This window comes from Harmonia axyridis, chromosome 2 (genome assembly GCF_914767665.1).
Source record: "Harmonia axyridis chromosome 2, icHarAxyr1.1, whole genome shotgun sequence".
Classification (NCBI taxonomy): domain Eukaryota; kingdom Metazoa; phylum Arthropoda; class Insecta; order Coleoptera; family Coccinellidae; genus Harmonia; species Harmonia axyridis.
The window spans coordinates 16,877,860-16,949,948 of record NC_059502.1 but is presented as its reverse complement, the minus strand read 5'-3'; the positions used below and the strand labels follow the sequence as shown (position 1 = coordinate 16,949,948).

The window sequence follows — 72,089 nt, the reverse complement described above, 5'->3', positions numbered from 1 at the left end:
CCGTCAGGTCCATACAATAATTGATGCACCTTCAACATCACAATTTAACGAAGGTATCACTGACGACTGGGTAAGTATCTTACCCCGACAAATTTCAAAGGGATGATTCGAATATTCAGGCGCAGATATTTTCACTCGAACACAAAGACCCACGGTTGAATTTCATCGTTAAAGCTTCTCAAGATTAATCTGTTATTCTCTGCTGTTTCACAAGGAGGGTTCGATAAATCCTCCCGCTATGAATATAATAGAGAGTGTCTCTCAAGGGACGACACTTTGAATCACTTTATCCTGACTATTAAGAAAGGCCGCTTGATTTGGTCCCATCAGACTTTTGGCATTTCTTGCTGGGGAGAAGTCGAAAATTAGAGGGAGTTGTAGGAATTACGAAATTGAACATTCCTTCTGTCAGCTGTTTCTAAGCCTCGTTAATCACACGGGTTCAAACATATACCTCGAGAATTTGCTCCTGATTCTGTTGGTATTTTACATTTCGTACTGTTCGGAGCATAGTAACTATTTTACGGTCAATTTTATGTCTCACTCCATCCATCCAGTTTGATGGAGTAGTGAATGTCCTCTTCAGTTGAATACCCCAGCCTGCCGTTCGAACAGATCGACATGATTATGTTGTGTATCAATCTTCTTTATGTAATGACCAATAATTCAGAATAGAAAATTTACGTCATCCTACTTATAATAAATAGATGGTAAACTATAAATCTATCAGTCATATTTTCAGATTTGATTAACTCTACCATAAATCATTCAACAGTACGATGATGGATAGGACCAATTATTCCCAAAGTAGAAATTCTCGCGAATATTAACAACTATTACCCGCGAATGAACATAAAAGCCCTCGAAATATCACACATCAGAAAAACATCAACAGAAGTGAGGAAACACCAATAGTTCAATCTAGATCGTATAAATACAAAACCTGTCAGCAGTAGATGGAATGAACCACGAGGCTATGGCTTAATCATCAAACTGAAATCCTCCCTCCAAACCTTCTTTGGTATGACATAAATTCTCTTTTTGTCATATCAACATAAGAAAATTATATAATAATATGTTGGGAACCTAGCGAATTTCAGGAAATCTCTAACACGTATCTATGATATGTTACACCCAAAACAGGTTTCCTCATAGGTTATGAGATATTGTGGATTAATAGTTCGAAACTCATAAGTGGAATGAATGGTAGGTGTAACGACCAGGTCTAAATCTATGTTATTATTATTAATAGCCTGGATGCACTACGGTTGACCCAATAGAGTTAAGATAAGTATAATTCATAACAAATTTGAACTAGTTTTTAGCTACTCATTCAAATGACCAGAAGAACTGTTTGAATAGAAAACCGTCGAGTTTTACCTCAAAAAGTATCAGGAAAATTAATTATACAAGCGATAAAATTGTTCCCAACAAGAGTTAAGAATAAGCCTTCAATGATATCAATCGAAGAATAATTAATTCAACCAAAAGTTCCTTGAGACCATCAAATAACATATTCCTCGAAAATAGAAATAATGGAATATTTATATTCATATCATTGGGATGGTGAGATTGAGAATTTGAAACATTTTGATAACATCATTAAGTAGTTCATTTGATGTCAAATATTACAGAAAAATTATCTTTAAAAACGAACTTAACAAAGCTGAAGAGTCCCTTATGGTATTACTTTTGTAAGACGTAGTGGACGAGATGTTTCGGAATATTGATACAAGAGGCTAGGTGCCAATCTATCATTCAGTAATAGAATTAATTCAAAGGAATACAACAAATCAATTAGTTCGAAATATATTTCAAGCGGATAGCTCATAATTCTATGAAGAAAACAGAAGAAAGTAAATACTTCATATTCGCGAGAAAAAAGTGACGTTTCCTTGAAGGATGGAAGTTTCTTGAATCTGTAGGTAGTGTATTGAGTACTTTAAGACAAGATTTTGTCTTTTTATTAGAGAACGTTCCACAAGATTGATATATTATATTATAGTTGCGAATGTATAAAATATCATATGAATTAATTAATCAGGAGATATAAGATTGAATACATCAAGAGTTTATAATATCATACTCCTAAGAAAAAACATGTACACACAACTACAGTAAAAATTTACCTAGTCATTCTTTAATTTTTTTGCTGCGAAATGCCGTGAAATAACTCAGAAAGGAGGATGTTTAAAAACTTGAAGAATATTCAACAAGCACTGTCGGCCACTCGATAAATTCACGAATTTCATATCACGAACCCCATTATGGCCTCAAAGACATGAATTGCGTCAGAAGCTGACAGATTTTATATAACACAGGATATTAAAAAGAGTCAGACATGTTCGCATGATATAGTATCGTTGAAAATGGGATCGTAGGGTGTTGACGCTTACACGAGACTGGTTCAACTTTTCCCTGCGTATGTTGTACAGTGAAAATTCAAAAATAAATTTATACATTCTTCTCTAAAGGGTACTCTTTATCATTCTTTATATAAGTGAAATGGAACAACATATATAATTTTTTTTAGATGTTTATATATCCCTATGCGAATGATTGAAGTTCTTTAAAGTATTATTAGATCTCATTTTGGTTTATTATTTTCAACAATTAATCTTTGGAATCGTTCAAGAAAATTTTCACAGTTTGGAATATGTATATGAACCTAAAAAATCAATAAAAACCCTTACCAACGGTGAATCATTCTTTATCACACTGAACTTCAACTACCTGTGTAATTTCTTGATGGATGATAATGATATATTTCTGAACAAATGTTTGACGTTCATTGAAGTATATTGACAAGAAATCTCGACATGGTTTATTTTTTCAATAATAATTGCAGAAACACATCAAGTCGACGCAGAGAAGACCGACGTTACGCTCGAAAAGCTAAAGCAATGGTTTCCCTATAAGCTCACATAGCAAAACAACTTGACGCGGGTTGATAGCCACCGTCGGCTAGCAATAATGTAGATTCAGATTTTCGTCGATTTATCAAGGTCATTTACGCGTTAAATTTAGAGCATGCACATGACATATACGAAAAATTTAACGGCATCTTCTGTTCTCCGTTATAACTTGACAAGAGTGTGGAAATCATTACATTCTTCCCTATTCCTAAACGTAATGTATATCAAATATTTTCTGAGGAGACATTGTAGTGATTCTGACTACTACATTTACTGCATTTTGATTATAGTATACTCGTTATGAATTAAATACTCTATATACCTAATCATCATTCTCAATTGGTACCGATGTGGGCTCAAAAAAGTGAATAGACGCGTCCACGCAATTCAATACCTTCGAATATGTTTGGCTGCTACTCTCAAGAATCAATTAAAAATTGTTAATGGATAGATTGTCAACGCAAATTAGGATAAGGACAGGCAATTAGTTGCCCAGGAGATTCTACAAGGGTAATTGGCATAACAACAACCATCATGGGGGGGAATAGGTTTCCGCTTCCTATTTGCATTATCAGGCGGCTGTTGATTGGTCAATCAGATACCCGTGACGTGTTATCTCAATTAGTGTCAAAGTTCTATCAATAACCTATAAGGGTATCAATCTTATTTATCGTACCAGTTGACAGCTGATGCCCAATTACACTGAATAGTGTAGTGTTGAAATGAATAATTATCGATGAAGTAGCTGCTTTCTTTTTTGTTTAATCTGAACAAATAAGTAACTGAAATATGCCGAACAAACATAAAGATATGTCTGGATTTAAGAATACCGTGTCAAATCGTTAAGTGGAGTAGCCAAAATGTATAACTTTTGTGTATAGGTGACCAAATTTATTCCAGTGAAATACTCTTTATTTTTATTCAGCAATGACGACGTTTCGGCTATTGTTCGTAGCCATTCTCAATTCTAAAAAAGATGTCCTAGTTTTTTTTTATAAATACAATAAATTCTATACAATTTTAAATATTTTAGTACTTAAAATTTTATTCATTTTTTTGTGTTTCAGATAGTATTCGAAATATTATAGTATTCATTGTAAGATGTATTTAAAATTGTATAGTTTTATTGTATTTATAACTCAATATATATTATTCTAACTAAGGTGCAGAACTTACTCAATTAACTTTTGCGAACACATGGGATATTTTTGATGATTGATAGATTTCTCTACAAGTCATTTCGAATAACATCCCTCTGTAAAAAAAATATCCATCCATTTGAATAGAAATTAACTGTCTGTCTATTTGATTATCATTCTCTGCATATTTTATTCAATGGTCGATTTCAATTGAATTAAATGCGATACAGTCTACTTGTTAACCTAACACAACATTGAGAGACAATGTCGAATATTATTCCTTTTTATTAACACAATCCTAATTATGGACCTGTTTTTAAGTAATGTCCTAATGAACAAAGAATGCATGTACTTCTTCTTCTTCTTCCCCTTACGTTAGGACTAAGGTCCTGTGTTTGCATCAATGGTTTTCTAGGCGGAGTTGTGATGATGAAGACCAGATTTCATACCATCTTATAGGTGGTCGTCCGGGTGGTCTAGGAGTATTGGGCCTTCTCTCTTTTGCTATCTTAGCCAATCTGTCATCTGGCATTCTATCCACATGGTCTCTATTCTCTTCTTCGGTTTCTTGACTATCTTACCAAGTCCTGAATCTCACACATTTCTCTTATTCTCTCGCTTTTCTTCTGGTCAAATAGCGTATGTCCTGTTATTGATCTTAGTGTTCGCATTTCGGTTGTCCTTAATAGTCGCTTAGTTACTGTGTTCTCGGCTCTGGTTTCTATTGCATGTTCATTATTAAAATTGTCCTGAGGTGTTTCATCAAAGTTGTTTCTTTTTAATAAATACATAATAAGGACTATTAGGTGATTTCTTGACCGAATTTAAGTATATCACTGGATAACGGTATTTAACTGTGGTGACTCTTTGCTTTCCTGAAAGATGCATGCTACGCAGTACTCGACAGAAGGACACCCCATAGAGAGAGCCCTCTATACTACATTGAGTTTTGTTGCATCATTCCACATATGTTTTTTATGGCATGCTACATCAATGCGTTTCAACGAATCAACGCTCTAGAGGGCGGAAAGGAGTTGGTGTTGCATTCTTGCGTTGAGATGAAGTCTTATAAAGAAGTGAAAAATTGGATTAATTCGTGGATCGCTTCAAAAGGTGACCAGTTTTTTCAACGCGGGATTCGTACGCTCCCCGAAAGATGGGGTGAAGTAGGAACCAGCGATGGACAATACTTTGAAGTTTGAATCATAAATGTATAACCAGTTTTTACAATTAAGCCTCGAATTTCGGAAAAAAACGGTGAAAGCAAAGTTGTACGCCTATGTAATAAGGAGTGCATTGCCTCGCCTCAATTTTGTTCAGAAATCATCAGATCGGAAGAGAACTTAACATAAAAAATGCAGATGAATATCAATTTAGAATTTCTTTCTCAGAAAATTGGATTTCGATGCGTAGTCGTTCTCGATTCCGAGGTTAAATTACAATTCTTTTCCGAATATTGCTCGAGATTCCACTGGATTTTATTGCCCGTTCCCAACCAAAACGAATGATATAATTCAAAATTTTCATAAGGCAACCGCTTTCGTCATTACTGCCGCTTAATATTTCAGTAACCAGCCATTCGGGGCAGGAACTGGAGGATGAAAGCACTTGCGTCCTCAAACTCGTTAATAGTGATACGCGATCCTTGTTTGATCTCGGAACTCGTGAAGAATTGGAACGTAATAGAGATTGCTTAGGTTTTTAATACTTCCTGTAGTAGCGAGGATGAGGCTCCTTAATTTTTCGAAACAAATTGAGGGTATATGGGTTGATGCTTTATACATAAAGTATTCAGATGGCATCACTCTGAGGCGAATAGGATTTCAGTCAACTAATGAAGACATTTTGTTTGATGAGGGTGGCGGACTGGCAGAAATTAAGAAGTTAAGAGTTAATAGGAAAATGTGCTTTTAGAAGCTCAATTAGTATCGTTCAACCCAACACAACGATGACAATCGAATAAAAACAAAGGGTATTCGATTGAGAACCAGTAGTAGCATTGAGATATTGTGACACCTGTTTCTACTTGTGGTTCAAGTTTTGAAATAGAAATTAGTTTAAATTATATACATTGAAAATTGTCTGTCTCACTTTTTTCATAAACATTGGGCCGTGATGATTATACCAGTTTATCGAATCTTCATTTATCTTCGCTGTATATTGAGTGAATAATTACTAAAACGTATAATTAATTCATTTATCACAGCTTACTAACTTGATCTTTGAAATAATTTGGAATTTGCTGAGGGTTACCATGGAATTGTTTGAAATATTATTCACTTGAAATCGGTAGCAAAAATGATTATACCACCAGAAACCAAAAAGTGTAGTACTGGACCAAAGCCATTCTTTAAATTTTTTTGAACTACCACTGGTTCCCAACAAAAAGTTATGAAAGAACTTTACATTCTTTTCCATTCCAGAAAAGATAACAATCTGTAGATTTGCATTCAAAATAAGCATTAACATCATTTATCTTCTTCATTGGTAACTCAAGAAAATAGCAAGCTCGCGTCAAGGGTATCAAATTGCTCCAAGAATTCCGGACGATCTAAAGGTTACAATTGAGGAAGAGATCGATAGAATTTCTCTCATCATCCTCAAAATGCAAAATTTCACCAGATGCTCAATGTGTATTATCAGTCTAGGCCGTTATTTGATCGATGTAAGTTTAGAGCAAAACAACCGTAGACTAATAAGAAGTGGGAGGCAGAACAGCATAATGTCGTACTCAGCGACTATTCGCATTACTTTCAAGAGGTATGCACGATGGCTGTAGAAAAGTAAAGGCTCCCAGAAACCAACGCGGCAAATTCGAATATTCGTACCTCATCTGAGCCTGGATCGTACTAATTTATTAGCGATTGACAGTTTGATAATCTATAGTACCGATTATCGATTGATAATTTAATAATTGGTATTACCGATTCTGATATTATACTTATACCAATTTATTATCGATTGATAGTTTGATAATTAGTAGTACCGATTAGCGAGCTATCCATCGACAATAAATTAGTTGATTTATTATCGATTGATAGTTTGATAATTAGTAGTACCGATTAGCAAGCTATCAATCGACAATAAATTAGTTAATTTATCATCGTATCATGATAGTTTGGTAATTGGTAGTACCGATGATCAAACTATCAATCGATAATAAATTAGGGGGATCAGGGCTCAGATGCGGTACGATATGCGCATCTGCCACGTTGGTTTGTTGGAGCCTGCGCCGTGGAAAAAGCTACGTGATATTGCGTTTGCTGTTAAGAATCTTGTACGCATGACTGTAGAAGGAATTGTTGAGGAGTTCCTGCCTACCATAGGTGATCTGATCACCACTTCGGATAATTCAAGGTAGTTTGACAGTTCCCGTTATGTAGACCATCTCCTAGGGCCTTATCTGAATGGCCGTCTTTAAATCTTTTTTTTCAGCACGTTACCACATTGCTCGTCAAAGTATAGACTTTTTCCAAGAAAATAACGTTTTCGTTTTGCCGAGATCACCACGTTCACCGGATTTGAATCCCATTAAACATGTGTCGGATATGATGAGCAGGAGACTGTCCAATGTTAATCTAACTTTCTGAAAATTTTATCCCTTCATTCTTGATGTCAGACTAGCACTTTGCCAAAATATATTGTTCGCGAAGTTATCCTTTCTAGGTGTAACGCTTCTAATGTCACTGAGTGTATTTCGTCCAAATAAATCTCAGAAATGAAAGTAACACGAGAATTTAGCTTCATTTATCATTGTTAGTATACAAAATGAATAAAAGACAATTTCCATTGAATGACGAGAACAAAGTTCACGTGTAGCTCTGATGTTTCCCCAAATATTGAGCATGTTGTACAAACCTTTAACCTTTCCGGAAAAAATGAACTACCTCGTTTTGCTATTGATCCCATAATATTCCGGTTTCGGTTATATGCCTGTTACTCGTAGCGCTCCCAGCTATCTGAAGTTCACAACGAAACATCTAGATAGTTGAAGTTTGGGGCATAATTTTCAACAACCCGTGAAGCAAATTCGAACTGAAAGCGATGAGGTTCATTTACCATCTTTTAATTGAAAAGTAATATCGGACTGTTGCTTTCGTGCTTAACCCCCCCCCCCTTCAAATGCACCTGTTAGTCCTGAAACTTTTGAGCCGAACGACATTAAACTAGATTACTCGGATGATGAAGTTCAACACTCAAATCAAATGGTTACCCCAATCATCCAAAGCAAACTTTGAACCCCGAAAAACATATTGACATTCGAAATTCAGATGGCGTATTTCCTGCTCAGGAAATGTGACTCCCATCGTTTCATTTCACATTGATTGAATGAATTCATGTAAAAAAACACCGGAGGAAATATGAAAAACCTGAAAACTTCACGCGTCATTGACTATTCACTTGGTGGAACGGTTCTACCTTCATGATACAGCTGAACTACCTGGTGAGTCGTTTAGAAAGCGTTGAATTTTTAATTTTTCTTGGAATAGTAGGAAAATATTATTTTATTTCCAAATTTCGTTTCCATGAAAAAATAATAAAATTCAGGAATAAGAATAACCTTTCAGCACCAAGTTTATGTCGAACTTTTATGCCATAACTTTAAATAGAGAAATATACTCAGACCCACTGAACGAGCGACATGTTTTGTGTGGAAATCACATGGCGCAATTGAATCAGCATCACACCACGTGATTCGATTATTTATTCTACCGTTTTAATTGACAAGATTAGGGAAGAAATTTTTCCATAAAATGTAGGTAATTTTTTTCTGTGAATAAGTGATCGATTGAGTATAATATTGTTGATTCATAACTTCCTATAACTTTATGTGAAGAGTTTTCTAATTTGAAATTTCATTTTTATAAAGAAAAAATAACAAGCAAATTTTACAATAAATCAATGAATGTTCATTTCATTTTGGAGAAGAAGGTATGCCAAATGCCAGCCAAGACTACACTTGCAGCACCATATCATTTAAAAAAAAGTGCCTTTTCGCACATTTGCGGCTGTATATCCTCGATAATTTCGCGAACTCCATCTTCATCTTATCTCACAAAAAAAAGCAGGTCAATCACGAGATCTCGGTGGCCAATTGTGATTGTTTTTGAAGCGTGTATCGTCCTATTTTAAGTATTACCGTAGTTTCTACTTGGCAAATTTCAACGAATAACTGCTGCTGAGATCACAGGCAATTCAAATTGAAACCTTTCATTGAAAAAATCTTCATTTAAATTTTCAGACAAAACCTGACGTCAAACTTTTTCATTCTCAGTTGCGTAGGTTCATTATGAATTGTGGACCTACAAACCATTGATCCACAGCTCACCATACTGAGGTACATGCTAGTTTAAAAATCTAATACCGAAAATTTTCCTTCACATTGCCTTTTCGAGTGGTCGTCACAATGTATGTAATTTTCGATGATGGTCTCGAACGTTAACAAAAAACGTAACGAAATTTGAATTTGTACTTAGAATATCAATTCCAAGCACCGTGAAAAACTTCATGTTGATACCAGAATCATAGAAAATTCAAGAAGAAAATTTTGAAAACAATACATAAAAATTGCGTAATTACCAACAGAGATTTTATATCTATATTAAGAATAGCAATTCCAAGTTTCATGGCAAATTTTGTGTTGGAAGCGTCATCAGAACGGTAGAAAATTGAAGCTAAATATTGTAAAACAATAAACATAAAAAAATCGATCTCAAAATTGTAAATTACTGACTTAAAGTCAGGAGCTTTTGAGGTTCGATTATTTATGCGCCAATTGCACCCCTAGAGAAAACTTATTTACAGTTATGTGATCTCCAAGGGTGCAATTACTTTCCTCATTTTTTATTTTTCAGCTCTCCTCTCATTAGCTCGCTCTTATTGAAATTAAAACTGAAAACCAACTGAAAAAAGCAAATTGTTAGTTTCTGAAGGAAAAATAGTTCAATGCATATTTCAACATTTCCGTTGGAAATCGAGATGTGAATTCCTCTATGGTAAATGTGAATTGTTAATATTGTAGTGAGTCAACAAAAATTGATGACAAGGTAGAGAAATTTGGAGTATGAAGGTCTAAAAACCAGGTCAAAAACAGTAATAATCAAAAGAGATATGATCACGAGTGTTCGATATTTGAGTACAATAGGACAACAAACATGAAATCAACTAATCGCTAATTTCACATTCATAAGGGCCTAATTACTGGGCCATGTAGTAGTGAATTATGGTCATTAGAGTAGATAACATTCGGGTCACTTACCTATATAGAGCAGGGAGCTATATGTAGTAGGAATTTGGTCAACCAGCAAATCGGAAAAATTATGAAAATTAAATATTGGTTTTTCCAAATTCATTGATACAAAAAAAATGTTCGCTACTATCCCAAAAAAAATGAGAGAACTTAAAACTACCGGGAACTATAAACATTATCCAAGAAAAATAATTCGTTAGCATTTCGCTGAAAAGCTTCTACGGGAAAAGACGAAATATATTGTTTGTAACACCCACTAAACTCTCTCGAGTCTGTGAAATATTAGAACTTACATAAAAGAGGATTCCCTGCTCTGTTAAATATTTCCCAATGTTTTAGGATTGGTATGGTTTAAGAATCGTATCGTACAGATAATTTTGAAAATAATTGTTTCAATTTTGAATTTATCTTCCGATGAAAGTATTAATGAAATTAACTTATTGATATCGACTATCAATGAAATTAACTTTGAACATTGACTTCCAATTCATTATATTTCCTAATGAAAGTTTTGCATACAGTGTTTGTATCTTGAGAGTAAAGTAAAAAACTTCTATCAAATTAAACTGGATCCTAGGTCAACCATTGCTAGCTTATGGACACGAATTTCCAACGAAATATAGATTTCACAACACAACACTTCCTAGAATCTGAATCGATAAAATGTAATACAATGAATCATCAGAAATTGCAGCTTTACCTCATGAGAATGCTGAATTATAAGTTGTCAGCATTGAAATGAGCGAGTGAAATTGGAGGCGAATATTATTGTTTGCATTTCTTTTACTATAATTCCACATTTCCAAGAATGGTATGACCATTTGAAAGCTTCTTCAGCTGGATTACTCATCAGATGTTATTTGTGAAGGATAATCCCTGTAATTTTGTATCGAACTGAACCTATTAAATGTTTCAATCCTGAGTGATATCGTCTAGGGCTGGGACTTTTTCGCCTTTTTGTATTCGAATATTCATTCTTCAACTCATTCGAATATTTCATTCGAACAAATATTCATGCTTGATTATTCATGAGTAGTCATGAATATCCAACTATTCGTTGAATTTTCGATGAATATTCAGTATATATTTCTTATATTATAATCAGTATTAGAACTCTTTATTGCTGAATTCATATGTTAGAATCTTATATTCAATTTTTATATTTTTTTCATTGATAAAATCCCAATTCTATCATGTTTCTACGGATGAATACCAGCTTTTACTATTGAATGAATAATTTAAGTTCAATTGTTTCTATTAATTTCAATATTTATATAATTTTCAGTAATTTCAATATTGATAAAACTATTTGTCCATAGTAAATTACAAAACTTTGTTTAAATTCTTCCTGATTAGTGAGTGAAGTGATAATTCAAACATTCATTCATAACTTTACAAATGTTAATTACTTAACTAACTACTTATCACCAGTGAATATTTATGAATAGTAACGAATATTCATAAATATCCAAGTACTCACTGAATGGAAAACTAATCAGTGAATTATTCACTGATTATTCATGAACAGAAAACTATTCACTGAATATTCGACTATTCGGTGAATATTCATAAATATTCGAATAATGCAAACCCCAGTTATTCGAAGAAATATTCGAATATTCAAATAATTCATTCATGATTGCCAGCCCTTATATCGACACTTGAATCCTTTCATTTCAAGCTGGTCAAGTTGTTCATCTTTCGATAAAATGATTGATAAAATTGACTTAATTTATTAACTTTGAAGTTCATTATATTTCCTTATGAAATCTTACCGTGCTTGTAACTTGAGAAAGAAGTAATAACTTCTATTAATTTTCACCCGTTCCTAGGTCAACGAGTGCTAGTTTATCGACACGAATTCACCCTGAACCAACGGAAAATAGATTTCACAACACAGCGTTTGCTGGTGTATGAATCGATGAAATGTAGGACAATGAATCATCAGAAATTGAAGCTTCACTTTATGAGAATGCTGAATTATACGTCTTCGGCTTTGAAAAGGGGAAAGAGAATATTATTGTTCGCATTTCTTTACTCTAATTCAATATTTCCAAGAATGTTCTGACCATTCGAAAGCTTCTTCAGTTGAATAACGCATGAGGTGTTATTGTGTGTAGGAAAATCTTTGTTCTGTTTGAATTGAATTCAGCGTACTTGACATCGAGGTCAAAACATGAGCTGAGAAAAGAATTCTTGATGACTAGTAAGTGGCCATAGGAAAATTTATTTGTTTCTCAACAAAAACGTGTATATATCATTCAATTTTGTGCCTGAAATAGCGATTAGACATTGTATGCAAACTCTTGAATCAAATACGCGAGAATAAAATGAACAAGCCTAGAACATTTTTGTAATGAACGAATCTTACATGCCACATTACAGAAAAATTTGAAAGTTGTTACTTCTTCTTTCAATTTTATTCAAATGGGAAAAATTGTAGGCAAGAATTGGAAATACCTTAGTTCTGAAAAATCCCGCAAATTGTTGCAAATTTTGTGAATTTGCAAAAAAATGAATACCCAAGACGTTGTTTCCGTCAGTCATCGCCAACAATTTTGGTCGATGCTGGGGTAGATTCAATTGGTTGAAAAGGCAATTGGGATCATCAGGGTGTACAACCTACATTTTATAATTGTACAAACTGCAAAATAACTCAAACATACAATAATTGGTGTAATAAGTGTTCCATATACATGTAGGATCCAGTTATTGTTCCCTGTAAATAAGTGAGATGGTCAACAGGATGCTTGGACACCTATTAGTTTCTTCAAGTGTCAAGGGCGTGACAGTTTCAATGAATTTACAGGGAACGAATCGTTATGGTACATATAATGTAAAAAGGAAGTGTTCTTAGGGGTGTCGAAGATGTGTCATGTCGGTTGTAAAACTTAAGAGATTTACTGGGGTTAGGAAAGATCGAAGACAAGACGGTTGTACCATATGTCACTTCTGTGTATCAGGTTCTAGTCCTTCGAGAATATTCGATTTCCAGGAATCGCGAAGAGCTTTGTGGGTGGTACGGCAAAACTCTTATTGGACTAGGGGATGGTACTTTCCCTAAGGCTGTGGTCAAGCCGAAAGAAGGGAAAGTTGCGGTCAGGAGACAAAGTAGGTCCGAGTCGAGAGAGAGTTCAAGTTGAGTAAAAGACGAGTAAAGTTTAAGTTCGGTCAAATTCGAAGTAAGAGTAAGTTCTGTCGGTTGAAACTTAATACGTAAGACGAAAAGACGGTTCGCGGACTAGATTAAGACGAGTCGCGAACAAATCAAAGACGAGACGACCGAATCTTGTAATAAGACAAAGACGTGAAATATCGAGAAAGGACTGTTATAGGTACCATTCGATTCCTTCGAGTAAAATTTGCGATATAATGGTCTTTCCTTGCAGATGCTACTCTGGGTATATCTGGGTAAAACCGTATCCATATACTTTGTAGCAAGCTACATTTTAAATTAAATATATCCAACTGAAGAAGACAGTTGATGAAAATCTGGGAGTACGCCAATGCGTATCTTCGTGCATGTGTACCCGATACAGTGAAACTGTCATATCATTTATATTCCTGGTTTTTCTGAATATTATCGATACGTATCGCAGCGAAATTTAAAAAATTGTTTTCCTCCGAAAAAATAATAATAAATTCCGACTGAAAAATCAGATATAATTGTCGGGAGGTGATCCCAAAAATGATAATTTGAACTATCCGGAATGAGAATAATGATCAACCGCGAATTAACAGTCACCTCCACCAGGCAAACTGAGAGATCTAGTGATCGAATGGCCAAAAAGACCTTAACTGCCCCACGTTGGGCGCCAGTGATCCAGGGATCACAAGGTATATCAAGGAAATTGACTTCAAATAGAGACATAGAACTGCATCTAAAGAGACTTTAGTTACTTCAAAACAACTAAACAGTTACACAAAAGATTTATGCAATACACATAATTCTAATTTTCTTCAACTTTCTTGTTTAGTTGAATATTATTCAATTTGTAATGTACCTTGCTACACATTTTTTTTAGAGGAAAACAATTTTTTAAATTTCGCTGCGATCACTATCGATAACATTCAAAGAAACCAGGAATATAAATGATATGACAGTTCCACTGTTTCGGGTACACATGCACGAAGATACACATTTGCGTACGCCCAGATTTTCATCAACTGTCTTCTTCAGTTAGATATATTTAATTTGAAATATAGCTTGCTACATCTTAGGAGTGTAATAAGTAAATGACGAATATTTCATCTTTTATAGTGAATGACTTATTAGAATAAGTCATTCATAATGAAAGAATTATTATTATCAGATCCAATTGATCTATTCCTATGATTTTCGAGGTCACGTTCAACTCAGATCGATAGCAAGAGGACATTAATACATATCCAACTTGTACCGGTGTTGAACAGAATGAATCATGAGTAAATAATGAAAATCAACTTCAATAGAAAGTCGGTAAAACCCATTAGATGAAAACTTGTTTGTGGCGATTCATTATTAATTATTTGAGCTGGTAAGTGAAATATGTGGGAAACTGGAAGAGCCTATTCCACGCCGAGCACTATTAAATAAATGATAATGGTCATATACGTCCACTGGTGCGGTAGGATGCCGTAGTCTTTCATAATGTTCGATATAATAGAAGACCCAACGATATAATTGCTTTTCAAAAAGTATTACGTACGGATGAATATTACATGAATGTGCTACTGGAAATTTTGGTTTCACTTTCCTTAATGGCTCAGAAAGGTCTGATAGATTTTAGGCTTTATCATATTTAGTAATCGAAGTGAATCAGTAAATTATTCTGTTTGATGAAGGACATTACGACACTAACGAAATTAGGAGTAGAAATATTCAAGAAAAGCACTTTTCCGTGATTGCAGCATTTAGGCGTTCGTAAGTTCATGCGACATTTGAGCCCTTGGCTACCACAGAAATGTAGGCTTGCTTATATGAGATGTGATTTATTATGATGTCATTATTGACGGTTAGTTCTAAAGGTTGTTCCGAAAATAGATGTACAAACAAAAATGATAGATTCTTCGGAGCATTTCAAAAAAAGTCATATAAACATGGTCTGCAAATTTTTTGTTCCAGATACAGGTAGGGGTTGAAGTTTAATTATTTTTCAGGTTTTTTTAGTAGATGACTGGCAGTTTAGAAAATGTCGACAAAAAATTTGTTTCAGTACTACACGTCTAGGTTTGCTGTGGTTTTGTCATATCTGCTACCGATTTTGAGAAAACATAGTTATTATCAGGAAAATCCAAATTATTTTCAAGATCCAGTGAGTAGATAACCTGTGACTAAAAAATAAATTATAAGTTTTAATACACATTAACCCAATCGGAAGATGAGATTAATAAAGATTCGATAAACTGGTTTAATCCTCACAAAAAAGTAGGACTACAAAAACCTACCTGTAACTTGCAATCAAAACGTTCACAAGCCCATATTTATTTTGTTGAACTTTTTGTGGAGTAGACATACAGATTGTAATTAGTAAATTGAAATAGTGTTTTTGAACTATGAAGCTCTGATGAGGAAAAATCGTATTGAAAATTTCGAAAATTATGTCTGTCTTTATGTTAATTCAATTTTTCTATTTGTCAATCGTTCACTAAATTGGTATAGATTCGGATATTCAGATTTTTTTGTTTGTTGGTTCTTGACTATTAGATATAATGTTTACAACTTTGTGCAGCTTGTGAACAGCTGCTTGCAAGGCAAAGATGAAAGGGATTTCTGCATCGCATTGTGCCTGGAGACGAAAAATGAGTTGAATACGATAATCCAAAGCACGGAAAATTAATGGGGATATCCCTGCCATGCTTCCACGTCGACGGCCAAACCGAATATTCACTGTTTCAAGGGCATGCTAGTTTTTGCTGGAACCAGCTCGGCGTAGTGTATTACGAGTTTTTAAAACCAATTGAAAAAATTACATACGATCATTATCGAATGCAGTTAATGCGTTGGAGCCGAGCATTGAAAGACAGCAATACAAAGAGAGACATAATAAAGTGAATTTACAGCATGACAATTCTCGACGCTATGTTGCGAAAGTGGTCAAGACATACTTGAAAATGTAAAAATGGGAAGTTCTACCTCACCTGCCGTATCTCCAGACCTTGCCCCTTCGGACTATCACTTGTGTCGATCAATGACAAACGGTCTGGCTGACCAGAGCTTCTAGTATTCTGAAGAAGTAAAAAATTGGATGGATTCGTGGATCATTTCGAAGGATGACCAGTTTTTTTTCATTCATACGCTGCCCGAAAGATGGAAGAAAGTACTGGCCAGTGATGGACAATAATTTGAATCATAAATGTATGACCAGCCTCGAATTCGGAAAAAAAGGCAGAAGCAGATTTTACGCCTATATACACCAGAAGTCTTGAAAAATACCGTCCTTGAACAAACAAAAAAATGGCTATATGAGAACGAACATTCGGAAATTATTATCATTAATCAATCCAATAATTTCACAAAATCCCGTTTTTTTCATTACCTGCAGTCAAAATATGAGTATATGTATGAATTTGTGGTACGCAGCTTCATCCCTTAATGCATAATTTTCATTTCAAATGAACCCACTATGACCTGGTTGTTGGATCTACGCTCTGAAGAAAAAAGGACGGAAATCTTAACTTATGGACTTCATAAAAATTCCTTCTCCAACTCACTTCACCTTGGGTTCAAAGAACCAGATACCGAGGATAACCCTCATGTAATAAATTTTAACTGGCTTTAATATATTCCCCAATTTTTTGTGTTTCAGACCGAGTTTCACCTCTGGCCTCATTCTATATGCTGTGCGATATGTACCGAATCTCATTTAATTTCATCAGGTTGCGGATTTACTGAAGTAAATTCTTCATGAATATTCCACCCAGATGACGCTTGCGTCGATCGCGAAAAGATGTCGCCACGAATTCGACCCTAAAAGGTTCAGATCTTGATGAGGTCAAATGAAGGTCATAACTTTCACCTGAACGCTGGTTGTCAATGTCAATTATTCATCAGCAGAACAATTACAAGTACGTCGTTTGAATGTGAAGTTTTAGAGTTGGAAAGTTATTCGGAATTGCAGTTATTCAAATTAGAGGGGATTAGAGGGTTATAGTTGGAAAACTGCAGTTATTCGACTTACTGGGCACAGTCTTGGCTATACTTGTTTTGATAAAACCTGGGAAATTGAGAATTGTTCCGCAGAAATAATTTTGAGAATATATTATATCATACCTATATATTCTTATTATTACTTGAATAGCACATTTTACGAAATGAGGAAGGAATTGATGATGAAAACACTCAAATAACGAGAAAATTTTTTTTTGAACCGGCGCATTCGCCAATATGTTACTACTATTCGATACTGAACAACTTATTGATTTTCGTTGAGAAATCCTCTTAACTTTAAAATTATTAATTTTTATTTAATTATTGTAACGATCACCTGCTGCATTCGACTGATTTTCAATCACTAGTAGTGTACTGCAGTTCTTTGCTAATAGATTGATTAATTTATGTACAAGTTGGGCCAAAAGACTTTTGAAGGGAAAGTACTATTTCTCTACTAGATAGACGAAAACCAGAACTCCATAGCTTTCACCGTTTCATAGTTACGGGATGTTTTTCGGAAATATTGCCGTAACTTTTGTTCTGTTGAAATTTTGTTATTTCATGCAGCAACTGTTTCAGTAGAATTCAACGACATTGATTTTCGGCAAATCCATATTTTATGAGATATCACTATGAAAATTTTCCTCAAATGTGACACCCCGTATATTTCTACTTATTCCGATAGAGCTTAGAATAAAAATTCAAAATTTATAGTACACTTGACGATGAAGTCATGTTCGGGATATCGAATTTTCAAATTTTATCTTTCTGATAAGTAAGCTTTAGAGGATACTGTTAGTATAGAAGAATTTAGAGGAGTACAGAAAGCAATGTTAGAAAGATTCTGAAAAATCATGAATTCAAACCATGTGTGCAGTAACGCCATTTTTAACCACTAACTTCTATACTTATATCTATTTATCAGGTATGCTATACTTTTGGAATAGTTCTTTTGAGTCGTTTCGAAATATGTATAATATCCGGGGTGTTCCATCTGAAAAAAATTTCATAGTGATATCTCATAAAATTTCAGTTTGCAGCAAATTCAATTAACCACATTGAATCCTACGTAAAAAGTTGGCGGAAGAAATTAAAAATTTCCAATAGAAGAAAAATTACAGCAATATTCCGAAAATGAAAATTTTCGAAAAAACTCGGTATTTATGTAACGGCGATAGCTATGGAGTAGTGGTTTTTGCCAATGAATTTCTCATGAACATTGGCCTTCAGACACCGACACCAGCTTCCGTCTATTTATTATTGAAATAGGACTACCCTTTCAAAAATGTCCTATTTGTGTCACCCTGTACATTACTTTTTTTTAATACAGGGTCTTTCATGAGCAGCTCACCGACAAACTCTGCCATATGAAAGATCATATAATTTCAACATAAAAACATGATTGGAACATTTCAGTCATTTGAGGAAATGAATATAGATTTTTCCGAAAAAACTTTTTCTGCAGTAATATTCAAAAAAATATGAGTCCTCATTGCCACCATTATTTCCATAAGAATTCCTGTTGAGTTTTTACCTAAGTGGCATTGCTGAAATTGTCATCCAATACGCCATCTAGTGATGCAATAATATACTGGATATGCCATTTAAAATAAGAAATTAGTAGTCTGTTTCCGTTATAATTGGAAGTTGTAAGGACCTGAAATATTTTAGGGAGAAAGATCAACACCTCAAACCCCAACATGCAAAGTTTCAGCACAAAATCATGATTAATTTTTTATAGACATCTAATATGTAATCTCGGTATATCACCCTGTACATAAAAATGAAACGAAAATGTTACCGATCTACGAAATGATCTAATCAGCATCGGTACCCCAGAGCAACTTGTTCATTTTCCTCTCGATCATCTCGGAATGAGACATTGAGTCGGCTGACGTTGAAATTATCGATACTCAAGAGATCCACTCGATGACAAGACAAGCGTAGACTTTTCTCGATGATCTCATTAGAGATACGCCTGCAACGATCAATCAAAATAGATAGAACTGGAGCACCGGCTGACAGTGGGGCCCGAGGTGACATGGGTTTGATTGATAACACGGGATTCCCACGTGAAGGCCTCCATTTCCATGAGAAAAGACCCATTTTCAGCATAAATTATTTCGGATTGTGGATTTCTTCTGACTACAGATCTATTCTGTCTATTGGACATGTTTCGACTGGAGAAAATGACATTTTTTAGGGGAGTAGAAAAAGTTTCCTGATGTTCATTTTTCATTAATTCGAAGAATAAATGGGATGCATTTGTACACTATAACTTTTGAGCGGTCGTTCATTCATGCGCCCTTGGAGTTTTGTTGTTTCCATGGACACATTTGGCGTATGAAGAATGATTGCTCATAAGCTCTAACTAGACGTCAGTGGTTTTCTAATTTCAATTACTAGCACTGGGCTTGAAATGGTTATTATATATACAGGGTAAGTCAATACTGCTCGATCGATTGACTCGGAATCAGCAGTACTCTGCTCATAAGCTTAAACTATTTTCAACTCTTCAGTCTGGTCTGAATGTGGTGAAACACGATATCATCTTGTTTCTACGAATGAGAATGCCCAATTCTTATATCATACCCATGATCTACATGAAATTCTAATTTCGAAATAACCCATTTGTAATAATTTATCTATAGTACTTTTTTACGTGGACTATTTTTTTCTTTATAATGGATATAAAGATTCAAACTGAAAATCATATATTGAATACAGTTAGAGATAATTGTTCGATTTCATTTATCGAATTCCCGAAAAGTCGGATTCCCTAGTGAGTAGTACAATGTTTTGTATTGCGTCTCGCAGTATACTTTCTTTGCAAACAGTTTCAATGCGATAATATAACCCAACTCCTCTCAATACCCACTAATAATATCCATTAAATATAAGCCAAATCAAATACATCATCCAAATATTTGATAATATTCATTTTGAAAAAATGAAATGAAGGCCACGTGAAAAAACAAAAACATAGTCTGAATTATCTTAATTCGACATGACTGCATATTTTGAGCTGAAAAAGTATCATCAATATTTACATATACCTCATAGATGTATGCAAACATGATTTTTAGCATCGAATTTTTTTCAGCGACGAAGCACATTTTTCACTCGATGGCTATGTAAACAAGCAAAATTGTCGTAAATAAGGCTGTGAAAATCCTCATGTAAATAAGAGACCATCCAGAAAAGTCACTGAATGATGTGCAATTTGCTCTGATGCAGTGATTGGTTGTACTTGTACTTTGAAACTGAAGGTGTCACTCAAACCGTCAATTATCATCGGTATAGAGAATGATCCACAATTCTGTAATATAATGTTAAGGTGTTGATCTAATAGTTCCACTGATAATTCTCATAAGGAAGTTAAGCTGTGCATCAATCTTATGAACATGAGCAATACTCGTATTAAACGAAACAGAAGAACAACATTCATCAGCAGAAAAAACCAAGGCCAAAAACTGCCATACGAAGAGTGCACCCCATGAAGAACCTGCCAGTTTTCGAAGAAATTCAAAGAGATAACAAGGAGGACTTTCAAATGATTTCGTATTCCACACCTAATGAAAAATTCCAAGCATTATATTGAAATAAAATTTTTATCGATCTTCCTTGTTTTACCTTTACTTTCGAAACCACAAAACGGATAACCCTTTATTAGGATGAAAAATAACTCTTTCAGACCAGCGTTTTTCAGAGAGGACCCTATGTGTAACCTAAGCACTTAACAATGCAGCGCTATCAATAATTAACTCATCAAAAACGTCCATTAACTATAACAACCGAGGTAGACAGCCACTGATTTCGTCCCCAACACGAAACAGTGCGTTGCAACGTGCTATTCAATTACCAGCTGACCTCTCATCTCCAGAGCTCATGTAACCTGACTGCTCTTTGATTAGAATTCTTGTCTGCCGTGAAATAGGAAACGTGGCTACACTTCAAAATACTACATTTGGTGGCGAAAAACCTCCGGAAAGTGATGATTCAGGCGAGAAGTTGTTGAAAGAGCCATTTCATCGTGGTGTTTCTTGTGAAGGGTGTTCCTTTTCCTCTTAATTTATAGGTGAGGCCCAAATCCATCTCGGGATTATCCTGGCGATATAAATTCAATCGCCCTGGAGGAAAAAATCTCCCTTCGTTCTTCCCAAAGAAAAAAGGCTCGTATATGTCATAGAGAAGATGATATGAAAAGTCGGCCATCCTGGAAGAGATCTGCAAGAAAGGTGAGTATTTGTATGTATCCTTCATCCATATAGCGAATTTATGCTTTATATATGAAACGTGATGATTCTTTTTAAAGGCTTGTTGTCAAACCGGAATCATGGAAAAGATATATCAGGTGAAGAATTGTATCAGCATATTGAATAATATCATAATTGAATTGAAAATTTCAATTCAATCAAGTAATAAGATGCTTTTAGCTGCATCAACTGTAACATTAATATGATTAAAAATTATCATATGAAATCTCAATATTTATTCGTATGTTAATTACATATTTCTTGGAATTTATTTCACTTTTTCGTATTGAATATACATACTGCATGTAGTGATCCTGTTTCAAAGACAGAAAAACAGAAATGTCATAACGTCATATAATCAGTTGAAGGTTAGCCATCTAACAAAATGGATAGTTTTTTTACTGCTGAAAATGTGAAATTTGTGAAAACTTCCTAGAAAATTAATAATTTTGTTAGTAAGTTAGTAAATATTAAGTTTGTAAGTACGTTTCGTGTATAACAGGTAGATTATGGTCGACATAGTCGCCCATCTGAGCGTACACTTCGTAGAACAGTGAAAAAATTCGAAGAGGCTGGATCTGTTACTGATGTCTTCAAGTATATACATTATTCAAATGCACACTCGACCAAAAATATTGCTCTGTGAGTGAAAATGTTGGAGAATATCTAAATTGATCAATTCGTCGGCGCGCACAAAATTTGAGCCTCTATTTCGGCAGGCTATAGCGTATTTTGCATCTGGATCTACATCTCCATCCTTATAAGGTTCAGATCATAGAATGCGTAGAACATATGCCAATCTAATTTTCTTCAGCGACGAAGCAGATTTTTTTTTCTGTGGCTATGTAAACAGCTGAATTGCCAGATATAGGACAATGAAAATCCACATGTTACTGTTGAAAGATCTTTACATTCACAAGATGTCACTGTATATGGTGTGCAGTTTGTCCGAATCCCAATATCAAACCACAAAAACAAATTTCAATTTTTATTATTTTGTTTTTTTCAACCATAATATCAACTTTTCAAATACGGATTTTTGGCATCAATTTTGAATCATAATTCCAGATGATTTTTTTCTGTCATCACATGACATTATGTTAACACAATATTGAAATAACCTCACATAATGATAAATAATTGAAATATTCATTTTATATGGTTTTCTTGTCGGAGAGACATCACGATCAGAATTAAACTTATCTAGGACCTGCTTTCTGCACATTGTAACACATGTGTGACAGTTCTTCTGAACTCGGATTGTCGGAGCCACTTTCATGCATAAATAGATTACTCCACCGAGGAAAATCGACCCCAACCACGATTCACAATAAGAATGAAGTTTATAAATCCTATTTCCAGATTGCACTTCCAGATTGCACATCCATATATCACTCGACTGTATCTTGCAACACTCCCTGGTGAGCACTAATTCTAAAAGCTCTCAGCTCATGGAGCAAATATATATCTCGATGCATCTGAACTACTGCCGCAAAAAGAAACATGTAGAAAAGCCTCATACAGAATTTGACTTACCATTAATCATTCATTCAAAAATAATATTTCTATTTCATTTCTAGCAATCAATGCATCTTCGGTGACAACATAAGTTTATTAATAGTTCATGACTACAATACAGAAGCTATGAGTTTTCACAAGATTACTCAATTTTTTTGATTGGTTAGCGTAAGAAGTATCGACTACTTGCAAATGACATTCTTACTTCGTACACGTCACCAACTACGGGATATTGTTGGGAAAAGATACAAGAAATACGTAACTTGAATACTTGGAAAGACGTACGCAATAACTGATTGCAATTTGCGAAGACCTGGACCAAAATTTCAGGTATGAGCTGACGTTGTCAAGAAGTTATTCATTTCAGGGATGGAAATGTTCGCTACTGACACTATTGTTTAACCTTCTACTTTTAATTTTGTTTCGTTTTTTCGTTGTTGAATTTGGATCTTCATTTTCTATAAAATTCTATCATGCTATTAAATGATTTTTCTCGTGTAACAAGAAAGATAAGGGAGCGAATCAAAAATGAGAATGTTGAAAAAGATAAGACTAAAATGTTTAATTCCAAATTAATAATGATAACTGTTACGCTTCATAGGGTGTTTCAAATATAATGAAAAAAAGAGATTATAATTCTGGCATCTGGTAATTTTGAAATAGAAGTTTTATTGCTGAGAAAAAATAAGCTGTCATTAAAGAAAACTTCCAAATTGGACGAGTAGTTTTTGACAAGAATGTATCTTAAAATTTTGCCTAATTTTTAGTAATGCGTTAATTTATTGGTGAACTTTGTCAGTCCACTCAGCTCCTCTTTCCCATTATTCATAAGCTCAGTTTCATTTCGTTTTTCCCGATTCGACGATATCTCAATCTAATCCCATCATCATTCTTCCCTAAGATGATGTGATCAAAGCAATCACTCCATATTATTACATCTTAAGACAAGACATTAGTTGGAAGATTATACGACAACAAAGGATTTACCCTAACGGTGTCACGAAGGTGCAATGTTCTATAGATATAGCATCGCAGTGCAATGCCAAAGGCCTTCTAATCACTTCATAATCACCCCCTAAAATTGAGTTGCTTGGGGAGCCCATATAATTCATCTCGCAGATCGCTTGTCATCGCAAAATGATGAAGTTCACCATTGGCTAGACGTAATTATTAAACGTCTACAGAATTAATTAGAAGAGTTAATGTTGCATAACTCTATCGAATAGTGAACGATGGATATCCGATTACCAGAGGATAGTTGTTATGGGATATAGAGGTTCTATAACATGAAAATTGAGCTGTGGAATGATTGATCGTTGAATTATTGGGTTAAATAGAGGAGAATGAGGGAAACTTCATGGGAAATCCGTTTCAGTATACAATTGAATGGCATTCATGTTTAACAACAAAGGGTTAAATACTGAAAGCGTATACAACCGCACTCAATGCTTCTGAAGCGTCATTCGCTGCATTTCGAACTGTAACACTCATTGTGGCTCATATAGAAAAAGTACGAACGATGATGGCATCACAATACGAATAAAAAAAATAATGGAGAAAATGACAGTATGGTAGTTTTTTGTTTGAAGGCTAACAAGTGAAATAAAACAAAAATAGTTTGTCAATAGTATCAAGGAAAGTGAGCAAATTTTAACAATCGAAGACGGGCATTTTCAGTCAGAAATCAATAGTTGTTAACATTGAAACTTCTATTGTTTTTTGGACGTCACCACTAGGTTTTACTTTATTTCTGAATTTATCGTATTCTACCTAATCACTGAAAAGTCGAAATTGACGTTGAAATAAAAGTAATATTTTTGTAAGTAATATCATAAGGCATCTAATTTTTTTTCACAGGAAAAATGTAATTCCCAAATGCTATTTGACAAGACTATTTCATGAGACCATAATCATTTTTAATTTTTGATGACAACAGCTGTCTAGTTTGCCGCGAGTTAACACGAAAAACTGCTGACAGGTGCTGTCATACACTTTTTCCATCTAGAAGCTATTTGTAATTCAAAACTGAGCGTTTGTGATCGGTGAAAATTAAGATGTCTGAAACACTGGTGCGCTAACTTACTCTTGAAAAGCCATATGATTAAAATGTTGACTTTTGAAGAGACCATTCTTGGATTTTAATGGTATTGGTCCCTTTCTATTTGATTTCCGCATCGTTTTCCATGGCGCTCGCGTCGTTTAACTGTCAATTTCGTGTTTGGAGGTTGAATCAACAATAAAAACAAGATCAACGACTTTCAAAGAACAAATGAAAATTTTAAAATGATGCTGTTGATTATTTAATTATTTCATTTCCACAGAAAAGAGGAAAGGGACCCATGTCCCTTTTATGAAATCTATAAATCCTAGGGTTTGAATCAGTATCTATAGGTATGTCTATTGGTATTACCATTGTCAAGAACTGAACATTCATTAGAGATGAATACTAGACAAATGGAAGATCGTTGAAAGCACACATTATAAGCATTTAATGAATATCATACTAAATGTAAAATTGTGTTTTCCAGTAAAAATGATGGAATTTGACATAGTTATAATGGCAAAATTATTTTTTATATTTCTTACGTCTGTTCAGTAGGTAATGCCATTTCATCCTGGAAAGAAACAAGCTCAATAATGTTCAGAAATTGTTAAATAATTTTATAGGGATCAATGCAGTGCACTGTATGATATATATCATATCGTCAGAAGAATGAAAATATCTTTTGATATTTTTTACCACCTTACATTTCACTTCCTACTGCAGTAAGCATCTTCAGAGCTTGGATTGTAACTGAACGCTGGATTTCTCCGATAATATCAGGTGAAAAATCGACTATACCAGACTAAAATGCCAGTAATTCTGTGCACTACTTTCAAAAACTCATTCAATTTATGCAAAGCATAAATCCAATCAAAAGTTTACATTCATTCATGACTATAACTAGCTCTTCCTTAATGAAGATCCAGTATTAACCATGATATGATAATCCATCTACTGTTTGAATAAACATTAGGGACATTCCTCGGTTATGGAGACGGTAACCTTCCCCAAAGTGCCATAGAAAGTGACATGAAATTGAATTTCTAGACCTTATCATCGACTTGAGGAGATACATTCCTAAACCCCTTCGTCAGGTCCAGAATATATCCTCTTCATTCCACGGAATTAGGTTTGACTAACTAGAACCACGACGGGTATTAATTTGTTCTATGGAAATTGAGAGAGATACTGAATTTATTGTTGACAGCGAATAAGGAATAATAGTAGAGGGTTTTCTTTCACATAGAATTTTAATACCTGGTTTATAAAGTGAACATTTTAGTATCATTTGAAGAAAACATACACATTTAATAGTCTTCACAGCTTTTGACTTGATATTCGTAGTAACGAAGATCAAGCTACTGTAGGCAGTAGCCTACACCGTCTAAATTCAGTCTTGAAGTACTCGATGACCATACGCTTGTTGCCATAAATCTGTATTTTTAAACATCCTCAAATTGAAAAACACAATAGTTTAAATCACAGGAGCCAAGAGATGACTAGATGGAAAAATAAATTCAACTCACCACCTACTCATTCTGACTTTATTACTGAGATATTTGGTATTTTTTTATCTCAATCGGCAAGTAGTTTGTGCCTTTATGTTGACTTAATTCTATGACTATGAATAGTTGTGCAATTTATGGAATTCATGGTGGATTCCAAGCTAACCATTCAGAATTCATTCAACTTCAAAAACATATAATAGAAATAATTACATTCTTCACTTCTTTCTGGATCTTTTTTTTTTGTTTTCAAATTCAATTATAGGGAAGGATAAAAAACGATCCAATAACGCTATATAATGATAGCTGTTGATGTTCTGGCCCTTTTGGAGGTAATCAATGAATATTATATTTTGCGCATCCCAGAATACTTATGCCATAACCTTGCCAGCTGACTGTTGTGTTTTTCCTCGCTTTGGATAAGGTTCATCCTGTGAAGTCCACTCAACTGACTGTCAATTGGGATCCGGAGTGAAAAGATAAGGCTATGTTTCATCCATTATCACATATCGAAGCAAACATTCAGATTTATTGCACTCAAACAGCTCCACACACTGCTCATAATCATTAACACGTTGTCCTTTTTGATCGATTGTGAGCTCGCGCGGCACCCATTTTGCACACAGCTTTCTCATGTATTAATATTCGTGAATGATATGATGTACACGTTCAGATGATATCTCTCAATGTCTGCTATCTGGATCAACCTTTACGGTCATTCAAAATCATTATGTGACATTTTTTGATTTTTTCATCGCTGACAGCCTTTTTTGGGCGTCCACTGCGTTCGCCGTCTTAGGTGCTCATTTCACCACGTTTAAACTTATTATACCAATCAATGATGGTTGATTTTCCTGGTGCAGACCCCGGAAGCTCTTCATCAAGCCAAGATTTTGCTTCAACTGTATTTTCCCCTTCAAAATGCAATATTTTGTCAGCACATGAAATTCTTTTTTTTTATCTTTTTTAAATAACAAAAGTATCTACACTCACAACGCTATATCCTACCAGCTAAGTGTTAGACTGCTATCAAATTTGGACAGGTATTGATTGAAGGTTGGTACTAACTAAAAATCATATGAATTCAATATTAGCACCGCCATTTGACCGGGGACTTTTCAATTGGCCCTGAATTCAAGTTGATGTGAAGGCAGGTCCTTTTGATAGCTCGTTCATTCATTCGCTAAATTAACCTTTGAAGATTACATATAAGTATATACATAAACAGTTCTATGGTTAGTATATTTGAACCATCGATGTCAACGTTTGTGATGTTTGTAGCGTTTTTTTATACGATTTCATAATTTTTCCCCGATTTGAATGAAGTTATTTCCGCCAAGCAGGGCCGTCGCTAGGGGGTAGGCAGGGGAGGCGACCGCCTAGGGCGGCAAAATTCTGGGGCGGCATTTCAATCTTGATCAACAAAAATCATATGTGTAGAAATTCAAAGTAAGAAATGAGATTTAAATCGGTTAGAAACAACACGAAAATATACAGACAATTTAATCAACAATTTAAACCATCTAAGGTGCCGCATTATACACAACAACTCATAAATATCCAGATGTCGTGTAAACCCCGTCACAGCTGTTTACTGTTTACGAGATATTGATGCTAAAAAACACATGTACTAATCAGGCGTGTCGGTCTTCTCTTTGCTACACTGCACAATTTTATTGCTTTATTGGGGTATCCTATTTATTTTTCTCTACAATTCTTCAACCAGAATGCCTATTCCCCAGATGAATGCAAAATATAAGAGAAACGTTTCCATTTCATCATTTCCATCTCATTCTTCCTAAGAAATACATATATCTGAAAAGTTTATTTTATTTTATACCACGTTCCATTATATAACAATATTTTTTTGATAGTACTGTATGTGCAAAGTGATTGTTATATTCTGAATTTTTCGATTTGCCTTTGGATTTAAGGATTTCAAAGTAGATTACTGAAGGTAAGTTCTATAATTTTTTATTTTCATCATTTCCTTATTATTATCATTTTTCGGCACTGGGAAGTACCTACGTTCGAAGCGTCGGATGATGAGATAGACTTAATGGAAAAAATCATATTCATTTATTTCAAAATAGGTATAATATTCCCAAAGAAATATGATCCGTGTTTCTTTCAGGTACGTTTCCGGGGTGGTAGTAGTGCGCCCCAAAACTGTTCAGGGCCCCCCCTGGAGAAAAATTGGGGCGCTCAAAGGTGGGATATTTTGAAACAAAATGTTCCTTCACTGACAGTCAAGCCATTAAGTGACACGAGATGGTCTAGTCGTATTGATGCCTTGACACCTATTCGATATCAGCTGAAGGAAATATATAATTCACTAAAACAAATAGCTGAAGACACCACACTAACGGGCATACAGGCTATTCTACGCGCCATGAGGCTGATAGCATTTCAAACAAAATAAATAATTTTAAATTCATTACGTCCTTAGTAACATGGTTTGGGGTTCTCTTCAATATTAATGTTTGCAGCAAGCTTCTTCAAAGCAAAGAATTTGATTTGTCCGCTGCAACTAGTCAGTTGGAAAAAACGAAAGAATTTCTTAAAACATTAAGAAGTGATTCCGGTTTCGAAAAAATCTTAGATAATGCAAAAGATATTGCCATGAATTTGGGATTAATTCCTTTCCTTGAATTGAATGAGGAACGCATAAGAAGAAAGCCTAGGCACTTTGATTATGAAGCTCGTGATGAAGTGATAGTAGATGCAAATCAAAAATTTAAAATTAGTTTTTATTTTACAATTTTAGATAGGGCATTATTTTCTATTGAAGAAAGATTAAATCAAATCAATCAAATAAATAACAATTTTGGATTTCTCTTCGACATTCACAATCTAAAGTTAAAATCCCAGAAAGAACTTCTTGACGCTTGTACCAAAGTTGAACTTGCTCTGAGTGATGGGGAAGAAAAGGATATCGATGGATTAGATCTGAAGCATGAAATTGTGATGATAGCTGATGTGATGTCTTCACAATCTTCATCTTCGCCCATTCAAACTCTTGAGTACATTTACAACAATATGTTGGAGGAAGGATTTCCTAATCTTTGTATAGTCCTCAGAATTATTTTAACTTTACCTATGTCTGTAGCTAGTGCAGAGCGGAGTTTTTCCAAATTGAAATTAATTAAATCGTACGTTAGAAATAGTATGACGTAAGATCGCCTCAGCGGATTAGCTTATCTATCCATTGAATCTGAAATGGCAGAATCATTAGATATTAAAGAACTTGTGATCAAATTTGCAAGAATGAAAGCTCGAAAAGTTAATTTCTAAAGAGTTCTTTGAATTTTCTGAGTAATATTTCCAGATTTCTATCACTAATCAACTTATCTCATTATATGTATATTGTACTTATATTTTTCTTCTAGTCATTTATATTATGTATTTCTATGTATCTTCACATTTGTTTATTTATACTCGTCATGTATATTATTTGTTTTTACCAATCCTTGAATGCCAATTTTGACATTTAATTAATTAACTTTTCGATGATTTATTCAAATGATCGAAAAGTTAATTTTTGAATAATTCGTTGAATATTTGATCCGGAAAGATATTTTTTGTTCTAGTCATTCATATTATGTATTCCTATTATTGTTCATTACCAATCCTAAAATGATTTTCATTTTTTGTACAAGTTTGAACTTGTTGGTTTTGTTTATATTTTTTCTATGTTAGTATAATTAAAATTTTACAAACAGTCGCCTTCAACTTTTTCATATTTCGGTAGAAGACCCCGATAACCCAAAATAATTTTTTTGCATTCTGCAGAGTTGACTGTTAGGGCGGCAAATTGGGTATTTGCCTAGGGCGGCAATTTGGCTAGCGACGGCCCTGCCGCCAAGTTACCAAAAAATGACTTTTATATTCAGTTTCAGTCTAAACATATTCCACTTGCACATGATACTTCACAATAAACAATCATTATTGTACTATCTCTGCGTTCGTAATTAATATGTAATTTTCAATAGTGTGTTTTCATTATTTAAATATTTATTTCAAGAATTGTGATGGATTCTTGCAACAAAATTTAATAACGATTGTTTTTTTGCTTCCAGGGTGGCCAGCTGAGCCCCCTGTCCCTCTCTAGGTACGTCCATGCGTCTGTGAAATCGTCCTGGCAATCAGTGAACAAGATCTCTCAGTAACAGATAACGTAAGGAACGAAAAAAAATTAATATTTCAAAGAATCACTTCCCTATTTCGATTTTGTAACCGGAAATTACACAATCTTTTAGACAGTCATGAAATAGGAACTGGTACGGAAATGGAAAAGTAGAAATGCCCGAAATCAACATAATGCATGTTGTATACGATTCGAATCGATTCCATATAGATGACAGAATCGAATTGCGAATCCATCAAGTTCAATCTCATATGGTGGATACCTCATTCAGAGACGATTACAAAATATCGATTTCACCCCTCATTTGGTCTCCACCTCTTCCAGCATCAACAACTTTCAAAACATCATTTCAGCCCTCGGGCGAACTATCGGGGCGTAAACAGGATTTCCTGTTCGCCTTTTTCGCTCTCGCTTCAATACAATATTTTATGATTTCGGTTCCTGTGACATCGAACTTTCAACTTCGATATCTGTTTGATGAGAGCCTGAGAGGCGAGAGAAATTTAGCGTTGTCCCACTCGATCTCAAAGGAGATATAAAGTCGCTTTCTGGATGACGACGTGTACACCAACTTCCTTTTGAACCGAAGTTAATATCGCTTTTTCGGTATGAGTTTTACCGAATTTACTACCGAATTCGATTTCGCTCGTAATATTCTTCGAGCGGAAAATGACGGAAAACCTTTCGCATTGATGAATTCCGCTGGCGCATTGAATTATAACGAAATTGATTCTTGAGTCATAATATTGGTATATACAGGTGGTGTACATGAAAATTCCATCTGAAAGGAAGTTTCTCCAATTCTGTGGTTATTCCGTTCATTCTTCCACATCTTGTAGAACAAAATCGTGCGAGAATATATCAGAAACGCACAGTTTTCATGGTTATATTTTATTATTCTATGTTGGTACTCCGAACTTTCCGCCACGGCTTTATCTGTCAATTCATCAATTTGCCTTAAAGAAATCAGTTCTGCCAACCAACATTTTTCAATGCAAAAATCACTGAAATATATTTATGGAAATATTTCACTAATTTCAATGAAAATGCAATGAATTAGAGAAAATAATGTATAATACTCGTACAGAAGGCTCATTCTACCACTCGTTCATTCCAAAACTCGCCACTTCGTGGCTCGTTTTTGAATTTTGAACTCGTGGAAGAATATCAATGCCTTCTGCACTTGTATTATAAATAACTATTCTCTAATTCTGTGGTTTCTCCGTTCATTCTTCCACATCTTGTAGAACAAAATCGTGCTAGAATATATCAGAAACGCACAGTTTTCATGGTTATATTTTATTATTATATGTTGGTACTCCGAACTTTCCGCCACGGCTTTATCTGTCAATTCATCAATTGCCTTAAAGAAATCAGTTCTGCCAACCAACATTTTTCAATGCAAAAATCACTAAATTATATTTATGGAAATATTTTATTAATTTCAATGAGAATGCAATGAATTAGAGAAAATAATGTATAATACTCGTACAGAAGGCTCATTCTACCACTCGTTCATTCCAAAACTCGCCACTTCGTGGCTCGTTTTTGAATTTTGAACTCGTGGAAGAATATCAATGCCTTCTGCACTTGTATTATAAATAACTATTCTGACTTCAAACATAGGGAGTCAAGTCAAAAACCACGGAGAAATGCCGGAATAAGTCAATTTTTATTCGAAGGAATCCATATTGTGAAGGATAATTCCTTTGAGCATACTTGCAACCACTTTAAATGAGCCTAATTTTGATGGTTTTGCAATCCTATATATAAATATGCTAAAAAATTTCTGTTCGACATCTGTTTCCGTACATTCGTTTCTATAGAGTACTAATGTATTTTTATGATGTTTTTTAATGGAATACATTCAGTATTAGCGAATCCAAATGCGAGGTCCCTCTGAAATTCTGCGGGATCAAAATTGCGGGATTTTCCAAGCGGGATTCAATATTGACATTGCATGTTAGACAATGAAAGCGCAAACGTCCCAGAAAGCAATAAACCAATCAAAAGTTACGGACGAAGATGCAACACTAGTTACTTTTGAAACTACACTACGATTCATGATCATCATTTAGAAAAGTCATTATAACTCGACTTGAGTGAATAAATGATTAGACCGTATGGTACCGTATTTAGAAAACCCAGGAAAATATCTCGAAGCTCTGGAAAACAGTCAATGTCTACAAATGGCCAAGAAGATACCTTTGTACTTCATAGCAAATCAACATTACGAAATGAAATTGAGAGTTCGACATACAGACTGCAAAAAGAGACAACTTTAGAAGACAAAACACAATCTCCAACCGAAGACCATTTCACTTATGCTGAGGATAAGGTATGTACATTATTTCAGAAATTTTAAGTAAAAAGCTAAAATTTTCGAAAAAAAAATGGATGAAATTCCCGAGGCTGCAACTTTTCCTGGACTAAGGCTACGCCCTTGAAAACTCACTATGTTTCAAATCAGAACGCGATGTTCAAAAACGTTTTTATTTGAGCAGTCTGTGAGGAATAATTTAGGAGATATAACGGTTTTTCGATGGAAATTCAATTTTTTCCCAAGTTTTGAGTTTGAATTTCCTCAAAACTGTGAGTTCTACGTGAAATCAGTGAGCGTTGCCATAATTGATGATCTCTGATTAGCCGAATTTCGATCTCACCTGAAATAGTAATTTACGTAACAAGTCCGGAAAATAGGGTTTTTTTGGGCGAATAGACAAAATTCCAGGACGAGCGTAAGCGAGTCCTGGAAGTCTATGAGTCCAAAAAAACCATTTTCGGGCGTGTTGCGTACAATATTTTTTCGGCAACCATGTAAAATAACACTATCGCTGCTGCTTTCCATATTTTATTGCGATTGCGATAAAAAAACATGCAAATTTTTGACAACTAATTTCATATGAACTGTCAGCCGTTATCTCGGTTGCTATGGATTCTATGATTCTTTTCCGGCCTAGTCCGGGAAGTACGTCCTTTCCGGACTAGGCCGGGAAATGCTACTTTCTCAGAGAAAAAGCGTCCGGGAAGTGAGCACTTCCCGGACGGTTGCCGAAAAAATTTTTTGTCGAAAAATTTTCGTAAAATATTCCATACCTAACCCTTTGAAAATTGAAAAAAAAATTAAAAGTTCCTTCATGGGACTATTGTACTATTTTATTGATTGATTCGACGATGTAGATCACGGAAATGCTTGCAGTTTGGCGATTAGTATATCATTTCAGATATTATAGGTATAAATCTGAAATTTTCAAAAAAAAATGGATGAAATTCCCGAAGCTGCAACTTCTGCTGTACGTAAGCTACACCCTTGAAACCTCACCATGTTTCAGATCAGAACCCGATGTTCGAAAAACGTTTGTATTTGAGCAGTCTGTGACGAATAATTTGAGAGATATAACGATTTTTTTATTGAAATTCAATTTTCTCCCTAATTTCGAGTTCAAATTTCCTCGAAACTGTCAATTTTCCTCAAAACGTCTACGTAAAATCGGTGAGTGGTGTCAGAATTGACGAACCCTGATTAGCCGAATTTCGATCTCACCTGAAAAATTTAAAATCGAATTTTGCCAAAAAAATGTGTTTTACTATGGTAGACCGGGGACTTTTCAATTGACCTGTTATGTCTAAAATGTGTAAACGAGATATCAAATTTCATATCATCCTGAAAAGAATCATAAAGATTTTTTACCTCCTGTAAACTCGGAAGTAACATAGCAACATACTGAAGAGGCGACACACTTTTCAATTCCATATGTTGGAGAGACCAATTATTTTCACATCCGGTTCAATGATCAATTATCCTGTGAGGCCAATTAAGAATGCAGTACCTCGCCAATAAAATGGGGAAAATAAAAGAGTTCCAATTGAATATTTCATTTTTCATATTGCATATTTGATTTTATCATTCAGTCACAATTTCTCTTTTTTTTTGCAATACATATTTACATCCATTAATAGAATGGTGATATGAATAATCAGTGAAGTTATTGTTAGAAATGTGTTTTGCAATTGGAAAGAAATTCAAATGAAACCCAATTTCAACTTAATGAACAGTCTTGATGTTTTCATATGAGTGGAATTTTCGAGGTGAGCAGTTCTTTGAAACTTTCGCGTCTTCACATTAGTATCATTGTACCCCAGATGGCATGAATATTTCTGTATTATGATAATAAGCTTCAATATTCCAAACTTCTTGGATTCTGCTAGTTGTCCTCAGAATATTGCCAGCATTCGCGGTATTTGTGTCTGAGGAACATAACGAAGTATTTGCATACAAACAAAAAGTACACCTACACATCTATAGTTATTGTCTTTTGTAATATCTGCTACATATTATGTATACTCCATCATTTTATATTTTTGTCAATCATTTGAATTCCTTCCTTTCATTAATTGTGTGAAATTATGAAAACCTCACACCATAAAATTCGAATGAATCTACTTGATGAAGGTAATCTAATATGAATGTCAAAATTATGATAATTTTACCATAGAAATCAACCAAAACAAAAATAAATTATCCGAAACGTATAATAAATTAAATAACTGGAATTTGTTTTTTTGATAGAATTTTTCCTCATCACTGTCTTATAGTTCAAAAAACTCACTGAATTTAGAAGTTTCAACCTACATAGGTACTCCTTTCACTAACTGGTAGGAAAGCTACAGAGATAGCAATCTCAACAGCTAGTTAAGATCTTTTTTCTTACTCTTCTGTGAAATGGATATACAAATCATCATTCTAATTGGATATAGGTATATATTTATAAATTTTTCATCAAACTATAAAAATCAATTAGTGATTCAATTCCATATGGCAAAATGTAGTATTTGTACATTAAAATAATTAATCGTAAATAAAGTTAATGAAAAGCATAAAAAATTCATTAGGAATATAATCAACATGAAGATCTTTATCATGGCATTCATTATATTATGTCCATCTCATTCATTGCTTGGAAAAGGATTTTCGAAATGAACTAGATGTGAAATATGCCAATTAATTCAAGACAGATCCTGGCTTTCGTCCATCTTGAAATGGAATGAGAGCTGAAGCTCAGCTGCAAAAATAAACCACTCTTAATTAACGCCATTCGAGTTATTCATTTTCGTGCTGGAGTTTTTTCGTTGATTGTAAAACAAAAAGACCTCTACAACTGGTAGTCTCCGAGAGTTGAATAAGTTAAATAATAGCGCAAAGTGGAGAAACTTCGAATGGGTTTTTTTGAAAGAAAAAATTCCCCTTCAAGACTGTGTTCAGATATTCCAGAATAAATAACACTTCTCTCAATAAGTCTCCAGCCTAATCAGTGAAACACGTTTTTTCTTCACAATTCGACTATATTCGTCAAGATAGTCAGTTTTGAGAGTGATACTCAACGTTCCTCCAATTTTCCATTATCTTTTTTATGGAAAGTTTCATCTCGGCTATCGAAACAGGCTCAAACACATCTTCATTAGAGGCAAATTTCGTTCTCCTCGGCATTCTTTTGAAGTATGCGAAAAGCCAGTAATAACTGGTGGTCAGATATAGAAAATAAGCTTTATGATCAAACAGTTAGAAAAGTGATTCGATCAATGTGTCCATGGTTTACTTCGATTTGTGAACAGGAGCATTGCCTTGGTGCAAAATAATTTCTTCCGCACTTCAGGACTTTTTTTTTATTTCTGTACTCTAAAGATCAAATAACGGTATGTATTAATTGTTGTTGTGGCTCTGTTACCCTTCCGGGAACTGCGACCAATTTGATCTTTTGTTCTTAACCCTACCTATTCATAGAAACCCAAGGAGGTCGTCGTGCGGTTAATGAAACCGACGACATCCTTAGGAGCCTTGGCTATTACTTCGTGAGTATCCAGAACTGACTTTTCCATATGAGTGGTTCTAAGGCCAGTCAGCCCCGGACATTTGCATACTATGTGTTCGGCAGTTTCTACCTCTTTTCCACAGAGTCTGCAGATCCCATCTGCTGACAGTGTCTACCAACAGTCCCACCATTACCCGAAGCTCAGCTCGTGGTAGCTTCAGGAGTATCCTGGTAAAGGTTGGTGAAAGCACCACAAATTTCTTTGCCTGAGCAAAACCCGGAATTTTTCTCCAGAGGGTATATCCACCAAGAGGATTCGACCATGGTGCATTGTTGAGTCGATTCAATGTGGTTTCGCTGCGGGATAGAAGAGGAATTTTGTGTCTGCATAACAATATTGACTGCCCTTACAAGACCACTAAAGGAATCAGGAGCAACAGGTGGCCCTTATATAATTTTTCAAGTTGTGCCTTATTGCAGAAAATTATGTTTTTTCATTGTAGCTTCCTGAATGATATTGATTGAAATCAAAACTAGTCAGACTTATTTTGAAAAATGATGCTATTCTAAAAAACTTGACTTTTTTTCTGTCTGCCAACAATTATTAAAATATTTTCAAACATTATGTAATATTCAATGTTGATGGTTTGCCTTTGTCTAGAAAGTCGATTAAAAACATATCATGCACGCCTCAAAATAGAGATGATATGTTGTATGTTGTATGTTGTATCGTGTATTTAAATTGTTTGTATTTCCCGGGGTTTTCTTAGGCGCATATATTGTTAGTGCGCAAGTTATGTGTGGTCTGGGAGATTTCCGTCTTGATCAATTCAATTCTCGTATGAAGATAGAACGCATATGTTAAGTGATATACATTTTCATATTTCTTTCAATAAAGAATTTAAGCAGTTCCACCGCAATTTATTACTACGTACACAACAGTTGGCGACGAGGATCTACGAATCTACGGTAAATAACAACGGACAATACAGAGAATACCACCGACACGTATAAGAATCATCAATTACGTTCAAACAAGATGTCTGCTCCTACACATTCAATACATACAGTGTTTTCAATCGAAACATACGATGTTTCAAAGAAATTCGACCGTTGGTTAATGCGCTTGGAAAGTGCCTTCGAAGTTTTCCTGGTTCCTAATGAGAAAAAGGCTGCATACTTATTACATTACATGGGACCTGATGCCTACGATGTTCTCTGCGACAAAGTATCACCTGAAAATCCAAATAATATGGAATACAATGACCTAATTAAGGAAATGAAACAACATTACAATCCTGAACCATTAGAAATTGCAGAAAACTTTCGATTCTTACAAAGGAAACAGAATGAAGGGGAAAGTGTTCAACAATACTTAACTACTTTGCAACGTTTAGCTACGACCTGCAAATTTGGTGATTATCTTAAGAAAGCATTGAGAAATCAATTCGTGTTTGGCCTGAGAACACAAAATATTCAAAGTCGTTTGTTGGAAATGAAGGACCTGACTATAGAGAGGGCTCTAGAAGTAGCTATCAGTATGGAAACATCAGCAAGAGATGCGGCACAACTACACAGAAGCAATGTGGCAAGTGCAAGTGTAAACAGTGTTAAGTGTGAAAAAGGCAATAATGACCGATTTTCATCTAAAAGGGCTTTTGCAAAGTCTTCATCAAATAATTCCAAAAATGTTAATTTTAAAAATTATTGTTACAGGTGCGGATCTCCCACACATTTTGCAAATAAATGCAAGCACATTACCACTATTTGCTCTAAATGCAAGGTCAAGGGTCATCTGGGAAAGGTTTGTTTCAAAAGTAAAAATACAGAAAGTACAAATCAAATTGAAGAACTATTTTCTATTGAATCCGAACATATCGATTACAGGGAAAAATTTATGGTCAAAATTAAAATTGAAGGTAAAATTTTAATTTTTGAAGTAGACAGTGGAGCTGCTGTAAGTATAATGAGTTATTCTATGTTCAAAAATTTCTTTCCTACTTTACAAATTAAAAAAACTGATTTAAAACTAGTCACTTACTGCAAGAAAGTGTTGGATGTTGTGGGCTATTCAAGGGTGGGTTGCATTTATGAAACTGAAACTCACATTTTGAATTTATACATTGTTAATACCGATCGAAAACCTATTTTAGGCCGTGAGTGGATACGTCAATTGAACATTAAATTACAAAATATTAATCAAATTTCCGTTATGAATACACCTGAAAATATTTTAAAAAAATACCCAATAGTTTTGGAAAAATCAATGGGTAAAATTCTTAATATTCAAGCTCGTCTTAAATTGAAAAATAATGCAACACCTGTTTTCATCAGAGCTAGAAAGATTCCATTCGCTTTACAATCCAAAGTGGAAGAAGAATTGTTGAATTTAGAAAAGGAAGGAATTTTAGTAAAAGTCATGCGTTCTGAGTGGGCTACACCCATTGTACCGGTTGTAAAAGCTAATGGGAAAATTCGCATTTGTGGTGATTTCAAAATAACCTTAAATCCAAACCTCATTATAGATGAGTATCCTCTACCTTCCATCGAAAATTTATTTTCCACTATGGCTGGGGGAGATAAGTTCACGAAATTAGATTTACAACAGGCCTATTTACAATTAGAAGTACATCCGGATGATCAAAAATTTTTAACATTAAGTACACCTAAAGGACTTTTTCAATGTACTCGATTAATGTATGGGGTTGCTAGTGCGCCTGCTATTTGGCAACGCCTGATAGAAAATTTGCTGAAAGATATACCCGGTGTCTCAGTATTTTTAGATGACATCAAGATAACAGCCCCTGATGATAATACACATTTCGAGAGACTGGAAAAAGTTTTATGCAGACTTTCAGATCATAATATAAGAATTAATTACGAAAAATGCGAATTTATGAAAGATAAAATAGAATATTGCGGCTATGTTATAGATAGGTCGGGCATACATAAAGCGAAAAAGAAAATGGATGCAATCCAAAACGCAAAAATACCTACTAATAAAACTGAAGTCAGGGCTTTTACAGGTTTAATCAATTATTACGGAAGATTTTTAGAAAATCTTAGTTCAAAATTATACCCTATATACAATTTATTGAAAGAAGGTGTAGATTTCAAATGGGACATTAAATGCCAAAGAGCATTCGATACTGTCAAGAAAGAAATTAGTTCCGATCGAGTATTGGCTCATTTCGATCCTCAGTTAACATTAATTTTGGCTACTGATGCCAGCCCCTATGCGGTTGGCGCAGTACTTTCACATGTTTATCCAGATGGTACTGAAAGACCTATTCAATTCGCTTCACAAGTTTTATCGACAGTTCAACAAAAATATTCACAAATTGATAAAGAAGCATATAGCATTATTTTTGGTGTCAAGAAATTCTTTTATTACCTTTATGGTAGACGTTTCACCCTGTATACAGATCATAAGCCTCTTATCCAAATTTTTTCACCATCAAAACATCTTCCAACTTTGTCTACCACAAGAATGCAACATTATGCATTATTTTTGCAAACATTTCAGTACGATATTAAATACAAAAATTCAAAAGAACATTCAAATGCGGACGCTATGTCCAGATTACCTACAAACTCGAAGCAAATTAATATGTACGATGAATCTGATGCATTTGAAATATATCAAATACAAAATTTACCTGTCACTTTCGAAGAATTACGAATTGAGTCTTCGAAAGAGCGCAGTTTTTCCAAATTAATAAAATCTTTACGCCTAGGTAAACAAGTATCCAAAAAGGATCGCTTCAATGTCGAACAATCTGAGTTTTCTTTACAGCAAGGCTGCTTGTTCCGTGGACAAACAGTTGTTATACCACAATCTTTACGTCCAAAAATTTTGAATGAGCTTCACTCAACATATTCTGGTATAATTAAGACGAAACAATTGGCTAGAGGTTACTGTTGGTGGCCTGGAATATCAGTCGATATTGAAAATAAAATTAAAAACTGTTCTGAATGTAATAAATTTAAAAATAATCCCGCTAAATTTCCATTTCATCCATGGGAAAAGACAAGTAAACCATTCGAAAGAGTACATATTGACTTTGCCGGACCTTTCATGAATCGTTACTTTTTTATTTTAGTTGATTCATATACTCGTTGGCCGGAAATACATGTTGTCAAAAATATGACAGTTCATACTACAATACCTCTACTTCGAAAAATTTTCAGTACTTTTGGTCTACCAGCTGTCTTAGTTAGCGATAATGGACCCACTTTTACGTCCTTTGAATTCAAGAATTTTTTGAGAGAGAATGGAATTTTTCACAAGTTCTCACCTCCATATCATCCTGCTACAAATGGATTAGCAGAACGATATGTTCAGTCTTTCAAGGGTGTTTTAAAAACTCTGGGACAAAATGAGAGAGACATCGAATTGAATTTGTCTAAATTTCTTATTAATTACCGAAAAATGCCTCACACCATTACCGGAGTGAGTCCTTCTTATCTTATGTTTGGTAGGGATATTCGAACAAGACTTGATTTAATTTTGCCTCTAAAAAAATACGAACTAAATATTTCTAAAAATACTGATTTTAGAGTTTTCAGAGAGGGGGAAAGAGTCATGGTTAGGGAATACCTGGGGTTCGATAAATGGCAGTTTGGTACTGTGAGAAAGAAGTTGGGAAGTTTAATTTATTTAATCGAATTGGATGATTCTCGAGTTTGGAAGCGCCATGTCGATCAAATGCGTTCCATGGGTGAGGACACACCTTTGAAAATTAGCAACACACCATCTAACACATTTATTGAGCTTCCTACGATATTGCCTTCAGCGAAAAATAATGACAATGATTATGTTGCTGAAAAGCAAAATACTTTGGACGGAAATGTTGTCCAAAATAAAGAAATTAAACCAGATGGTGTACCACTAAAACCAGAAATTCCAGATGACGCTTGTACCCTAAGGAGATCTACACGATTGCGTAAAGCACCCTCACGATTGGGAATTGAAAATTGTACTTAACTCCTACAGAGGGAGGAATGTTGTATCGTGTATTTAAATTGTTTGTATTTCCCGGGGTTTTCTTAGGCGCATATATTGTTAGTGCGCAAGTTATGTGTGGTCTGGGAGATTTCCGTCTTGATCAATTCAATTCTCGTATGAAGATAGAACGCATATGTTAAGTGATATACATTTTCATATTTCTTTCAATAAAGAATTTAAGCAGTTCCACCGCAATTTATTACTACGTACACAACAACCTTGCCAGCTGATTTTGGTCTCATTCGACGACTTGTTTCATCACTGTCACCTATAGACGCAAAAATCCTGTTTATTCAGCTTTAACAGCTCGAAACAGCAGAATGCATTATGCTTTATTGTTCCTTTTCAACGGTGAGCAAGCACCGCATCCATTTCGAGCAGAGCTTTCTCTTGGATAAATATTCATGCAAAATAATGAATATATTGCCTTATACTGTTATGTTCAACACCACAACTACCTAGAGCAATTTCAATTTGAGATCGGTCAAAACGTTTTCTATGTTTTCTGAAACTGAAACTATTGGGGCAATCGAAGCATTCAGGATCGTCGGTGGTTCGTCAACGACGTTTTAAGTCAGCATACCATGTTTTAACTATTGTTGTCGATGGAGCAGAATCTGAATAACACTTATCAACCCATCACTTTGTATCTCTCCATAAGAAAACGTTGTTTTATCAATAGACGAATCTAGCTCTTATCCAATAATTCAACTCTTATTTCCGAAATTTCGATTTTTGAAGGTTGGTACAAACGAAAAAAAGAAGTGGTATGGCGAAAGAGCCCTCCTCCTTCGCCAAAATACAGAAATAAACTCATCCAGTTTTTAGAAAACACACTATCTTGCAAAATTATTCTCAGAGCAAATCGCAGAGATGCATTTGCTTTCTATTCATCTATTGAATTTCACTAGTGGGAATTATCCCTTCAACTTTTCGTTTCCCAGGTATTCCTATCGTTCCCGATGAAAACTAGAAATTGCGAGGCACAAAGTGCTGTCCTGAATCTGATATTCCATTAACCCAGAAAATAGAAACATTCTACAGAATATATTAAACTTGTATTGCTCCAGTGGGACTGATTCGATGCCTGAAAAGGCCGCGGTTCTTCGAATAACAATCGATAATCGCTTGAGACGTCACGAACGGAACAATTCATGGACACGCCAACTTGATGAGAAGAAAATTAATACCTGCAATATGTGGGGAATTTCTTTGTTTCTACTCTGCTTCCTACTGGATCATTGATAGGAATATGTATTCGGTGGATTCAATTAGGGGACAAGGAAATAAGCTTATTGTTTTTTCAGGAGTGTACCAAAATAATAAATATTCGATATTTCCAATCGAAAAATAAATGCTTTCCTCCGAATGAGAAATTCTTTTTTTTTCAAAAACAACATTCGAACTATAAAATCGAGAGAAGAATTTGAGAAAAAATGCAATTCACCTGATATTTTCAGAAAAATGTGAAACTATTTTGTTTCGTGGAACTCCCGGAACAAGATACTCTATTAATGCATATACTTTCAGGCAATATTTTATAACAGGTGTTTTTTTCGAGGTATATAACTTTGAGTTGGCATCACTGATAGCGACCGATTTAACAGCTGTCAAGGGATTTATTCTCAATTTGGTTTGGCAATTCATCATGAATAGACTCATGCCTAATCAACGCTTGCAAATAGTGCAATTTTATTTCGAAAATAATGGTTCTGTGCGGAATACGTATCGCGCACTACGTCCATTTTATTTTGTTTAGCGATGAAGCACACTTCTGGTTGAATGGCTACGTCAACGAACAAAACTGCCGCATTTATAGTGAAGCTAATCCTCAAGTGTATGTCGAAACACCGTTACATCCAGAAAAACTGACTGTTTGGTGCGCTTTATGGGCTGGTGGAATCATTGGTCCGTACTTCTTCAAAAACGATGATGGCCAGAACATTACAGTCAAAGGTGATCGGTATAGAGCCATGATTACTAACTTTTTCATTCCTGAATTGAACAACCATGATGTCCAGGAGCTGTGGTTCCAACAAGACGGCGCAACATGACACACAGCTCGTGCCACAATCGATTTATTGAAAGACACGTTTGGTGACCGCCTAATTTCACGTTTTGGACCTGTGAATTAGCCTCCAAGATCTTGTGATTTAACACCGCTAGACTACTTTCTGTGGGGCTATGTAGAGTCATTGGTCTATGCGGATAAGCCACAAACCCTTGACCATTTGGAAGACAACATTCGCCGTGTAATTGCCGATATACGGCCACAAATGTTGGAAAAAGTCATCGCAAATAGGACGTCCAGATTGGACTACATCCGAACCAGCCGTGGCGGTCATATGCCAGAAATCATTTTTAGAATGTAATGCCACAAGATCATCCTGCGGATAAATAAAATTCATGTCAATCGAATAATCCATCGTTGTTTTATTGCAATTTAAAGTTGTATAGCTCTAAAAAACACCCTTTATCTTTAATTTTTCTGCTGAAACAGCATGTATAAAGACCTCAAGTAAAAGGTTTCCACATTATGGAATTATTCTAGGTCCATTGTTATTGAACCGACAAAAACTACAAAGTTTGTTTTGGGAAAAATAACCAAACCTCATCAATCATCCTTCATAAAATTGCGTGTATGAACGTCGATAAGATCAGAAAATGCAGTTCGGTTCTTCTGCAATGCGATATTTCCAGAATGTAGCTGCCATGGCTTTTTGGAGGAGCTGTTTGTTTCGTATCATGCCTGAGGCTAAAGCTTGGCGGCTTGTTGTTATAATCTGCCGAAACCTATATAGCAAAATGGATGAGGATTACTCCACTGTTTTGAAGGTATTTCATTCCATTAGGAATCCAATTTGTTTCGTGTCTATCTAAGTAGGCATAGTTTGTTTTCCCAGTTATATCTGTTGATTCCAGGTATATTTGATATTTGGAAGACAATAATTGCCTGTTAATATTCCAAAGAAAGTACCTATATATTCCTGCCATGCCATCAGACGATAAACTTCATGAACGGTCTGGATTATTAGCTGAAAACTATGACATACCTAATTGATTTTGGCAACACATCTGAAATTCTAATAGGTCTCACAAAGGCCATAAGAAAAATGGGAAAAAGGAAAAAATCCTTTCGAATACTTTCTGCTTACGTAATAATTGTTATCTATTGTAAAATGACATTTATTGTCATCATCAGTTTTGTTCGAATACATGTAGGCTTGGTTAATCGATCGTCTAGAGGTATGATTCGATTACCTGGTCTTTCGTCTTTTTCTCCGTGACTTTGTTGGATTTGTAATAATAGAACTCTTTTCAATTATTTACATCTATTTACAAAGCCACACTTATACAGTACAAACTCAGTATTGAGAAGATCCTAATTACGTCTTAATTACAAGTTTCTCACTACGGTACTGAATTTCGTCTTTAACTCGTTTGTTGATTACTAGAAACGTCTTCGTTTATCACGTCTTCGTCGTACTTCAAGTTTTCGGTCGTCTCGTCTCTTACTCGTCTTAATTTAGTCCGCGAACCGTCTTTTCGTCTTACGTCTTAAGTTGACCGACCGAACTTGACTCGTCTTCGGCTTAAGTTGAACTGTACGCATCTTCGGCTTAATTTGAACTGTACCCGTCTTCGACTTAATTTGAACTCTCTGACGATTGGAACTTACCCTGTCTCGAATATCGACCTCCCTTCTCTCGGCTTAGGGAAAGTACCATCCCCTAGTCCAATGAGAGCTTTGCCGTACCGCCCACAAAGATCTTCGCGGATTCCTGGAAATCAAATATTCTCGAAGGACTAGAAACTGATACACAGATGTGACACATCTGGTACGACCGTATTGTCTTCGAAGTTTCACAACCCTCCAGTAAATCTCTTCAAGATTTACAACTCCATGACATATCTTCGACACCTCGAATAATAACACATCCTTTTTACATTATGTACAATAACAATTCGTTCCCTGTAAATTCATTGAAACTGTCATGCCCTCGACAAATCAAAGAAACTAATAGGTCTCCAAGCATCCGGTTGACCATCTCAATTATTTACAGGGAACAATAACTGGATCCTACATACATATTTGGGTCATGTCAGCCAATGAAAATGGTGAATGTTCTTTAGCATTGTTCTTTTCTTCAATTCCCAATCACAAATCGAATTTCAAGTACTGAGTATATTTTTTCCTTATTTTCTTCGAATAATCAATGATTTTCGTGATGTGATCAACATGAAATTTCAAAACATGAAAGCTTGAAATTTTTATAATTGTTAAATTAGTGTTAGATGTGTTGAATCTACAAAACATGCATACAAATCTGGAGCCGACTGTGAGAGGTAACATGAGGATTCAATAAGTGACCGAATGCAGTATGCCCTCAGTATTATTGAGAAGTGGTGCGAGGAAAAAAGACTAACTTTTAACCCCTCCTCAAAGACAACACTGATTCCATTCACTAGAAAAATTAATCTTAACCTCAGAGCACCGTTTCTGAATGGCCAACCTCTGAACTTCTCCAGTGAGTGTAAATATCTGGTTTTTACTCTAGATAGTAAGCTCAACTGGAGGAAATATATAGACAAGACTCTTTCCAGAGTCACTGTAGCCATGAACCTGCAAAAGACTCTTTGGAAAGACATGGAGCATGAGACCGGAAATGGCACTATGGTTATACACTGACCAATTGTCACCTATGCATCTTTAGCATAGTGGAGGTCACCACACGCAGCCGGCTGCAAAGACTACGAAGACTGGCCTGTATTAGTGTTTCGGAAGCTATACACACAACTTCCTCAGCAGCGCTTGAGGTTTTACTTGATCTACCTCCCTTACACTTACATGTGAGGAAATGTAGCTTGCAGGAAGCAATAAGAATATCCTGCAATGGAAATCTGCGTCTAGGAAACTGGATTGAACATATAATAATAATATAGTTTATTCTGTAAACTACAGGTATAAACACTAATCACGGAGGCGTGAGCCTGTACATGATCTGTAATATTACATAGTACAGAATAACGATAGCCAATATTCCAACTTGATATAGAATTTGAATATGACAAAAATAAAGTTATTATACATTCGAGATCTAACATGAATAGAGTGACGTATTACATCGAGATAACAGAGATTCATCATATGGGGATATTCAATCAATTAGATTCAAACCTCTTGGCAAAACCCTCGGATGTGATGACAACTATCTTCGATTTCGAAGTACTGTTTGAAACGGGCATTGATGACTTTCGTGAATCGCTTGGACTAAAAGTTTTCCATATGGTATAGAGATGGATCAAAATAAGAAGGCACATGTATTGGGGTATATGGGCCTAAAACGAAGATCTCGAGATCCTTATAAAGTGAGCCCTCTATCTTGCAAACTGAGACACTAGTCTAAACTTGCGCTCTACTTGGAGAAACACTCAGGGTCTTGCTCAGGCAAAAACATTTGTGGTGCTTTCACCGACCAATATCAGAAGGCTCTCAGAGCTACCACAAGCTGAGCTTCGGGTAATGATGGGACTGCTGACAGGACACTGCCGGTGCAAATACCTTTTGTACCGCATGGGTAAGACAGCAGATAATACCTGCAGGCTCTGTGGAATGGAGGTATACATAGTGTTCAAATGTCCGGGGCTGATTGACCTTAGAACCACTCACATAGGAAAGTCAGTTCTGGATACTCACGGAGTAATAGCCAAGGCTGCTAAGGATGTCGTCAGTTTCGTTAACCGTATCGACGGCCTTTCTGAGTTTGTATGAATAGGAAGGGGTTAAGAACAAAAGAACAATTTGGTCGCAGTTCCAAGAATGCTAACAAAGTCGCATCGATACCTATTCAGTGAATAATAATAATAATAGTTTAATCAGAATCCCAGAAAATCGAACGTCATTTTCCAGATTTTCCATTACCCAAAAAATAATTAATCATACTGCCTAGCAGGGCCGACGTTAGGGGTGAAACAGTGAAGCGACTCTTTCAGGCGCCTCTTTACGATGGCGGCAATTCAGCCCAGTTTGTGGCAGCCATTTCATATTTCTGAAAATATAGTCTTGATTCTCCAAAACAACATGAGGTTGATCCGCTTTTACTGAGCAGCCGCCTGTTCAATAAATAACACATGGCAACCCAACCAATATAAGCAGCATTACCTATTACCCTAATTGAATGAGGGATGAAATCTATTTCACAAAGACGAAAAACAACACTTCGAATTACGTGCAAGTTGTTTACACATTCAACATATGGAAAATTCCTACGATTCTGAATTCGGAACATATCTTTTTAATCCCATTCAATTTTCGAAGCTTTGCATGCCTTACCGCCCTTTGTATCTTGTGATATGATAGGCAATCTTTCATCGATTGTGAATGTGAGAATCAGATATATTACTTACGCCTTGTGCATCGGCGTCGATAAAAATCCAGGAATTTATTGTAGGTAAAATGTCCCAGTGGAAACGACTTCAGAAAGGAAACGATTTGCAAAATCGCTAGAAAAATCTTAAATGGCGAATTATCATCGAGGCAGGAGGAGGGGTGTTTATTGATATTTTTTCAGCAGGGGCGCCTAAAATTCTTTGCTTCAGGCGCCAAAATTGCTGCCTAGTAGCTGAAATTATGAATGACATAGTATTATACTTAAAAAAAAAAACAGACGAAGCAACCGAAAAATAAAAGTTGAAATTAAATGAAGAAAATAAAAAAGTAGGTACAGCTGAAGCAAAACGAATTCAGGTGAAAAGACTAATTAGGAATTTTCAGTGAAAACAATAACTTCTTCAATTGAAAATGAGTATGGTTTCCTTTCTCAATTTATTTATTTCCCTCCCTCCACGAACGGAATTTCGAGTCGTTCGAGGAAAAAATTTCCAATTATTTTTCAATGTGGCTCTCATTCCTGGAATTATGAGGAAACCAACGCTGATTAAACTAAGCTCTCTCTGCTTCGGAGAAAAGGGAGTGAGCGTACAATATTTTATTTCCGGAGACATCTCCAGTTTATCCTCTTCATTTCGTGATATTTTCCTGTCAGTCCCGGTGAGTTCAGGATCCTCGTTGTTCCTTTCTCACTTAATTCTTTTTGAATATATTTTCATGTAGAGCTCGAGCGCTTCATTCATCTTTCATGCGAATATGCCCAAGTTAGGTCAGCATTTTTTTGAAGACGAAGATTCTGAATGTGGGGTTTTTTCAAGGTGACTCGTAATTCATTGAATTCAATTTATTAATGTCTAGGTTTACTTATATATTTATAATTTTCAATACAGGAACTACGAATTCAATCGATTCGACATCCAAAATATTTTGTAAATGATTTTTTCGAGTTGAATTGAATTCATTTTGAAATTACTATGATTTGATAGTTCCTTTGAGGTCAAGTGATATATGGCTAGATTTTTGCCTGAATATCTCAAATTGATGCCTAAAGCATTCCTTGTATTTAACTCATTGATAATACTTAATATTTTACATTTTTCGAATTGAACAATCAATGTTTGCGATGTTTTCGAATTTTATGACATTCAATATTCAATTATGTTTGTAGTTTCATTTACTTATTTGTTGAAACTTATCAAATACCCAATACATCAGATTTATTTTCTTAGTTGGGATCCCAGAAATATATTCAAAAAGAGTCTTAAGTTTGCATGTGAAAATTACAATTTCATCATGTTTTATCATATAGCAAATTATTCATATGAAAATTCTATTGTTATTGAAGTTTTCAAAGCTGAATATACATTCAAGTCAAACGGAATATCAATCAAACGATCATGAAACTCATATTTTTATAAACTTTCGAAAAGTAATTATTCAAGTGATAGATATGGACAACACAGGGGAAATAAAAATCCTTAATGAGATGCCGACGTTTCTGGTCTTTTTCAAGGCTGGAAACAGAACGACATTGAAAATATGGGGCGTAACATAGTGCCATAATATAAAAAAAGTATACTCTAGTAGGTATAGAAATAAAATACAACAGAGCAACATAAAAACATACTTAAAAACACATACCTATTCATATGGATTATCCCTCATAATATTAAGGATTTTTATTTCCCCTGTCCTCTTTGCCACTACATAGTTGAATATTTAAAAAGTCAGGACACGAATACCAGTGGTGAAAAAAAACTAATATCACAGTGACAATAGAACCAACCGAGTTAAAATTTTGCGTCTATAAAAAGAATAACTATTTCAAGCCTCTTGCAAAATTTGCAGAATATACAACAAAAATGAAGAGCATTCTTGTGAAATTGGGAGCTTTTGAGCGTCTATTCTTTCATATTGAATTGAATATCAAATTCAAGTTTACTTATACATATTTATTGAATGAGCAATCTTTCAAAAACTTTCGAATTCAATTCAGTGCTTTACTCATTCTTCGGATATTAGATCTCATACAAGGTTCAAAATATTTCATGTGTCCAGAATGTACCTAACTTCTACCACTTTATTTTCAGGTTCAATTGATGGAACATAATTCAGAAATTCACTGGCAGAATCATTCAACTGTATGAGTTCTGTACACATAATACAATCAATCATATCAATTGTTGTTGTGATTGGTGATTGCAAATATGGAAACAGAAATTTATCATCATTGTATAAGTCATGTAAAGTATTCAGGTCATTATTGACAAGCTATTTAATTAATGGTACATTCTATGTTTATCAGATTATTCATGAATAATGGCAATGGGATGTTTATGTACATCTTGATATCATAGTTGATGGGGATTGAACTGCTAACGAGCGTTCATTTGAATTCGTGGTCAAGAGTGCTGTGGAAAAATTAGAGTTGATTTTCTGTGATTACAAGTAGTGCTTAGCGATATTACTAATATTTGTTTACATACTTCGAATTTGGGAACGAGCTAAGCGCTACTTTTAATCAAAGAAAAGGGGAAAAAAATTTCCCCTTTTGATATGAAATCTCTCTTTGCGTTTATTAACACTGATAGTAGAAAGCTATCATTTTGCATCTCTCGAACATTTTTAGTAGAGAAATTTACGTCAATTTTTTCTACGTTGACCAAATTTGTTTATAATTTCGGATTATTTTCGTGGCCAGCGAGAAGTCCGGAACTAACACCGTTAAAATAGACGAAACAGCGAAAATATTGAAAGTACATTTCAGGTAGAAAGTAATAACTGGAGAAATAAGAAAAAGGCACCTGCTTTTTTATAAGGAATGGTGGAGGTCATTTCGAGCATAATATATTTATACATTTTCCACTAAAATTTTGAGTTTAATTGCAATAAAAAATATTTAATTCATTACTTTCTTTTCTTTGTTCCTTTCCCCTTGCAAATCAAAATCTGCTGTAACAAAACTAGTGCATTCTAACTAGAAATCTTTCAGGACATAAAGAAGGAATTTGGCAAGTTTTAAAATTATTTACTCATATATAAATTGTGTATTTCGAAAGTTGCAGGCAAATTCATATGAGGAATTTACTATTCTTTTCTTCATAAACCAACTTCCAAATCAAACTAATTCTTATTCAACTTCTAATGCAGCATAGTTTTGCCTTTTTTATACATGTCGTATCCTTTTCTGATGAAAATGTTCCAAAATTCAAATCAAACTTGGTCAACGTGGAAAAAATTGACAGAAAATGAACTGCGATGAGAAATTGTTTAAAAAACACAAGAACAATAACTTCGAAACTGTTGATTTTCGTTAATCAATAAATATGGCTCAATCATTCAGTAAATGAGCGATACTAACACCTCCTTCAATGTTCACGTCTAATTTAGTGAAGAAGGAATTTGGCAAGTCTTTAAAATAATTTTGTCATACATAAATTGTGAACTCCTTAAGTTGCAGGCAAATTCATATGAGAAATTTACTATTCTTTTCTTGATATACCAACTTTCAAATCAAACTAATTCTCATTCAACATCTAATACAGCATAGTTTCGCATTTTTCATACTTATCATATCCTTTTCTGATGAAAATAATCCAAAATTAAAATCAAACTTGGTCAACGTAGAAAAGATTGACAGAAAATGAAGTGGGGTGAAAAATTTTCAAAAAAAACACAATAACAATAACTTGAAAACTGTTGATTTTCGGTAATCAATAAATATGGCTCAGTAATTCAGTAAATGAGCGATAATAACACCTCCTTCAATGTTCACGTCTAATTTGGTGAAGAAGGAATTTGACAAGTTTTCAAAATAATTTTGTCGTACAAAAATTGTGGAATTCAGAAGTTGCAGCCAAATTTATTTGAGAAATTTACTATTTTTTTCTTCAAATACCAACTTTCAAATCATATTAATTCATATTCAACATCTAATACAGCATAGTTTCGCCTTTTTCATACATATCATTTCCTCGTCTGACGAAAATAATCCAAAATTAAAATCAAACTTGTCATCGTAGAAAAAATTGACAGAAAATGAAGTGCGATGAGAAATTAAAAAAAAACAATAACAATAACTTGAAAACTGTTGATTTTCGGTAATCAATAAATATGGCTTAATCATTCAGTAAATGAGCGATACTAACACCTCCTTCAATGTTGACGTCTAATTTTGTGAAGAAGGAATTTGGCAAATTGTTAAAATAATTTTGTCATACAAAAATTTTGAAATTCAGAAGTTGCAGGCAAATTTATATGAGAAATCTACTATTCCTTTGAACCTATACCAACTTTCGAATCAAACTAATTCTTATTCAACATCTAATACAGCATAGTTTCGGCTTTTTTAATACATATCATATCCTTTTCTGATGAAAATAATCCAAAATTGAAATTTGAAAAAATTGACAGAAAATGAAGTTGTGTGAGAAATTTTTTTATGAACACAAGAACTCAAATATCTCGGAAACTATTGATTTTCGGTTATCAATAAATATGGCTCAATCAACAGCAAATGATCGATACTAACACCTCCTTCGAAGCTCACCTCTAATTTGGAAACACCCTGCATTAAAAATTATTCACATTCCAATTACATATGTGTTTCCTCTCTACATCATAAGTAAAGACAGATTAGTTCCAGATTCTCGGTTGGCGGTCTAATTAATTAGTTACTCTGTCTGCGTGATACAGTTGCACTAATTGATGCACTTCTCGTGCTTCAAAACCACACAAGTCACTTCATGTCATTGCAGGAGTTTCTCTCATGTCCCAGGAATTCGAACTCACCACAGATGAATAGAAATTCAATTAATCTTCCGGGACATTTGGCATTTGCCCAAGACTGGGGAACACTGTGGACCTGTCATACTAATAATCCTCACAGCAGAAATATGATATAATAATTGTGATATCGTGGTATTTATTCGAAATAAAAAGTAATTATGATATTTCATTAGATGAAACTAATTACGAGCATTATTTCGAGGAACAAAGTATACTATATATTAAATCATGCAGTGGCGGCTCGTTGGTGACGGCTGTAACAATACAAACGACATAATGTAAATTTTCAGTTTTATTGGCTTCCTACGGATTAAATTATTGGTGTTCTTCTTATCCTTCATGATATTTTTTTGAAAAATATTCAATAAAATGGGAAAAGTAGGTACTGACGTGAGAGTTTTTGAGTGCTCGTTAATTCTCGATATATGATTATATCTCTAAAGGGGCAATTGGTGCATGAATGGACGAGTGCTCAAAAGCTTTTAATTCGATTTCATATCATTCAACATTCAGCATTGACTATCTACAAAATGGTGTATTTGGAAAGAAATAATGGATTTTTATTATTTTCTTGCATAATTTATGATATTATGATTATTTTCATAATGACTTATCATTGACTGCGCAATTTCTTCGTCAGTGGACGCAGCAAGCAACTTTAGGCGACTACATATTTTGATCGCCGAAACTAAAAATTTGCCAGTGTGCGACTAGCTCAACGCAACAATTTAATCGATCATGTAGAAATACCGTGGCGTATAAAATATCTAAAAGTGATATAAACACAGGAAAAAGATGATTATTTGTTTTACCTCAAACCCATTTTCTGTTGTTGTAGCTATGTCAGCTCTTACCTGAAACAAAACAGGAATATATACATATATACTTTTGAGATAGAGCAATACAAAAAATTAATATTTAAACAACAAAGCATGTGTTTAAGATTATCAATTTTAAACAACAAAGCATGTGTTTAAAATTATCAATTTTAAATAACAAAGCATCTGTAGATGTAATCCACTTAGGACTTGTCTTGGTCGTTGTGATAGTATGATCTTCAAATGATATTCTATTGATAGCCCACTATGTGAGTGTGGTGTAGAAGAAACCATTGACCATTTAGTGAATACTTATCCAATTTATAAATTTCATGGTGGTTTCCAAGCTATCCATTCAATTTCAGATTCTTTTTTAGAATGGGTCGCTAACTTCAAATCAATATACTGGAAACTTATATTTAGAACTCCTTTCTTGTTCTTTTTCCTTTGTTTTGGGATTTAATTATAAAATCGTCAACCGTTGGTGAAGAGAAAGGATGGAGAAGATTTTGTTTTGGATGAAGAGGAAGCCCTTCAATATAAATATGTGAGCTTATTCTGTAAACGTATACACAAACCAGTCAGTACACCTATACGGGGAGACAGAGTTTTTGCTGAGGATTTTATCTGTGCTCTTGTATAATAGGGTGAAATGTTGATGCCATGATTACATTTCCTCTGCTTATACAAAAGATGAATAGTCAATAAAACCAATTTTCGAAAAAGAACAAAATTGAACGAAAAATTCTTTCATATGTACCTATCGAAGTTATATTTATGCCTTTTTCCACTGTTCATCATTCATGTCTCACGTCCTATATTTTTGTCCAACGGTTGACAAAATATTCATTCGCCCGATGAATACGTTATTGATAAGCAGGTATATGTTGGTTGCGTCAAATGCATGAATCCCATGAAATTTCGATTCAGCTCATCAGCCGATGTGAACCGAAAGCAAATGTGACAGGGAACGGGCTTATCAATGGTCGCAACGTGATTGGAAACCTTAAATTGCACATAGAGTAATGCATTTAATACTGGTATAAACCCCATCGAACAATTCGATACGTTGCGCCACAATTGGTATAATCCATGCATTGTCACTTTCTCTATTTCCCCGTATTAACTATTCAAATGCAAATCCGTACTAGTTTGTTGCAAAAATTGAAAAAAAAACACTTTTAAGCGCTCGTCATTTATGAACCACTTGCACCCGTCGAGACCACAGAACTATATATACAGGGTGCGGCAGAGCCGACTGACGAGTTACAAAGGGCTATTAAAAAAAATGATGAAAGTTAGAGAAAAACGGTTTTTTCTGAGACGGGAAAAAAATTTGACATTCTATCTCTGTTGACAGGTAACAAAATATGACTTTTCACGAAATTGCTTTTTTCCCCGGGAAAAAAGTGAGTACTTTTTTCCCGGATATATATTTATCTACATATAGATAAAGGAATAATAATAATTCGACCTCACTATTGATGGCTTTTGTTGTTGTGCCAATTCCGAAAAATAAGCCAATAACACTGTCTCCGAGAAAGAACTGCATGTCTTTTTCATTTTCCATTCCATAAATCTTGAATACGCGGTTTCGTAAATTTTCCGCGATTTAGCTGGTAATATTTGTCGTGGCGCTACTTGCGCTGCTTCTATCAACTCCAGTGGAGTCAGAGAAAACTCGGAATCAGACATTTTTTAATTTTATGTTATTCAACAAAATAACTACTAAACAATTATTACTGAGTTCGCAATTTTTGAAACAAATCACAAAATTGAATTGACAGATATTTGATTACTTTGAAGTTTCCCTTAGCAACGCAGGTCTATTTGCAGCTTACTAGTTTAAAAATTCAAAATTCATATCGATAACATTCTGACTTTAATACATTGTAATAATATGTTCTTTCACTATTAAATTGTCGTAATAGTGTATTATACACGGGAAAAATATTAGATTTTAGTTCTCGGACAACATAACCTCGAGCTAAAATCTAATACTTTTTTCCCTTGTATAATAAATAACTATTTATTCATTCGAAGCAGTAGGAAATATAGTTTTTTCGCTCAAGTTTCGAGAACGATATCATCAAGACGACGGCCATCTCCAGCGACACACTGATGTAGTTCAACCGCTTTTCGGCATATCTCGAGCGATTTGACCCGGATTTCTTCTGTTGTCCACTGCTTGAGTTCTGTCAGGCTAAGTGGACAATTTTTGAAGACCTTATCTTTAAGGTGGCCCCAAAGGATGAAGTCCCAGATGCTCAAATCTGGCGATCTTGCTGGCCAATCACATTCCCTCTCAGTGATACCAGTCTCCCTGGGAACATCTGTCTCAAAACAGCTAATGAAGTTCGAGCTGTGTGGGCTGTAGCACCATCCTCCTGGAACCTGATATCACCCAGATCGTGATCTTCAGCAAATTCTTCCAAATCAGGCTGTAGGAATGTTTTCAACATTGACACATAACGTGACAATTTCCTCTTTGAAAAAATAAGGGCCTATCTCTCCAAATTGAGACACAACACACCAAATTGTGACTTTAGGTGAATGAAATGGTCTTTCATGGAGTTGAAGAGGATTACATGCAGCCCAGTACCGGGAATATGGCGTTATCACTGTTCCAGAAAAGTGAAAATGTGCCTCATCACTACTGCTCTTAGAGTGTTGAGCAGAATCATTTCTTCACAACGATTTTTGCCGTTCACATAATCAACAGCACTCAACTCTTAAATAAGTATGATTTTTACGGGTGGAATGATAAATACTCATGCAGAATCCTCCTCAAAGATTGGTCTGACATTCTTAAAGCTATCGCATCTTTGTTGATATGAAAATAATCTGGCTGCCGTAGGAACTTTGACTACTAGTTCAACTGGGTACATTGTTGATCAATCTGAGATACCACTTTTTTTTGATTCAGACATACGGTAGGATGTTTGTTGATAGTTTTGTATAGGTCCTGTTCAGATACGGCTTACATATTTAGTAGATATCTGAGCAAAATGAAGCATCTGACAGCATTGAATCGAAGTCTAAACGTTTTCATCCTTACGACGGCGGTATTCAATGGCAAGAACAATGAAAAGGTCGTCTGAATCTCTTTCAATGAATTTCTTTGCATATTTTTGATGATGACAACATAACATTATGACACTGATTGAGTATTATCATTATGGGGTGTTGTAAGTGATTGTATGATACTTGTTACGAGAGAGTTAGTGCATGATGCTGCATAAATCTGCATTATGTACTCAGTCAAAAGAAATAAGAGAATTCCCAGATGGATGATACCATTAAAAGATCCTAAAATCATGAAGTAATCGAAGAATAAAACTTTTTACTGACCGATTTAAACCCGCAAACTCCCAAAACGAACTTTCCGGATTTTTTTTTCTGCGACTACTGCGACATAAAATGAAAAAACAAACTTTCACTCAAACGGGAAACGAGAAATCCCAACGTTCACTCGAGATTTTAAATCGAACGGATCTCCCGGTTCCTTTCAATCGCCCCATTCAAATCAGATTAAGTCCTTCTTGTCCTCCAGCATCGAGAGCCGGAATATATTTGGTTTGGCGAAAACTCGGCGGACAGGCCACATAAATCAAAATATCCCACTGGAAGGGAATCCGAAAGATGGGGACATCTGGTTTTCCCCCGGGATGGGACCCGAAAACCTTCTAATCTGAAAAGGTAACGGAGGGTGAAGAATTACCACAGTTTTTGGGGATCGGATGTTTATTCGTCTTAGGACTTATGGAGGTGATTATCGCGACGTTAGGTCGTCGTCACTCACCGGAGACTGCCATCTATTGGGGACGGCGATATTGATGGCGTCATTTGAATTCGAAGAGGAAATCTTTCCGGGGAAATTTCGACTCGATATTCACATCAAATCTGTGATTTATGGTATCTACCTGTTCGCTTGTGATAGATTGATTAAACTTGAACTCTGCTCCTCTCTTCTACCAGATCCAAAACGCCAAAACGTCACTTATGACCAGTATAACCTAAACTTTCCTAATAGACAAAATTCGGTAAAACTTTCTGACTTGTGACGTTATTTTTAATTTCACGATAGATTGGTGGTGTAGGATCAGAAAAACAGGAAAATGATACTCTGTTAGTTCGCTGACGTTTCGGAAAAATTTATTTCCATCCTCAGGGCTTACAGAAAACATCATTTGTAACATTGATTAAGGTGTTCACAAAAATTAAAGAAAGATGAGCATTACTGAAAGTTATTGACTAGAAAATATCACAGAAAAGATGGTCTGCTATAATTTAGATATTCAAAGAAACATTATATAATTCAAAAGATTTTTAGTTTAAAATAAGAATAAAAATAAAAAGTAATATACACACATATAGGTACCAACAAAGTACTTACAAGCTAGACAAATGTATCTTCCCAAATTCATCTCATTAAAATTCAAATTAACTCTCCAATATTTCACGTAAAAAGAAATCATAATAAATTAAAAAGCGGGAACAAACAATGCGACCGATGCATAGACAGTACGCCGACAGACGGAGGTGAAATCAAAGGAACAGCGGACTCGAAACAAATTAGGGTGAAAAACTTAGATGTATGTATGTGATGCGCTGAAGTAATGAAGTCGATAGGGGCTAGGAATCTTTATTTTATTTTATTTTTATTCATTCCGTTCTCTGATCCTACATCACCAATCTATCGTGAAGTAAAATTTTTGGATCACCACTTCAGATCTTGTTATTTTTAATATATCTTAAGGTACGTTTTCCTCGGACAATTTCCGTCGACCGTCACGTTTCGACACCTCTATCTAACCAATCGCAATTCTAGCAATCGCGTAGTCCCGCCCAGTTACGGGATTGTTGAAATCGCGATTGGTTAGATAAAGTCATCGAAACGTGACGGTCGACGGAAACTGTCCGATGAAAATGTACCTTAAGATGAATTAAATTAACTTCACAAGTCAGTTAGTTTTCCCGAATTCTTGACTATCTGGAAAGTTTAGGTTTCATTTTTCTTGTTCGTCCTCCTGTATACTGGTTATATGAAACGTTTTGAAGTTTTGAATTTAGTTGAAGAGAGGAGCATAGTTCAGGAATATTCAATCTATCACAAGCGAAAAGGTAGAATTCATAAATAACAGATTTGATGTGAATATCGAGTCTATATTCCTCCAAAAGATTTCCTCATCGAATTCAAATGACATCATCAAAATCACTGGCCTCAATAAATGGAAATTACCTATGATTGCCTTCAACTGGGTCAGGATAATCATTTCACGAAGAGCTAAAGACAATTTTTCCTCAGACAGCTTCCGTTGACCGCTGCGTTTCGACGACTGTATCTTACCAATCGCAATTAAAGCAATCCCGTAGTTGGGCGGAGCTACGCAGTTGCTAGAATTGCGATTGGTTAAATAAATTCGTTGAAACGCGGCGGTCAACGGAAACTTTCCAAGGAAATGTACCTTTAGCTCTTCATGAAATGATTAGCCTTACCTCAGTTGCGATATTGATGGCGACATTTAAACTAGAGGAGGAAATCTTTCAAGGAGAATGCAACTCGATATTCACATCAAATATGTGTCTACCTGCTCGCTTGCGAAACATTAATCAACCTTGAACTTTGTTCCTCGCTTCAACCAGATCCAAATCTCCAAAACATTCCCTATAAGCAGTATACAGGATGAACAAAAGAAAAATGTAACCTCAACTTTCAAGATGGACAATTTAAGAAACTCTGAAAAATCACTGTGACGTTATTTTCGATTCTTCTAGCTCTGAATAAAATGATATATTGACGTCAGTTAGCGTCAATCATCAGAGATTTTCATTTATTGAGGCCAGCGATATTGGCGGCTTTATTTGGACTAGAAGGGGAAATCTTTCAAAGAAATTTCAACTCGATATTCAATCAAATATTTGATTTCTTTCATCTATTGATTAGAATTATTTATCATGGAATAATAATACAGGGTACTCCTAAGTCTAAGTTTCATTTCAACTTGGGTTTGAAAAAAGTGTTTGGTTAATTTCATTCTTCTCTATTCATAGAGAATATTTGTAATTGTAACGAAGTTAATTATAGAATACTAATTCTTATCATTCTTGAAACTATCTCTCGATTCAAACATTTTGTATCAATGATTTCACGATTGAAATCAAAGTTCTACTGCTTAAAGCTATAAATACCCAAAACTTTACAAATATTCATAAATTTTTCTTTACATGATTGGAGAAGCCCAATTATTGTTCTTTGCAAATAGTTTGATTATAGCAACCAGTATGTTTGGAAATTTTCTAGTTCCTGAAAGTATTGAAGGTAGGTTGTTTCAATTGATTCACAATGGTACCAATTTCTATTGTGAATTTAAAGAGATTTATTGAGGGAGGAGAACGCACAAAATCAAACATGATGCGTACCACATCTCTGCCATAAAAGTACCACCTACCAGAGACCCTTGGATCGGGAATATTCCATGGTAAAAACCATCTAAAAATCTAGAAACCGAGAAGTTTTTTGTGGATGAGGTGATGGAAGACTCTCATTGGACAGGGTGTGGTACTTGGTACTGCCCCCCGATATCAGAAAGGTGCTAAGGTTGTGGCCCAGATAGAGGAGAAAAAATTGGTAAGCATGGCGGAATAAGACTGAAGAGCAGGCAGTTAAGTGTCAGTCAAGGCTCATAGTAGACGGGTCGCAAACTGAAACTTAGATGAGTCGCGAGTTAAGTATACAACGAGAGGACCGAATTGAAAGTTAGACGTAGACAACGGTACTCAGAAGACGTGATATTTGACAACGGTTTTTTTATGTTGACAATCAAAGACTGAAGACGAAATTCATTTCCGTATTGAGACATTATAAACCTAGACGGGAATATATCATTCCAATACTTTTACTATTATATTGTAAGACTTTGTTAATAAATGTATACAAAATTAAAAAGTATTTAATTCACACAACATCAAGCAAAGTCAACCAGAAGACGACGATTGACCAGGTTGTTGAATCATACCCCTACCTGATCGATGAACCAAGCCTACATAAAGGTTCTATATGAAAATCAGTCAAATTTTCATTTGAGTTCACATATTCAACATTAATTATTTCTTTACTCCTCAAGTCCTTTATAAAATGTTCTTTAATGTCAATATGTTTCGCCCTTCACTGAAATCCGAAAGAATACCTCTTAAGCTCTAATTCTGCAGGAGAGAATGCTACACCAACAAATCGGATTTTCTCCATACACTCGAATTATGATTCAGAATTCTTCGAAGCGAAGGAAAAAGCGATAATTCATAATTAAAATTAATTTCAAAAGTTCAAACAACTGAAACATTAAGAGAATTAACAGATAAAATATGTTTGCAAGGTATTGTTTATCCGGGAAGAACCTTCATTCAACTGTCTCCAAACAATACATATTCATTTTTCACCCAAGAATGAAGAGAAATGGGTTCTTCCCAGTTTGCGGTCATATATCTTGATTCGTTGTCTGATACCGGGCGGAAACTAAATTCAAGCAATGGCTGGCTTCGCCAGATAAACACAATTTAGCAATTCTAATTTCGGCAACGTATTTGGGATGGAGCAGCCGGTAGACTTCGATGGTTTATCCATTTTTCCTCTTTCCATTTTCCCGCGGATTGCGGAACATTGGCAGTGATGTTTATGGAAACGATTAAAATACGCGTTATACATATGCAAATCTCCTTCACCTATTCCGTTGTCTCTATAGTATTTCACGAAAGATGAAAAAGGACTAAATTCCGGTTGTATCGCCGGGCTCGTGTGAAATAGGAGGGTTTTGCCACTCGACTGTGACTAATGACAGATTGTACGGAGTCTTGTTTTATTTCGGCTTTTAGATATATCAGGAAACGCATTTCGACTACTACTCCGTTAGTGATGAACACAAATATCCACAAATATAACACAAAAAAAATATGAACCGTATACCTTCAATTGCTAAAACAGTAGCAGTAATATATTGTGTTAAGTTTTGATCAGAGTTCGTAGAACTCAGCGCCGCCATTGTCCAAAGATTCACCCCTGACATTAGTTATAGATAATTCCGCGCACTTTTTGAGTGCGCTGCGCGCAGTCGTCCTTATAATAACGGCTGGCTATAATGATATTTTACCTATGTCCGTTTTATCTGTAGCACTTCTTTGTTCTTAACCTCTTTCTATGGTTCGACCAAAAAGTGAATCGGTTTCGAGATGGGGGAATAGATCGAATAGTCAGTTCAATAAATTCAACACACAGTCCGGTAAGTACAATTCAAGTACAGGACAGTATAGTTCGTCGTTGCTCTCGCCCCTTGAGACACAGTGTTCAGCTTGCACATTTCAAGTTAGTTAAATATTGGCCTTGTCGCCACGTGGTTAGAACAGACCCTACAGTCGGTCATCGGTCGCAGTCACCAAAATCTTAGTTAGTACCCAAGTCGGTAAATTGTAATTGGATAAGTGCGTGGAACTGATTCATAGTTTTCAATAACTAGTTAAGCGAATCTTGTAAAGTGTACATTGTGTAATTGTATATATATAGACCTACTTCAATAAATAGTGTGGAAAATCTCATGGTCCTTCGAACTACATAACCCAGTACCTTACAGTCCAATTTATGTATGGATGTTCTACATCTGATAGTTACATATTGATTACTCCAATCGCAGCCTAATATAATCGTCCTTGGTCTTTTTACATAGCAAAGTTGTGCGTAAACTCAATTTTTTTTCCTGTTTACTTTATATCTGATCTATCCTATATGAATGTAAATTTGTCTCATGGGATGTAATAAATGATTATCATGACTCAGGAGCGTTCATTTTCAGACACTACAAAGAATTAAGTTGAAGACAGACAAGTAGATTGGCAAGCTAGCTATGGTAATGCCTGACCGCCACAGAGGAAATGGCACTTGAAGAAGAAGAAAAATATTGTTAAATAGATTACCGAAAGAAAATAAATTTACATAATCAAAAATATATAGAACCAGTACGTCAAAAATTCAATAAAATTAGAGTTGAGAGGCCTACGTCGAGGAGTGGATGAACAATGGCTGAGAAAAAAGCAGAAGAATATTCAGAAAACTATAGTCCAGTGATATAATACATAGGCGTACAACTTTGCTTTCACCGTTTTTTTCTGAAATTCGAGGCTTTATTGTGAAAAACTGGTTATACATTTATAATTCGAAGTATTGTCCATCGCCGGCCACTACTTTCCCCCTCTTTCGGACAGCGTACGAATCCCACGTTGAAAAAACTGGTCATTGTTTGAAGCGATCTACGAATCGATCCAATTTTTAACTTCTAAGTAAGACCGGAAGTGCTAGTCAGCCAGACCGTGCGCCATTGATCGCAACCAATGAAAGTCCGAGGGTGCAACTTTTGAAGAATACGGCCATTGAGGTCCCATTACAACGTTTTCAAGAATGTCTTGACCACTTTCGCAACATGGGGTCGATCATTGGCATGCTGTTGAATCATGTCTCTCGTTGTATTTCGGCCGTTTGTCTTTCAATGCTCTGCTCAAACGCATTAATTGCATTCGATAACGATCGCCTGTGATGATTTCAGTCGGTTTTAACAACTCACAATTCACTAAGCCGGGCTGCTCCCTCCAAATACTGAGCATGATCTTGGAACCGTGAATATTTGGTTTGGCCGTCGACGTAAAAGCATGGTTGGGATATCCTCATGATTTTCTGCTCTTGGGATTATCGTAATGAACCCACTTTTCATTTCCAGTCACAGTGCAATGCAGAAATCCCTTCCGTCTTTGCCTTGCAAGCAGCTACTCACAAGCAAACAAACGCTGTTCAACATATCTCGGCTTCAACTCGTACGACACCCAATTTCCTTATTTCTGTGCTGTATAATATCAGGTCTATACCTGATTACGTGTCGACGGTGATAATATTTGTTAAGTTTTGATCAGAGTTCGTAGAACTGAGCGCCGCCATTGTTCAAAGATTCACCCCTGAAGTTAGTTACAGATAATTCCACGCACTTTATGAGAGCGTTGCGCCAGTCGTCCTCATAAGGAGGGCTGGCTATAATGGTATTTCAACTATGTCCGTTTTATCTGTAGCACTTCTATATTCCTAACCTTTTTCTATGGTTCGACCAAAAAATGGATCGGTGTCCAGGTGGGGTAATAAATCGAATAGTAAGTTCAGTAAAAACACACAGTCTAGTAAGTACAAGTCAAGTACATTATAGTATAGTTCGTCGTTGCTCTCGCTCCTTGAGACACAGTGTTCAGCTTGCACATTTCAAGTTAGTCAAATATTGGCCTAGTCGCCACGTGGTTAGAAAAGACCCTACAGTCGGTCGTCGGTCTCAGTCACCAAAATCTTCGTTAGTACCCAAGTCGGTGAATCGTTATTGGATAAGTGCGTGGAACTGATTCATAGTTTTCAATAAATAGTGTGGAAAATCTTATGGTCCTTCGAACTTCATAACCCAGTACCTTACAGTCCAATTTATGTATGGGTGTTCTACATCTAATAGCTACAATATTGAAGAACATCATGGTATATTTAAATATTACCACTAATATTTTAGAGGCAGCAAATAGTCGGCATTTAGATTCGCTCCTAAGTTTTTATACTGGAAAAAATGTTCACTGTTTGTGATTGGAGAAAAAGGTACAAGTTCAAGTGCTGATACACAGATGTAACACATCTGGTACAACCGTCTTGTTCTCGAACTTTCCCAACCCCAGTAAATCTCTTAAGTTTTACAACCGACATGACAGATCTTCGACACCACGAAGAATTACACATCCTTTTTACATTATATGTACAATAACAATTCTTCCCTGTAAATCAATTGAAACTGTCATGCCCTCGACACTAAAAGAAACTAATAGGTCTCCAAGCATCCGGTGGACCATCGCAATTATTTACAGGGAACAATAACTGGATCCTACACTAATATGGTTCATAATGTTGATTGAGAAGAAAAAAGTGGGGTTCAGAGCAAAAAACTCCAAAATTTTCACGAAGGAAGAAGTTGAATTAATTCAATTGGTCAGCCGCAGAGGAGGAGCGTATCATTATTTTCAATAATTTCATCCTCGCTACCTATTCGTTCTCCATCGATTCCAAATATCTATTATACAAAATAACGAAACAACATTGAAAATACTAAAACATAACCGCCCATTCCTCATCATCTGAATGATATATTCCGATATTTCCGGCTTGTACATCACAGGATATCCCAACATTCATCGGTTCGGCTAATAGACGTAGTCTTTCGTACAGAAAACGGAAACAATGTTCGAGTTCATCAGTCCAGTCGAATCAGCCGATTGTTCTCGGATTGTTATTGAATTCCGTTCACAGATTTCGAAAAGGTATTATTGCCCTCGGGCCATTCGAGACGGTTCTCAACAGACGCTGCTGCCGCTGCTCCTGAAGCCATTCCGGATTGAAAGAGAACACTTCAACATTGATTCATCCGGAACGTGCGCCACTACGATTCTTCAGGATTAAATGAATCGAAAGAAGTTTTCTGGGGAACACTGGATTGCGACGGTATTCATTGTTCATGTTGAGTGTACGGTAATAAAGGAACTTCTATTATTAATCGGGATTTGCTGATGATGGAAATACAGGCTGACTGGTGAAGCAAGAAAAAACGGCACGTAATGCTTTTACAGAAGTTCCAATTCTATGGTGTGAGAGGAAAAGCATATGAAATTTTAGTGATGTTGATAATACTATATTTGACACGATAGAATTAAAATATAGAGCAAAACTGATAAATCAGTGAAAAAATTTTGAAAATCCATCAATAAATGACTGAGAAATAGATTATTTAAATTTACGTATTTTAGCGCGGAACGTCTTTGGTCTGTGACGTCACGGCTCTTGCCTGTGATCGCTACCATAGAACAAGTATGTATAGAATGGAAACTCTCATGATAAAATTAACACTGCTTTCAGCGACCTCATGAGGTTGTTTGTGAAATTATAAAATGAGCGCGCGAAAATTTGAAATGCTTCGTATTGAAAATATTTCAATTCAATTCAAGATTTTGAATGTGAAAATAAACAACGTACGAAAATAAGGTAATAAGCATTTCTTTTTGAATGAGCTATATTACCATTATATTCCTGTACGAGTTCTTTCACATCCAATATATTTGACAAGAATAGAGGCTTAAGTTCAGAGAAAACACAAATTCATATAAAAAAATCATCTATTTAAAATTTTACATTTTTTTAAATATTTCTAGTATGCCAAAAATTTTAATGTGTCCTTCACAATTGCATATTCAGGCTATCAAACAGCTTATCCATAAAAATGATCAGCTCTGCAGTGCCCACAGCCTCTATTGTCAATTAATTGTTGTCCTCGATATCTGTAGGAAGCAAAACATTCATAAGTACTTATATTTTCATCAAATTTATTGCAATAAATAGTTCTTAATTGACTCAATCAGAATTGAAAACTTTAATATACCATTTGTTTAAAATGTTGGAACTCACAACTACTTCCAAAAGTGTGCCCGATTAAAAGCTGTTGGAGAAACATAATTCATCAGTCTACTGAAATTTGCTGATGAATTAAGTTTCTCTACATTTTTTAGCCGCTCTTTGTATGATGAAACTTTTTTTGGATAATTCTCAGTTTTCTACTCTGATCAATCAGACATTTTGATAGATAACGTTCATTTTCAGTTAACCTTTTTCTATATATTATTGAAGTTTTCTGAGGGTGCTTAAAATTCTTCAAAGTCTCTGTTGATACTTCCCTCTCAACATCACTTTGGAGATGTATTCCTTCAGTGTCATGAACTTCTCCATCTTCCCCTTGATTTGAAGATCCTGTGAAATATAAATAGAAAAGAAAATAATAATTTTCTTGCCAATCATATATATTTATATATACATATGCAAAACTACTATTGAGGGTAAGTTTTTAAACAAAGATAATATTTATGGACAGCCGAAACATTCGTCTACGGTTAGCACTTCTCCTTGAGGACTATACTTAATCGCTTATCGTTTAACTTTTACACAGAAGAAAATATAACAAAATTTAACTCACCAGGAAAAAATAATTCAGGGATAGCAGTTGCCAAATTCCTTTAAGGTTATCTAATTTCACTTCTTACAAATTTGTTGAGGAGTTTTAGAGTTGAGCAATGGATAACTAACTTTTTCGAGCCAAAGTTTGAAAATTGTTGGCTGCTTCTCTTCATTCGAAAACGATGACGTTTACTATACATATCTCCACAGTTAGGAACACAATATTTGTTGGATTTCAAAGTTGACTGCGACATAATAAATCTCTTACCAAAAATAAGGTTCGACGGATCAACTGAAAATTTTAGAGGTTAAGTAAATATTTCTCGAGGTAAACAGAAAATCAGCGATGAGAGCGGTCTCTGGAAGGTGTTGGTGGAACTAAATTACTGTTTCAGAGTTTAGTACCTCAGTTTCTCCTCTATATATACTTACTCTATGATCGCTACACCATAAATTACGTTTAAATACTTAGCCGCGCCAAGGCTCTCGCGTCGTTTGTAGTTGTACAGTGTAGTTTTAACTCGAGTTTAGTTTTTATGTCACCATAATGGAAGAAGGCTTCGTGAAAGCACAAAGTGACAATTTGCCTAAAAAAGATATATTCGCAGTGATGGAGTTTTTTTCTTCAAATCCATCTTATGTCAGTGCAGAAATAAAAGGAGTTAAACTTTTCAAGTAAGTATCTACTTTTGAGTTTGCTTCATCATGGTTCAACTTATAACGATGATTTATTTAAAAAACGTTTCATGAACAGTTTGTAGTTGAGTACTGGTTGTTGAAGTCAATCAATGGCAAAACATATTTATCTGAGGAGTAAAAAGTAAAAAGAGAAAAAAGTAATTTATATGTATGTATATAGTAAATTATTTCAGCCATCGTGTAACGAACAAAACACGACACGAACGGCACAAGTGATTGTACACCAATGAATTCGTAAGCACTCTGCGAATACCAGTCGTCTAGTGTGTGACGTCACGACACTTACACGTACTATGAAATTATTCTTCCAAGCGCAACTTCAAAGTCCCATAACTTTTTCATTTCTAGAGATATTTCAATGATTCTTCCACATTTTTGTTTCTTTTTTCTTGAATTTTTAGAATGAATCCTTAACAAAAAAATTTAAACTAGTCCATTATACAATGAACTACCCGATGATTTCAAACAGATGGGGCGAGAGAAAGTTCCACAAACGTGTGAAGAAACTACCTAGAGAGGACAATATACAGCCTGAATGAATTTTTAAATATTAGTTGATTCGTGGTGTTGTAATTTATACAGGGTGATTCACCGGAATGGCCTATTAGACGTTTATGAAAAACTAATGATAATTTTGGGCTGAAAATTTGCACATTGGGGTGTGAGACTGAGACAATTTTTCTCCCTAAAATATTTTCAGATATTCACAATTTTCAGTTATACCGGTAACATACTACTACTTCCTTATTTAAAATGGCACAGCCAGTTTATTATTGCATAATTAGATAGCTTCTTTCGGCAATATGCCCGAAAACTCAACGGTTCAATAGTTGATGAGATTAATATGAATAAAATGGTGTCAATGAGGACTCACATTTTTTGAATTTTTCGGCTAAAGTTTTTTTTGAGAAAAACGTTTCCTCTTTCGATTCTGCAAATACTTTTTATTTTTATGAGACTGTTTGCGGTTTGAAACAAAAATGTACGGGGTATTCATGAGGAGATCATGAACTTGAACCACTTCAATTCATCAAAACTCAAGATTTTCAAATTAGAACCTATATTTTTTATTATTTCAGTCGATTTCACGTACAAAAATAGTGAAAGTTGCTTAAAATTTGGGTCACATTTGGGTTTTCACAATATTTGGTTTCAAACTATTCCCTTCAAATGAACAAAAGACTAGAGTCAAACAAATTCAATAAATACGAAAAATTGGCGAAACAAATGAATAACCAGCAGACCGTTAAATAAATATTCCAGGCCAGGTAGCACACTTTCCTATTTAATGATCCACGGAAAGCTTTTCAATATTCGCTCTGATGGAATGGAAAATGAGTGTCAATAAACAAATGGCGTTGCAGAGATATTCGAACAATTCGCCATCAGCAAAATATGAACAACAAAGGGAAAAAGTTCCATTCCCATGCATGCCGATAGAACTTGCATTCGGTTATGTATGGATATTCAGTCATATATCCATCAATGAACACTAATGGTTATTCGATTTGTACTGGTAGATCAACCTGCTACATATCACTACTGCAAATTATAATTGATAAAATCCAATTTGTTGGAACCAATGTTGCTAATACGTATACCAATTGAAGGCTACAGATGAAAAACATGTTAGTCATTCGCGAGTTTTGAAATAAGGTGCACAAATTGTAGTTTATCAAAGGATCTTTCGTTTCACTTCATCGAACATGAAAAAACTGGATAGGTTAGCTATAACAATTGATCAAAAATATGATATGCAGGATAAGTCCATATGGTACAGGGTTATAATCAGGTCTTCGTTTCCAACCTGTCATAACAATATTCCGACTTTTAATACATAGGCGTACAACTTTGCTTCAGCCGTGATTGTTTCAGACGGTTTTAACAACTCATAATACACTACGCCGAGCTGGTGCCACCCAATACTGAACATGACCTTGGAACCGTGAATATTCGGTTTGACTGTCGACGTGGAAGCATGACCAGGATATCTCCATGATTTTCTGTGCTTGGGATTATCGTAAAGAACCCTTTTTTGTCTTCAGTCACAATGCGATGCAGAATTTCCTTCCATCTTCGCCCTGTAAGCAGCTGTTCACAAGCAAACAAACGCCTTTCAACATCTCTCGGCTTCAACTCGTACGGCACCCAATTTCCTTGTTTGTGGATCATTCCTATGACTTGCAGGCGTTTTAAATCAGTAACAATGATCCTGCTAATTTTTGCGTTTGACACGAGTCTTGATCAAGTAATGCCTCCAATTCTGCATCTTCGAAGACCATCCACCTTACACCTCCATGCTGGTCTTCGACGTTAAAATCACCATTCTTGAAGCGTTGAAACCACTCTCGGCACGTTATTTCACTAATATTGTACTCATCATAGGTATTTGAGAGCATTCGATGAGCCTCGGCCGCAGATTTCTTCATATTAAAGCAGAAAATGAAACTTCCTGTATAGGAGGAGAATTTGGCTCGTAAGCTGATATGTTTAATCCAGAATAATTTTATGATGCAGACACAGATCGACTAATATTTCGATGGTGTCATGTTTACAAACACCTAAGCTTATTGCATAACATCTACGATCTATTTATTTCGACTACTAGTTTCACTACAACCATTTATTGCGCCTCATATTTATAAAAAAATGCAAAATAGTGATATTATACTGACTGAAATTTCAAGAAAAAGACCAGAACTTCAAGAGCATCTCTGAGGGAGTTTGGTAAAAGTGCGATACACTATTCATGATGTCATTATAGAGCAAACAATTTGCCATCAAAAATTCGTGATTCAACTATCGAAAAAAAGGTCTTTAAGGCGAGACCTCAGGAATTTTACAACTGCAAGAAGTAGTCTAAATTCAAGACGAAAGTCAAGAGTACAACATTACAACGAAATTTCACACAAGCTTCAAATTGTTATTTTATATTCACTTACAAACTCAACTCAATATTATGTGTTGTTACGGAATAATTACATAATTAGTTTTTTGTAGTTCTGATGATTTATATTTCCCCTTTCCTCTTCATTTATTTTTGAATCATAGACATACTAACTAAAAGTTTCATTTCATTTATATACTTTCTTCAAATTGAATAGGTTTTTTGATTCGCCTCCTGAATTGAACTATGGAAAAAAATTGATTAAACGTCAAGTAGGTATATTACACGCATCCGCTAAAAAATGCAATCAGTTTTTGTTACACTCAGTAGGCAGCTGTCATAATGTTTGGTTACGACAACCTACACACTATGTTGAACGCCTACTAGTCCAATTAAAATTCAATCCTATGCCAATCGAACATTTCCAATTCTCAGTTGTTTACATACGTTTGAAAAAACATTCCATACCTAACCAAAGTTATATCAAAAATTATTCATTGAATGCTTTTCTGAAAGTTGTCCAATTACACCATCTCACAACATACCAATCTTTGGTTAGTGAAATCAAATTTTGCAATGTAGAATTCACCTCGAAAATAATAATTCTCATCAGACTGGTATTTAGATCACTCACTATTTCCTTGTTCAGAAATGTATTGCATCGAAGTAAATGCAGTTGACGAGTAAGAACATTTTTTTCAAGTTCTCATGTTGGAGCTGGAAAATCTAGATGTGAAGTTTTCGTTTTCCTACATTGCATAAATGTTGGGTTGGAATTAACTCGTTCTTATAGATTTCATATGGGAATATCTTCGAGAGCAACATATGGCTTTTTCGAATTGACGAACATAACCGAAATATTGGGGCATACATTCTCTAGCACATTGCGTCCGATAGTTTTCAAGTAAACGGCTGACTAGACGGACGAACAGAATCGATTTCGACCTCGAATTTCAGATAGATAGAGGAAGTATACGCAATTTCTACATGTCCCCAGCGTGGTTGGATCACTTTGTCGGATTGTGATATATTTTCAAATCCACAATTTCACTATATCATTATGAATGTATATTATATTGAATGAAATATAATTATTGGAGTGATTCCCTATCAAATATGCAAATTGGAATATTTGGAATTCGATAATTTCCCTAATTGTTGAATTTATAATGAGCAGAATATTTGTTATTTTCTGTATCTACCTGCTGAAATACAAGGTTTGACTTCTTTTGCTCTCCTAGTGTAATCGGTAGTTTCACGTCGTTTGGCGCGCTTGAAGTTAGTTTTATGAATTCCTGATATATTCAGGTATTTATTTTAATATATTTCGAGTTAATATGAAAAGTTGATTCATTATGGTACATAAGAAGTGCTTTTTTTGTGAAGAAACTCGCAAATTGAGTGAAATATCGTATCACTGATATGTTTTCATTTCCACGCACCTTATGTCAAATTTGATAGTTTATGTAGTTTTCTTATTGAAAATGACGTATGCTTCTTCTATGTTTATTACTCTGAGGTCTATCTTTCGAGCCTATTTCGCTTCAAAATTCGCTCGCCTTCCATTTCCAAAGCTCTAATGAACTACAGTATCTGGGATGGCTTCAAGGAGGTTACTTCCCGACTTCTACAAGTTTCTTATCCAAAGCATTTGGGATAGCGAGGCATGCCTTGACCAGGTGATCCGAAATTCCTTGCCCTCCTCGCAGAATCTTTAGACGTCGT

The 72,089-nt window shown here is 35.0% G+C and overlaps 2 protein-coding genes and 1 long non-coding RNA gene across 3 annotated transcripts; 2 read left to right on the top strand and 1 right to left on the bottom strand.

Annotated features, from left to right (window-relative positions):
- The first annotated feature begins 16,909 nt into the window (after positions 1-16,909).
- Positions 16,910-29,936, top strand: LOC123672187. The gene is made up of 3 exons (XM_045606198.1): positions 16,910-17,041; positions 28,894-28,970; positions 29,249-29,936. Exons 1-3 carry the CDS (start codon positions 16,910-16,912, stop codon positions 29,934-29,936), a joined length of 897 nt encoding a protein of 298 aa, XP_045462154.1.
- A 7,613-nt stretch (positions 29,937-37,549) lies between these two features.
- On the top strand, positions 37,550-41,936 carry LOC123672892 (uncharacterized protein K02A2.6-like). Its single transcript, XM_045607223.1, has 2 exons — positions 37,550-38,441; positions 38,510-41,936. The coding sequence occupies exons 1-2, from the start codon at positions 38,348-38,350 to the stop codon at positions 41,701-41,703; spliced, it is 3,288 nt and encodes a 1,095-aa protein (XP_045463179.1). The 5' UTR covers positions 37,550-38,347; the 3' UTR covers positions 41,704-41,936.
- Positions 41,937-65,651: 23,715 nt separating this feature from the next.
- Positions 65,652-67,202, bottom strand: LOC123672893. The gene is made up of 3 exons (XR_006746383.1): positions 66,798-67,202; positions 66,433-66,574; positions 65,652-66,108 (listed from the first exon to the last, which is right to left on the bottom strand). It is a non-coding gene; the product is annotated as an uncharacterized LOC123672893 (long non-coding RNA).
- Positions 67,203-72,089: the final 4,887 nt, after the last annotated feature.

Excerpts from the sequence above, each read along its gene's own strand:
- LOC123672187 (XM_045606198.1), top strand. The coding sequence starts at position 16,910 with ATGACCTGGTTGTTGGATCTACGCTCTGAAGAAAAAAGGACGGAAATC. Across the intron at positions 17,042-28,893 it reads ATACCGAGGATAACCCTCAT|GTACGTTTCCGGGGTGGTAG; the intron begins GTAATAAATTTT and ends TGTTTCTTTCAG. Across the intron at positions 28,971-29,248 it reads AAAAATTGGGGCGCTCAAAG|CAAGCTTCTTCAAAGCAAAG; the intron begins GTGGGATATTTT and ends TAATGTTTGCAG.
- LOC123672892 (XM_045607223.1), top strand. The coding sequence starts at position 38,348 with ATGACCGATTTTCATCTAAAAGGGCTTTTGCAAAGTCTTCATCAAATA. Across the intron at positions 38,442-38,509 it reads TATTGTTACAGGTGCGGATC|ATCTGGGAAAGGTTTGTTTC; the intron begins TCCCACACATTT and ends AGGTCAAGGGTC.